Source organism: Dendronephthya gigantea, unplaced genomic scaffold, assembly GCF_004324835.1.
Source record: "Dendronephthya gigantea isolate DGI-Jeju-01 unplaced genomic scaffold, DenGig_1.0 000213F, whole genome shotgun sequence".
NCBI classification, from domain to species: Eukaryota; Metazoa; Cnidaria; class Anthozoa; order Malacalcyonacea; family Nephtheidae; genus Dendronephthya; species Dendronephthya gigantea.
Window position 1 is genome coordinate 157,997 of NW_021163223.1, and position 72,089 is coordinate 230,085.

At 36.3% G+C, this 72,089-nt stretch overlaps 4 protein-coding genes across 5 annotated transcripts; 2 read left to right on the forward strand and 2 right to left on the reverse strand.

Moving 5' to 3' along the window:
- Window positions 1-20,911: 20,911 nt before the first annotated feature.
- LOC114539699 lies at window positions 20,912-26,531 on the reverse strand. The gene is made up of 12 exons (XM_028560314.1): window positions 26,462-26,531; window positions 26,026-26,155; window positions 25,752-25,808; window positions 24,779-24,906; window positions 24,520-24,636; window positions 24,152-24,211; window positions 23,856-23,937; window positions 23,089-23,170; window positions 22,277-22,430; window positions 21,881-21,964; window positions 21,442-21,510; window positions 20,912-21,040 (listed from the first exon to the last, which is right to left on the reverse strand). Exons 1-12 carry the CDS (start codon window positions 26,480-26,482, stop codon window positions 20,912-20,914), a joined length of 1,113 nt encoding a protein of 370 aa, XP_028416115.1. The 5' UTR covers window positions 26,483-26,531.
- Window positions 26,532-27,132: 601 nt separating this feature from the next.
- LOC114539700 (HORMA domain-containing protein 1-like) lies at window positions 27,133-32,084 on the reverse strand. Its single transcript, XM_028560315.1, has 14 exons — window positions 32,031-32,084; window positions 31,428-31,464; window positions 31,286-31,329; window positions 30,741-30,763; window positions 30,312-30,355; window positions 30,056-30,119; window positions 29,871-29,907; window positions 29,130-29,228; window positions 28,440-28,466; window positions 28,291-28,325; window positions 28,067-28,144; window positions 27,821-27,861; window positions 27,348-27,389; window positions 27,133-27,212 (listed from the first exon to the last, which is right to left on the reverse strand). Exons 1-14 carry the CDS (start codon window positions 32,079-32,081, stop codon window positions 27,169-27,171), a joined length of 666 nt encoding a protein of 221 aa, XP_028416116.1. The 5' UTR covers window positions 32,082-32,084; the 3' UTR covers window positions 27,133-27,168.
- Window positions 32,085-35,163: 3,079 nt separating this feature from the next.
- LOC114539697 (CD151 antigen-like) lies at window positions 35,164-49,618 on the forward strand. 2 transcript variants are annotated; one of them, XM_028560311.1, is made up of 7 exons: window positions 35,164-35,293; window positions 42,252-42,443; window positions 42,824-42,898; window positions 43,688-43,783; window positions 46,752-46,940; window positions 48,240-48,323; window positions 49,299-49,618. In XM_028560311.1, exons 1-7 carry the CDS (start codon window positions 35,228-35,230, stop codon window positions 49,350-49,352), a joined length of 756 nt encoding a protein of 251 aa, XP_028416112.1. In that variant the 5' UTR covers window positions 35,164-35,227; the 3' UTR covers window positions 49,353-49,618. The 2 variants fall into 2 exon arrangements, with proteins under 2 accessions (XP_028416112.1, XP_028416111.1); XM_028560310.1 differs by lacking the exon at window positions 35,164-35,293 and adding an exon at window positions 40,295-40,480.
- Window positions 49,619-58,351: 8,733 nt separating this feature from the next.
- LOC114539701 (mediator of RNA polymerase II transcription subunit 25-like) lies at window positions 58,352-71,650 on the forward strand. The gene is given in 20 exon segments (XM_028560316.1): window positions 58,352-58,600; window positions 60,293-60,338; window positions 60,986-61,321; window positions 61,323-61,334; window positions 61,599-61,664; window positions 62,144-62,234; window positions 62,680-62,799; window positions 63,354-63,398; window positions 64,205-64,272; window positions 64,737-64,816; window positions 65,598-65,655; window positions 65,925-65,981; window positions 65,984-66,043; window positions 66,963-67,073; window positions 67,631-67,654; window positions 67,777-67,809; window positions 68,687-68,872; window positions 69,389-69,547; window positions 70,302-70,343; window positions 70,379-71,650. Coding segments are annotated over 20 exon segments (2,799 nt in total). The 5' UTR covers window positions 58,352-58,493; the 3' UTR covers window positions 71,477-71,650.
- Window positions 71,651-72,089: the final 439 nt, after the last annotated feature.

A 72,089-nucleotide genomic window follows, 5' to 3' on the forward strand; every position in this document is an offset into this window, starting at 1 on the left:
GGTGTTTTAATAATGACAATTTGAAAAGAAACGAATAATCATGCTGACTGGAAATTTCTATAGCGGTACTTAATTACCTTACGCAAGTCATATTATTTTATTAAATCGTCTAGCTTGTGTTAAAATTCCCAAGTTATCGGTTATATAAGGTTCAGACTGCGTACCTCTAAATTTGCTACCTATAAATTATGCATAATTAAGAGAGAGATTATGATATTATATTGCCTCACAGTGAAAATTTTTCTTTGCTTAAATCGAATATTTCACTCGGCACATGCATACACCCTTCTAAGTTAAGAAATATTAAGAATAGTTTCCATTTTGTAGGAAACTTTTGTAAACAAGTCATTTTCAGCGATGATAAATAGTTCGGATGTAAATTTGTCTTTATTTCTGTATTTAAATCGGCCATTGTCATCAGCAACCTTGACAAGTTTATGTCAATCACGATTAAATGGAAACCTGCAGGCTTTATACAGTGAGCTGTGACAAAAACTGGAACGGGAACTTCTATAGTTCAGTATGTTTAGCCTAACTTCATGGATGCCAAAACATCAAGCAAAAAACGTTTTTTAGCCTGTTCATTGTTTCTAAAGACTAGCAAATCAATTTATTTTACTAATTTCTAAACATTCCACGACATTTAGGTTTAAGCGCGAGTCTCAAGCATTCAGATGGCGTCGTAGTTATTGTTCCAGGTCTTATTACAATTCGATGGGTTTTATGCTAATTTTTGACAATTTCTCAAAGGCTTTCTGACTAGAGGTCTGGTACTACAGTTACAGTCAACACATTTCTTGCAGCTGCTGGTGCTAAACGTTAGTTTGCCCTCAAAGGTAAAAGACATTCAAATTGAGGTAAGATAACATTTATATTGTATGTTGCTTATTTTTACATAAGGAAAAGACTAGTCTTGTAGTAAAGTCACAAGCTTTTTTAATTTAATTTTTTTCTCGAAAAGAAAAAATATACTTTTTGATTTGAGCGACAGAAATGTAAACAAACCGAGCGAACAAAATTTTCAAAAACCTGTATGATGGTCGAGTGATAAAGTTGTGTTTATATCCAAGCGGCTCACATTTCTATATAGGTACATGCAATGTGATAACTCATTTTGGCATTTAAAAACCTTCCTTTTTGGCTCTGAGATCTCCGGAAAAGCTTCGCAGCTGTCGCTGGCCATGTTGGAAAGTTTATTCCACTGGCGTATAAAATTATGGAAAATTTTTCGATCGATCACCATGCAGCAATTAGCGTTCTGCATAAGCCATATTGCCTTTAATCATTGAAATTAGGATTATACTTTGTGGATGGCAAATAAATTATTACCTTAAAATTTATACAAATTCCGAACATGCACGAAATCCCGTTCGTTGCATTCCTTGTCCGCATAAATTTGTCCATGCAAGAAATGCGATAAACAAACGCGATTAAATCATGCAATTAAGAAATAATATATAAATGACATAGCGTAGCCAGCATCGAAAATTGTAGCGGCCCAAATTCATATATTCACGTTTTGCATGATCATTTCCTTTTGAAATCAACAGTCTGTCAACATGAATTTAAGAATATTTCCCCCACAATCATCAATGCTACATGGCTACGCCAATTGAAAAATGAATTAACTATACAAAGTTTAAAAAGACAACATGCATGCACGTGGAACAAAAGTGACAAATGATAATTTATCAAGACAAGCAATTTTTCCACTTTCTTTCTGCGCAAAGACTAATTTCAACCTTGTGAGAGAATATATAAGGAAATAATCTACGAATTTGTTTCCTTATTAATATGTTTATGAAAGTTAACATAAATATTTTGTATAAAATTATTAATATTTAGGCTGTTCCGATTTCTTAGAATATACGGTCAGGGAATATAGAAATATTTATTTTTATACTGAATATAGATTAAGTACTGCATGTACAAAAGACAAACATTTAATTGAACATTCATTTTTAAACTGCAAAGGTTTACAAAATAGTAGCTATATTAACAGATCAATCAGCAGTTCCTGCAATTAGTTGATTTTTCGCTGAATTATATTTAAATAAATAGTCTCGTTATATAATTATAGCACTAATTCATATACAACTTTTTATAATTATAACTTGTATAAAATCTCATTCACACAGATAAGGTTAATAATTAACGACATATTTTATACCTCAAAAGCCTGAACGATGAACATTTATATTAATAGGGCTTGAGCAGCAGCGCTGGCCTTTTGCTTTTAGCTGGATTGACATTATGCTGACAAGCCAAGGGATCTTGGCTGTTAGACACAGAGAACTCTAAATGCTGCAAAAATGTAAACAAAAATTGTGGCGTATAATATAATCTTGTCTCCTTTGTATACGTTCAAATGTTGAAATAATTATTATAGAACTACCTTTTTGCAAAAACAACTTTCGCGAACTGCTGGGGCATACTTACAAAGCTTCTTTTCATTGACCCCTGCACCTGCCGCGTTGAAACTTGGTGTGGCTGTCTGTATAGTTTTAAAAAAATTACGCCAAACGTGACTGTACAAGTGTATTTAACGCTTTGGAAAATATCTGTATATAAATAATATAGATATAACTGAGAAAGAAGTGAAACATGTGAAAGGTCAAGCTAGGCATGTTTGACAAAAGCATTCCAACCGTCGTCGTTATATTTCGTTGACAAAATAATGAACTCCCCATAGCTGCAAGTTTTTTATTGTTTACCCGCTTTTATGAATATAATTTATAATGACCGGTGAGGGCATTAACGTGACAATCTGCAGTTTATTTGTTTTTAGTAAGTCGACTTAGCTTCGGCTTTTAAAGTATGTAAACTTTGCTTGCGAGAAAATTTGCCTATACAAACGAGTGCAAGCAAATACTCGAAAATTCTTCTCCCAAGATGTCAAGCTTGGAAGGAAAAGCAATTAATGATGGTGTTTTAATAATGAAAATTAAAAAAAAAACAAATAATCATGCTGACTGGACATTTCTATAGCGCCGGGTACTAAATTATCCTACGCAATTCATATTATTTTATTAAATCGTCTAGCTTGTGTTAAAATTCCCAAGTTATCGGTTATATAAGGCTAAGACTGCATACCTCTAAATTTGCTACTTATAAATTATGCATATTTAAGAGATAGATTATGATATATTGCCTCACAGAGAAATTTGTTGATGTTTTAATCGAATATTTCACCCGGCACATGCAATGTTAAGAATGGTTTCCATTTTGTAGGAAATTTTTGTAAACAAGTCATTTTCAGCGATGACGATCAATAGTCCCGATTTATTATAATTTTTGTATTTTTCGAAGGCTTTCTGACTAGAGGTCTGGTACTACAGTTACAATCAACACATTTCTTGCAGCTGCTGTTGCTACACGTTAGTTTGCCCTCAAAGGTAAAAGGCATTCAAATTAAGGTAAGATAACATTTATATTCTACGTAGCTTAGAAAACTCACATGTTTTTTTAATTTAATGTGAGAAGAAAAGAAAAAATATACTTTTTGATTTTGGCGACAGAAATGTAAACAAACCGAGCGAACAATTTTCTAAACTTGTATGATGGTCAAATGATAAAGTCATGTTTATATCCAAGCGGCTTACATTTCGATATAGGTACATGCAATGTGATAACTCATTTTGCAATTTAAAAAACATTCCCTTTTGGCTTTGAGATCTCCGGAAAAACTTTACTGCTGTCGCTGACCATGCATGTTGGAAAGTTTATTCCATTGGCACATAAAATTATGTAAATTTTTTCGATCATCATGCAGCAATTAGCGTTCCGCATATGCCATATCGCCTTATTAATATGTTTATAAAAGTTAACATAAATATTTTGTATAAAATTATTAATGTTTAAAAGGCTGTTCTAATTTTTTTAAATTAAAAATAAATGTAGAATATTCCAAAGTTTGAATTTGTCGAGCAATTGGAATTGTTATAAACATCCTCTTGCATGTGCTTGCAACATAATGACCATAATTATATTTTAAACTTGCAAAAACGGCATTCAATGCCTAAAATGGGTTGAATTTAATAATTAAGCCTTTCGTAGAAGACATGCATGCGTGTCTAGCCAGCTGATCTGAGATCATGACGTCATAAAGCGTCTCATGCACCTGGTGTTATTCTTTTAACTAATAATATAAAGGATTAAAAATTTAAATTCTAATTTAAAGTTGAAAAAAAAATAAACGTGTTTTCACATAAATATTATAAAGTTACTTAATATTTTCGAGTGTCGAAGTCATATGCAATGAAGGAAGAGAACTACCGAATTTTCTATTGTGCATAGTACAAGTTGTTTCCAATATTAAAATAATGTACTGACCCAATCTAGTTCCCCGAGCCCACGATTCCTCTGGTGAGAATTAAAAGAAAGGCTCTGGGTTAATAATGGATTCAGAAATGATTCTGATTGGTCGATCATAAAAAACAGTCATTAGCTAACTTTTCTGAGAATTGTACGAGAAAAAGAGTCAAAAGCTCTGTTTTTCAAACAATTTTTGCTTTTAATTTTTGGCTTCAACCAAATATAGCGCTAGCAAACGTTCCAGGTTTTATTACAGTTCACTGGTTCTGTCACAATACACAGGTGTAATTTCCAAACTCTGGGTGAATTTAGGACCCTCGCTGAGCGCCGGCTCAGGGAATATAGAAACATTTATTTTTAACACTGAATATAGATTATGGAAAACACACAAATTCAATTGAACATTCATTTTTAAACTGTGCATCAAAGGGTTTACAAAAATAATGGTAGCTAAAATAACAGATCAATCAGCAGTTCCTGCAATTAATTGATTTTTCTCTAAATTAAATTTAAATAAATTGTCTCCTTAATTATTGCACTAATTCATACACAACAATTTTTAATTATAACTTGTATAACATCTCATTCACACAGATAAGGTTAGTAATTATTGAAATATTTTATAGCTCAAAAGCCTGAACGATGAACATTTATATTAATATAGCTTGAGCGGCAGCGCTGGCCTTTTGCTTTTTAGCTGGATTGACATTATGCTGACAATCCATGGGATCTTGGCTGTTAGACACAGAAAACTCTAAATCCTGCAAAAATATAAACAAAAATGGTGGCGTATAATATATTCTTGTATATATATATATATAAAAATTGCCCCAAAGGTGGCTGTATATTATTAAGTGATACTCAACGCTTTGGAAAACGTCTGTATATAAATAATATAGATGGAACTGAGAAAGAAGTGAAACATGCGAAACGTCAAGCTAGGCATGTTTGACAAAAGCATTCGAACCGTGGTCGTTATATTTCGTTGACAAAATAATGAACTCCCCTATAGCTGCAAATTTTTTATGTTTACCCGCTTTTATAAATATATATAATGACCGGTGAGGGCATTAACGTGACAATCTGCAGCTTATTTGTTTTTAGTAAGTCGACTTAGCTTCGGCTTTTAAAGTATGTAAACTTTGCTTGCGAGAAAATTTGCCTATACAAACGAGTGCAAGCAAATACTCGAAAATTCTTCTCCCAAGATGTCAAGCTTGGAAGGAAAAGCAATTAATGATGGTGTTTTAATAATGAAAATTAAAAAAAAACAAATAATCATGCTGACTGGACATTTCTATAGCGCCGGGTACTAAATTATCCTACGCAATTCATATTATTTTATTAAATCGTCTAGCTTGTGTTAAAATTCCCAAGTTATCGGTTATATAAGGCTAAGACTGCATACCTCTAAATTTGCTACTTATAAATTATGCATATTTAAGAGATAGATTATGATATATTGCCTCACAGAGAAATTTGTTGATGTTTTAATCGAATATTTCACCCGGCACATGCAATGTTAAGAATGGTTTCCATTTTGTAGGAAATTTTTGTAAACAAGTCATTTTCAGCGATGACGATCAATAGTCCCGATTTATTATAATTTTTGTATTTTTCGAAGGCTTTCTGACAAGAGGTCAGGTACTACAGTTACAGTCAAGGCATTTCTTGCAGCTGCTGTTGCTAAACGTTAGTTTGCCCTCAAAGGTAAAAGACATTCAAATTGAGGTAAGATATCATTTATATTCTATGTAGCTTGTTTTTATATAAGGAAAAGACTTGTAGTAAAGTCACATGTTTTTTTAATTTAATTTTTTTCTCGAAAAGAAAAAATATACTTTTTGGTTTTGGCGACAGAAATGTAAACAAACCGAGTGAACAATTTTCTAAACCTGTATGATGGTCAAGTAATAAGGTCGAGTTTATATCCAATAAGCTAATATTTCGATGATCATCATGCAGCAATTAGCGTTCTGCATATGCCATATCGCCTTCAATCATTGAAATTAGGATTATACTCTGTGGATGGCAAAAAAATTATTAATTCCAATTCCAATTATTAGAACCTTTCCCCCCCCCTTCAATCTGCATGCAACATAATCACTATAATTATATTGTAAACTTGCTACAAATAGTTTAAATTTAAAAATTACGCCTTTCGTAGAAGACATGCATGCATGTCTATAAGGGCCTTTTACTCCAGCTCCATTTACGCTACTCAATTTATCGGCATAGCACGGCCAAAATGTGTAACCTGTACCAAATTTTGTTAGCGTTCAGCGTACCAATACAAAGACTGGGCACGGATGAAATAGGTAGGGGTACGCTATTTTTGCATTCCCGTACAAATAAATCTAGTGTAGTTTAAACGTTCAGACTGTTCTAAGATATGAACACTGAGAAAATTGGGTATGGTAACGAATTTTAGCCACGCCGTGCCAAATTGTACGAGTGTAGTGTGAATGGGAAACTCCGTGGGAAATATAATACGTAAGAATATTGAATCATTGTAATAAATGAAAACTCTCTAGACTACGCTCAACAAGACTATATTCTTTACACTGAAATCTTTACACATGCTACAAATCCATCCCACCTATGTGTATACGTAAGGCACTCAGTAAGACGTGAAGTTGAATAAAAATGTACGTGTCTCTTATTTGGCTTAAATGTGTATTTAAGTCCATTGTAGATCTCTTTGTTTAAGTTAGGTTTTTCATGGTTGTTTAATCGTATTGTTCCTATCTGGAACTTTGTCTGTAGAACTGCTTAAATATCAGACTTACGTAGCCTGGCAATCTTCAGATCGATTCTATCAAGAACGTATTTACGTTCATTAGTCTCTTATTACAACGTCGACATGCCCTGTCGATGGTCGTTTCGAATAGAATTGACATATGCTATTGGCCGATTCGAATTGCTTTAGTTGTTTCTTTCATTTTCTCAGGCTACTATCACTTTCCAATAAAATAGATATTTTCCAATATAATAATAACCCCACCAAAAAAGACCCAAAACAATAATTTTAATTTTCGAGCTTGTCGCAATGCTTATTCTTCCACGCGTGTAGCTATTTATATGTTTCTTCTGGGCATGTGTTATTTGTTTTTGTATATGCAATCGGAGGAATGCCTCGCATGGGACCTCGTGTTCCGTTTGCATTTTCTCCGTTTGAACATTGTTCAAAATTTGATATAAATAAATCAATAAGTACATTAGAAAATTAACGAAAATTTTCCAAAATTAAAATAATGTACTGAACGATAATTTTTTTTCGGTGCAGGTGATGTATTTCCTTGTTCAAATGCAAATTACACGCTCGATGATCAGTCTCATCTTCTTGATGTATATTGGTGGAGTTCTTGTCAATTGTAATGATGATATTCTATTCTGCCGCAAACACTTGAAAAAACTAAAGGATGAGATAAGAGACTGGAGAGAAAGATGCTTGGACAAAAGTCGACATGAAATTATTTCACCAAGTTGTGGAGCAGGAAAGGAATATTATAAGGAAAGGATGCGCACGCACAGTAAAATGTGTTTCTATGCAGGTAAAGAATGCTTGACTTCGTTCCCGGAAACATTTAGACTTTTTGAAAAGAATTCCTTAATGTTTTGCACCTGTAGATCTTCCACCCTAGAGTCCTAACAATTCACAAAACTTTATACGCAAAGAATACTGTACAGTCCATCGAGCATCAGTTACCACTGTTGTAACGAAAGTTCTTGACAAACCCCCGGTTAATCTAGTTGTTGTGTTATTCATACAGTGGGCGTCAAAAGTCTGAGTCCTATCATTTTAATGTCGCATTAATATAACGACAGCATTGCATCCGCATACAATCACGATATACGTTTCAAAACATGCAACTTTGACTTTAACTCTGGCATTGAGTGAGCCGGTTTTGTTAGCACTCAAGCTCCTGCATGGTTCAATTCTATTCCAACTGTTGTGTTGTAGTCATATTTAAATCCTCACACTTAATAAAAGCTTTCCTTGATTGACATGTTTATGTTGTATTAATTAGTAACATGATTAATGTCATATCTATTATTAGTAATAGGTTACTACCCCAACATTGATTAAGGACACTCCACTTGTTTTCCTTACAGCTGTTTGAAAGCCACCGTTAACTGTGAGGTTTTTATCACGTTTGTTTACGTTTCAAACTTTTGGGTTTAACCGGAAACGTTGAATGGTAAACTCTAAACCAATCAGGTTACACTGTGATATTTCGACAGTTTTGGCAGGTCCCGCCCAAATGTTGAAATATCACAGTGTAACCTGATTGGTTTATAGTTTAACATTCGACGTTTCCGGTTAGGCCCAAAAGTTTGAAAGGTAAACAAACGTGATAAAAACTACACGGTTAACGGTGGCTTCCAAATGGCTGTATACTATCTTCCAATGATTCCATCCTCCTTTGCAGGAGTGTCTCTTGGTCTCCCAAATCTTCATTTGATTGAATACGAACCTGATTAACAAAACGTTTCCAGCTTTTCCTTCGACACATGCATATAACCTCACCCCGATTTTTCGCTGTCTCATCCCATCATTGTTGGCCTATCATAAAATACTATCATAAAATACGGAAGTTAAGATCAACATAATTTTTTTATTATCCAATATCCATCTCACGGTGCATTATTTTTTATTGATTTCAAAATAAGGAAAATTATCGACTTGACTATTGAGTTTTGCCCCCCTCTGTAATTTATGCTATATCAATTCTTGACGCGAAATTACGTCTTAACGGAGGGATACCACCTCTGTATGCCCAGCCGAAATAATCTAATCATGCCAAGATCTTGTCAGGCATTACATGGGACGTATTTTTAATGAGCAAAATCCAACTCTATATATAGTGTCCGAATTATTTTCGTCGAAATAGTGTTAAGATTATTTTTGTGATGAGCTTTCCTAGTTGACAGCTTAGGCGTACATTTAACCAAAGACGTACAAACCCAGCGATACGATAAGATAGCTTTTGTACAAAAATTTTATGACCTTTTCTATACCCATTTCATACCAAATTAATATATCCGCATAATATTATGTTGTTTTGCCAAGCTCTAACTTCCTACATTTGCATAACATTTTCCTGCATACTTATAAATAGATCATTTCTAGGACCCTACCCCGACCCTTACCTACTTGTTCGCCTCCCAACAGAAATCGCGGCGACTGATTTAGAATCTCTCGATACCACTGTGCTCATCCGTGGACTAAAACATAGCGCATTCAAATATGGGCTAGAATTTGACTATATGGAAAAGAAAATTTACTTCACAGAAGCAAGGCATATTTCTCGGATGAATTTCGACGGTGGAAACAAAGAAATCTTTGTGGAGAACACTGACCCCGTTGATATAGCAATTGATTGGAAAGGACGTCGTATATTTTGGATTACTGCAATGAACCAGCGCCGTCAGATGATGGTTATGAGTTTAGACGGACGGAATACGATTGCAAGAGTTTTTGTCGACAATGAATGGATGACATGCCTCGAAATTGACTCTGCCGCCGGGTAAGTAAAGTGAGAATTAAGTATAAATTGTACACATTTCATCTAATACGTGCATCTATTCAACAGTTGCAATGATCAACTGATTTACTCTTCTTTACATGTTTTTTAATATCGATATTTGTTAATTAATTATTTGGCTTCAAAATTTTCTACACTCCTATTTTTTTTGTGGTTAAAAATCTTAATTTGTCTACAGCTTGTGCCGGATCGATTTCCTACTGAGCCAATTAGAACGCGCAATTTTAAATTAGGACATTTTTATTCTTCGTAGATACATCTTTTGGGCTATGTCTTACATTTCCATTGATCTCCGACAAAGACATTTGGTTCGAGATAATAGAAATACGATATTTAAAGGTTTTAGATTCGAAGAAGTTGGAGATATGAGCTTAGACTACCAAAACAAGAGAGTTTACGTCACTACATGGGAAAACAGGCTGATTGCAATTAATTACGCTGAAAGTAATAAGAAAGAAGTGATTGGATCAGGTTATCGCCATCCAGTGGATATATATGGAACTTTGATCTACTTTCAGAAGAAAAAGTCAACGGCGAATAACATTATGGAAATGAATTTGGTCAACAGAAATATATCGCGCAATATTACTTTACCTAAAAACTCCGTTCCAAAACGTTTTATTGTCGTGCACAAATCTCGACAATTTGAAGGTAGGTTATAGTAATGCATCGTATAGGAAAAGAACATTAATAAAACTTAGCACGGTAGTTGCGATTGTTGTATTTGGACGACGGGACGGGGCATCGATGGAGGGAAGCTCATTCTGAAATTCAATGATGTAAGCGCGCGTAAAGACATTATTTTGGAATTTAAACGGGGTTACCACCCTATTATAATTAACGTTGGAAATACAAACAAAAACACTTAAAATACATATTTAGATAAGTAAAATTTATTGTACTTTAATATTTAGGCTATAATTAAAAAAATATTCGCTTTAATAGTGGTCTCTCGCGGCTTATATACTTGTCGTCTTTGTGTGTATTTTGTCACTCATAATTTAGTCCATATAATAAACAGATATGGATTTTATGTTCTCGTGACAAAAAAAATATCTCATTGTGTATTGTTTTCCACTCGAACACGAAGTCCATATCTACTCGCAACTGTGTTATAGATATCGTATATCTATACTGATCGATTTGTTGATGGTGACCGCTAAAAAAGGTTTATAGCATGTACGTAACTTTGAACTATGACTCTGCATGTGTTTCGCTGCGCTCATTCGTGAAAATTATTGTGATATTAATTGTCCCTCGGTCGATAAAACTGATATCACCCAGTGAACTCAAATAAGACTTGAACGCTAGCTGTCTGACTTTCCTTTATTAATGATTGAAGCCAAGATGGGGAACAATGAAGCCTCTCTTGGAGGTATAAAAAACGCGTGTTTTTTGCGTGGCCTAATCACAAAGGGTGCCGGAAGCCATGGAAGAAATTTTGTATTTTTTGTATAATTCATACCAGCTTTTTACGCTCCTTCAAACAATTTTCAAGGGAGAGGATATTTCATGAAAAGAATGCGCATTCGGCCGAATTTGCTTCGATTTTAAGCCGATATTTTTGAAAAAAATAATAAATGTGTTTTTGTTTTCGTCGGGCACGATGTTTGTTTACAAGGTTCTCTTGAACAATGTCGTACAGAAATGATTTGCTGTTCCGTTAAATGTATCCAATGGTTCCTCCCATGGAATACATGCCATATTCAGTTGGGTTGCTGTTATCAAAAAATGTCTGTAAATTGAATCTAAAGAGGAGCTTTAAATATTGATTAATAACTGCATGCTGCCATCTTCCCTGCGAAATTTCTGCGCCGGAGGATTGGGTCATATCTACAAGAAAGGCTTCATTTTCTGCCATCTTGACTTCAAACTTCCGGCGGAGCTAGCGCGTTCCAGGGATTATGTGTTGGTGGCTAACCAATTAAAACGGAGATTGTGTATACAGTGCTTAATAATGCAGTATTATTCACTGTTAGCCACCAACAAATAATTCCTGGTATTCTGTAATTGTGACGCCTAATTTATTAATTTACTAATTTATTCGACTGCTTTACTGCCATTTAATCAGGGGCCGGTTGTATCAAGCCCGTTTAGCTTAAACAGTGGATAAGTTAATTAAATAACAATCTTACATCTCTCTTGAATGAGTCAACTTGAATATTATGCACTGAATATGTAGTTGCAAACAGTAGCTTTGTTTTAAGGTCAAAAATAATTTGTTGCATTGTTGTATAAAACGGCAGACTTGCTTTCTATTTTGAACTTATCCACCGTTAAGCTAAACGGGCTTGATACAACTGGCCCCTGGTGAATAAAATAAAATAATTTCGGTCCTCGCGTGATATTATTTTTATTATGTAAAAATATAATGTAGCTATATTGATATGTTAATATATAGTTTAATAGTTACAGAAGAGCCTAATTTTTCCAATTTTTTATATAGAAGGTTGTCCTGTTAAAAGTTGCGGCCCCTTACGTTATTGTATAAAAAACGGCACGTTTTCGTGTTTATGTGAATGGGGATACACAGATATTGGACAGACATGCACAGGTATACATATTATACACTAGAAATACATGGATTGTATTTCTCGCTTGAAGCAATAAACATATGTTTCCATAGAAAAACAATCAATTTCCGTAAAAACAATCAATTTCAAAAGAAACTAATAATGCTGAACGTGAATATATATGCATGAATATTAGCACTTAACGTCTTAGCGATCTTAGTGTGTTATTAGGTGCAAACCATTTAAATTTTGAGAAAACTTGCTTTTTGAGAACGGTTTGAAAACTTGCTGTTTGTTTTTATTTTAGATATCGATGAATGTTCATCATCCCGGCCATGCAATTTAAATGTAAGTTCATGCGAAAACACAGTTGGCTCGTACAAATGTTCGTGTAAAAAAGGATACAGTTTGCGTTCGGATGGAAAGACGTGTGTGACAGCAGGTACACTATGTATAGTTCATGCCATTGGCTGCAGTGTGCTTTAAAATTTGTTTTAATTAATCCGGTTTAATTTCATGCAATTTTATCACAGTTCACAGTAATGAATAATGATAGTAATTCTCCTTATAAAGGAGAACTTATTAATATATAATATATAGACATACACAAGAAAGTTTCATATCAATGTGTAGCAAACGATAGTAATTTTTTCGCTTACATGCATGAAGACCAGAAGTATTCGATTCCAGAATTTGGGCGGTTAGGCCACGGTACAAACACACAGGGAAAAGTCGAAATTCATCCTTTCCCGCCTGCATGCATGTTACACGTCGTGCATAGGCGTACGGGCCAGGGGGGCAGGAGGGGAACGCCTCTCAGAAAAGAGAATCAAGAAACACGAGAATCAAGAAATTCGAGCGACGTTCAGCCGAAAAATTCGGGCAAACTAAAAAAAAGTTATATACCTAGAATTTGTACATCCGGTGTCAGTTTTCTTCCCAACGCTCACTAAATTATTTCTGGTAATCGCCGTTAAAACAAATAAAATGAAGTTTATTGTTACAAATCTGGTTAAGTTAATACTCGGAGACATTGTATAGTGACTCAAAAATTCGGGCGATTTTTTTTGCCGCCCCAATCGAACTTGGGGCCGTACGTACCTGTGTTCTCTGGTGAAAGGAAGACGGGAAAGAACGAATTTTAACGCCTGCTCCAAACTTGTCGGCTATCGCATAAAAGGTTTCCTAGGATGAGTTAAATTTTCATCTGTTTTCACCATCGCATCATCCTGCGAGAAAACGGACAAGGTTCAATGACTAGACTAGAAATACATGCATGCAGCAACCTCTCGCCTCGGTTAAACGAAATTAGTTAAGCGTAGGAATGGTAACATGATTGTTAGAAAATTTATGAGGGTTGGGGTTTTGAAGGGTACATGGTATGTGAGAAATAGAAATTGAGAAAAGTATGGAAATATTTTTCTGTACGTGGAAACACTGTAGTCATAGCAACTCGCGACGGCCGTATATTTTTAAAGAATCAAAGTTTACCCTCATATTTTTGTGAAAAAATGGCAAAAATACGACAAGATTCTTACCTTTTTCTGGAAGTTAAGTTACTCATCTTTCGTCAGTGTTATGGTAAATTATTTAAATTATTAAATACCATGAAATATAACATACATCAGACGTCTCATACAACTTCCGACGTTTTATGTTACGCTTCGACTGGTTTTTGCACGGGAATGTTTTGATTTTCTTTTCTTTTTGTCATTATGAGAACGGAGTTTATAAATGAAATTATAATTTACTTTACAAAGTTATCATGTGCTAAACCTATAAGTATTCTAAAGCGCAAGCTTTATGCCACTAATTGCGGCGAAGTTGTTAGACGAGGCAGCAAAGTTGCTCCTTGCTTATATTCTGATTACACCAGTTCCTATTTCCTTCTAATTGCATTTAGTATAAACTTACTAATAGGCTATCACTTTTCCTGCGTTCTGATTGGCTACGCTACTAGTAGGCTATTAGTGATAGCCTACTAGTAGCAAAATTCAAAACAATGGCGGAAAATTCGCGTTTCGCCGAAGTATCTGAAGATTTTTTGGACGACTTGTTGGACAATTCCGTACCAGAAAAAACAAAAAAAGCAACAAAATACGGAATTGCAATTTTTAAGGGTAAGAAAATACATAAAAATAACGTATACTCAATTGAATTTTTATATTTAAACTGAATTTTAAAACATTTTACGCGAACAACAATTAAAATATTTTCTTCCCTTTAATATACGAAATAAATTTCAGTTTCAATATTTTTGTATTGTGTTTCCTAGTTGTAAATTAATGTTATAGTTTATACTAAAACAATTAGACAACTCGGCCTCGTTGTCTATGAGCAAATAGTCAACTCGGCTTCGCCTCGTTGACTATTCGCTCATAGACAACTCCGCCTCGTTGTCTAATTGTTAAGTGTCCATAATTATTGTCAGTAGAGCATTACCATTGTAACTCGTAACCACTGAGCTATATAATAATTCCTGGAGGACCGGTTCGTCATTTTTCGGTAACTTCGCCGCCATCTTTTTGCACAAAAAAACATGGCGGATTTTGCCTTCTGCGCACTGCGCAGAAGTTTTGCTGACGCCATATGGTCCCCTTTGCCCAGGGTAATTACCACTGACCAGGCTCAAATCTGAGCCCGCTACGAGAGATGCTCCCCCCTGGTTTATCTAAACAACAGTATTTCCCCCCTGGTTTTTTATGAATATTTTTTTTGCCGTGAAACATGAATTGGAAACCTTGCTGTTTTGTATTTTTCGATTTATTTTTGTGCTACAAAGCGTTGCAATAAGGCGTTTATTTCAGTTCTATACAATCGTGGACGCTGTTTTGCGAATGCCAGAGAAAATATTAATATTAAAACGTAAAAAAAAATTGTGGACGAAGGATTTTTATATACGATTAGCTGACAGGTTATTTTATTTATTTATTTATTTTCATTATTCATACATTTCTGTATAAAATTTTTGAAAATACTTGAATATTTTTCGAGTCTTGTCAGAAATTTGGATTATCTTTCGGATATCAATCGCCGACTAAAGGTTACCGGCAGAAAATATGTTGTTATGTGATGTTTTCCTTAGAACATCATGCTTATGCATATCAGCCCATAACTCAAGGAAAAAAAGGCCAAACCTCATGCAAGATGCTGGGCAGCTGATTATATAGTAATAGTACTTCAAGTCATTTGCATAGGATATTTTCATTCAGGTCATTATAGCTAGCCTAAGTTACCCCTATCTTACTGTATCCCAAGTAATGCATTTTCCAATCATAATCATATTCCAGATAATGCAAGGAAAGGCTATGGTAAATAACAAAAATTTTATTATAGTACCAACTACCAAGAAGAATATGGTACTAGTTGTGCTATTAAACAAATGTCTCATGAATTCATGAAAATGCAACTGAGCCTATTCATTCCTCCATTAGTCTATAATCTATTAACCTTCAATTCCTGATTAGCCCCATGATAATATTCCTTTGAATGGTGGGGAGGGTAAAACTGTCCAGAAGTTGCTGCAAATTGAAAACAAACTGCTCAGTCAATGCATGTCTGTATAAATTTATTTTCCATTTAAATAACTATCTTAACTATGACTAACAAAGTCAACATGGTAAAATTAACAGTTTAATGTTCCAGTAATTTGCAAAAAAGCCATCCCCAAATTCAATAGCATCTTCATCCTAAAAAAGAGAGATCAGACCAAGTTTAACTGTACTCAATAAAGTACACCCAGAGGACAGAGCCAGAGGGGAATAAAAACCATTGCAAACTGATTAACAATCAAGCTTGTAGCTTGATCAACAAGGTGCAAGATGCCAAGAAGTCTATTAAGCCATGATTATTGACTTTGCATTTGACAAGGCAAACAAGATAACATACTAGACTTTTAACAACCACTGTTGAAATCTGACAGTAAAATATTTTGTATCAGCACTCACACAGTCATCATGTTTAATGTTTTAAATTCATCTAAAGGATCAATAGAGAGACTAATAGATTCACTGGGAGGATTGAATATTGATTCATCTTAATTGTTTGGCTGAAAATACTCATGAGTTGGCATTAAATATGAGTGAAAGCTCCAGTGCAAATGCCATAAGAGTTCTATTCAAAAGCCAAAACTGGCAAGACATAGCCAAAACTCAAAAGATCAGTTATTGATCCTTTTTCATAAAGTATAGTTTTTCATAGCGTAACTAAGTCATGTACCATTGATCAAAAAGGCTGCACTCTGCAGCATATTTGCCGTTTTTAACATTAATTTCAAAAGAAATAAACTGCAACAGACGCTTTGGTAGTTGTCTATACCAAAGGCGAAAAACGAAAATGTTGTGAAAACCGGCTTACCTGAGGTAAAAATTGATATCCCGATAGGTGAATTAGGCCATTCACAGCATCATATGTAGAGCGAAAAATCACTTCTCCATTTAACTTGTTGAACAGGGAAAAAGAGTCTTTTTAGATGAAACGCGGAGAAAATATATGCCGAAAACAATACCGAAAACCAAAAATATTTTCATAAAAATCGGGAGGGTGATGGACACGTTTTTGACTTTGTATCGCGGTATGTCAGTGGTAATTACCATGGGCAAAGGGGACCATGTGGCGTCAGCAAAGCTGAAAATCCGCCATCTTTTTCGTTACACTTTTTGGTGGCGAGCCGGTCCTCCAGGAATTATTATATAGCTCAGTGCTCGTAACCCTTAGACAGAGCCCCGAACATATGTATCAATTTAATATGTGCATCGTATTCTTTTAGTTCCTAATGAAAACAATACCTTCACAATACGCTCTAATTTTGGCTACGCCTACGTCCATCGTTATGGCGTCAATAACTCGGCTGAAGTGCTTGCTATATCTAAAATATCCCCTCCTGCTCAATTTCGTTTCATAAATCAGAACGTGATTCAGGAAATAAGCACCGGAAAATGTATTGTGAAAAAGACCGACGACTACATGGAACTTACCTTTATCTGCGATGGACCCTTTGCTCTCAGGTGGCGTTACGAATCCTCTACTACATCTTTAGTTGCTCAGAATTTCAATAGAAAGTTCTGCTACGCCGCATGGGGAACATCGATGCCTCCTACTGTCAGACCAGGTTTGGCTCTTTGCAGAGTTTATGGTAATGTCGTTTTGGAAGGCTATAAGGATTGACAAGGATTGAGTTTACGAGGTCATAACATTTAATAATTAATTTACACACTGTGTCCGGGTGTCCGACCACGTGTTTTTTATGTTACCATGTTTTCGAACGTAATGCGAATCTATTAACCATATTTTTAATTGGTTTGTAATTTTCTTATTGTATACGTATTTTGTACGGCTCGATTAAGGGTGTGCTTTCAGAACATGAAACCTTAGGCTTAGTTTAAACTTTATTATAGCCCAATGATTGATAACTTTATTAATTGGAGCTTGTGAGTATTGCAATTCACCGGCCCCTTGACCTTGTGAGAATACCTATAAAGAAATGTAGAACAATCACAAGATAAATCATACTTGTTTAAGTTGTTTTGATGGGAATTTTTTCACTTTGGGGCCGATTTAGCGACAAGTTATAGTTTTTATCCTTCCACTTTTCCGTCACAGCGTAGCCTAGCTCACCGCGAGTGTCATAAAACAGTTTTTAGAACAAAAATGAGTTAATATGAGAAACGAAGAGACATATATGTATGTCCTCATCACTGTCTTAGATTTTTGGTATGAATAACAAAATAGATTATTTCTCAAGACTTTAAAATATTGCTATATTTTATGTTGTTTAATAACTGCGAGGGGTTTAGGAACTGTGGGCCTTGTTGTTAAAATGCGCGCCTCGATATCTATTGTTGTTATCATTATCTATAGTTCGGCCGAGAGCAAGACGTTTGAAACAGGCGTTATTAAGATACAAAATGCCGTATAAAATTACTTGCAAAAAAGTCGTTGTAATTTTGTTGCCAATTGCTCTGGAGCAACAAAATTTGCACTAAAGTAGAGTAAGTAATAAGTATATGCAAGTTATATAGTGTTTGCAATTTTTAAATACACCCTGCATGTGTAGCATCAAACTTGCATAATATGACTATACATCACCGCTACGTCAATGACAGTCAGAGCACCAGCACGGACACGGTCCAGAAAATCTGAACTGAGGGGCTGTTCCCATGTATGAGCCCGGTTACCGAGATTTAACGAAGCGTAAAATGGACTTTGAAATATTGAGATGAGTAAATAACATTATCCTGGTAGTCGTGTGATCATCCTAACAATAGCAAGTCATTGTTCTGTTTCAAAGACTCATTTCAATACTTCAAAATCATTTTACGCTTCGTTAAAACTCGGTAACAAGGCTCATGTGAACGAACAACCCCTTGTTGGCATGAGCCTGGTTACCGAGATAAGTCTTTTTGAAACAGAACAATAACATGCTATTGTGAGTATGATTACACGACTACCAGAATCTTGTTTTACTCATTTTAATACCTTGATTCATTTCAAAGTCGTTACGTTTTAATTTACCCTTCATTAGATCTCGGTGCCCCGGCTCATGTGAACAACCCCGAAAGGCTATTCTCCATTACCGCCCACTTTACATGCGCGAGCCAAGCGGCCTTTGAAAATCTTCCAATGCGACCATGCACGGTGCAAAAACAAAACGCGCTTCGCCCGCGCGTGCGGATGGGACGTAAAGCCGGTTTTACACTAGCGATATTTTTCGCGCGAAGCGACTTTATTCCTTTGTATTTGAGCAATTTGTTCCAGATGGTTGCTGTTGAGAGCTCTGAAACAAAAGTAAAATGTCGCTTCGCACGAAAAATATCGCTAGTGGAAAACCGGCTTGATAGAGAATCGCCTTAAAACACTTAGACCGGCTAAAGACGGAGATTTTCGTTTTTTGATCGATTATGACTTATCGATCTGTCTAGACCACTGGCGGTGAAAGTGCTAAGGCTATAAGCCTTGTTGTTTAACACGGTTCACCGTTAACAAATATTCTTCAATTTTAATTATTTGTATATTTCATAGCACGGTTAAGTGATATAACCAGGCTAATTTCACTGGACACTTTGGACAGCCAGGTCTTATCTAAACTTTCTGGAAGATTTTTTGACTTGATTTTCGGAGTGAACATGTGTACACTTTGGCGTGGCCTTCCTGCATAATTATATAGCTATACATATATCGGAATAATACTGAAAAGTCTGTAGATTTCAATTACTAAACCCTGGCTGTTCAAGTCCATTTACACTGAATCAATTTCATCAAAGCTAGACGTGTATGTATATAAGTTAGTAAATAATATAGTAAGTTTGCACTAAGCCTAGAAGTTAGAAGTGGCATGACCTATGACTGTAAAATTATGTAAATGTGTGATGTTAATGTTTGATCAGGAAATAATAAAGTGCTAACTTGGTATTATGTTGACAAAAATTTGTGTTGATTTGTTGTCTGAAGTATCGTAACATTCGTATTTCGGAGACATATTATATCGGAGATTATTCACAACGCTGAATGATATCACTGATATGTAAAGTAGGATTTGGGAATAAGGTAAAAAAGGGCCATGAAATACAAATATGGGCATCACCATAGAGGCGTGGCATAATGAGCAGACTACGAACTTTATCATTGCTCAGTCGCAAAGTAGATGCTTGGGAACAGGGGCATAATAAGAATGATAGTTGGCGGAGGCATTAGGTGTTTGTTTATTCATATAATTTATTCAGTTCTGCCAAACGGATTCTTATGTAAGTGCATTAGCTTCGCCGCTATCTTCGAAGTCAAATTTGAAGATAGTTTTTCTTAGTTTTTGAACGTTTGAGACAGACGCAGAGAGTAAATATCTAGGAATGTCTAGAACTATGTAAAGTACACTAATTTATTAATAATTTGCTCTGTTTTTCAAAACGTTTTTGCTTTTAATTTTTGGCTTCAACCAAATATAGCGCTGGCGTTCTAGGTTTTATTACAGTTCACTGGTTCTGTCACAATACCCAGAAATATGCAAAATACAATGTCTAGAACTATGTAAAATACAGTCATTTGCTAATTTTCCTAAGAATTAAACAAGAATTAATTGAAAAGCAACGAAAATTCTTTTTCAAACAGTTTGCTTGTCATTTTTGGCTTCAACCAAATAATTTTATAGCGCTGGCGTTCCATACCCCGGTGTATACTCTCAAACTCCGGGGGTAAAATTAATTTTAAGTACCCTCGCTCAGCGCCGGCTCAGGGAATATAGAAATATTTATTTTTAATACTCAATAAATTATAGACTATGTACCAAGAGAAAACACAAGCATTCAATTGAACATTCATTTTTAAACTGTGCAGCAAAGAGTTTACAAAAATAATAGTAGTTATATTAACAGATCAATCAGAATGCAGTTCCTGCAATTAATTTCTTTTTCACTGAATTATATTTAAATAAATTGTTTCCTTAATTATCGCACTAATTCATATACAACAAAATTTAATTATAACTTGTATAAAATCTCATTCACACTGATAAGGTTAATAATTAATGACATATTTTATATCTCAAAAACCTGACATGAACATTTTATAAATAGCTTGAGCAGCAGCGCTGGCCTTTTGCTTTTTAGCTGGATTGACATTATGCTGACAATCCATGGGATCTTGACTGTTAGACACAGAAAACTCTAAATCCTGCAAAAATGTAAACAAAAATTGTCACAGTGGCGTAAGGGAGAGGATAACTGGAGGGGCACATATTCATATATTCATGTTAACAGACCTGTGAAGACAATGGATTTGAATACAAATTAATCTTGCACGACATGACTACATGAATACGTGCCTCCCAATTATCGTCTCCCGTACGCCACTAATTATTGTGCCGTGTAATAATTATAATCTTCTTTCCTAGGAACGTTCAAATGCCGAAATATAGAAATACATGTTCGCTAAAAACTACTTTCGCGAACTACTGGCGCACAACTACAAAGCTTCTTTTCATTAACCCATGCACCTGCCGCGTTGAAGCTTGATGTGGCTGTCTGTGTAGTTTTAAAAAAATTCTTGTAACGTGGAAAGTAAAAATAACTTACATTATCGATCGCAGACATTACTCTTTTACGGCTTCTCAATTTACTCTTTTGGTCAACGACTTCTGCTACCTGGAAAACAGTTGATAATTACAGTAAAACACGCAGTGCGATTGTTTAATAACCGTGCAGAATGTGAACATTCTGCAAGAGGAAACTAATTGCCTTCGTTCGAGGGATTTTAAAAATGTTTTAAAACGTTATTTTGATGTAGAAACTTAATGAGAGAATTAATTGCTGAATGGTTCTTTTTTGTGTGGTTGCACGAATTATGCATTAGGTGTTTTGGAAGTCGGTGTAGAGTTTTGGAAACCCTGAAATACACTCACATGCAATGAGTTTATAGCTCTTGTTTCCCGTGTGCATTCTCCACACGAAAAACTATTTGGTATACGCCTTTTTTAATTCTACTTCATAGAAATAATTTATAGTGAGTTGTTACCTTACTCGTCGCTTTTGCAGATTTTGCCCGATACTTGCCAGAAATATCGATTTCCGCTGCTTTATTAACCATCCTTTGCAATTCCTATCAATTAAGTCGATGCAAATGTTTGCAGTTCAATATCTGCCGTAAACATCAATAATCTTAACTGTGACGCTAGCAATTGGCTTATCAAAAAGAAAACATAGAATACCATGAAGCCGTTGTTTTTTACTTAATTTTTAGGTTTTATCTGCAGTTTTTCTAATTTTATTCCAAAATCATTTCGAAATTCCTGTGCATATATAGACGTCATTATGCATATATGCGGGGTAAAAAAAGAATTTCACGGACAATACTTAATACTTACTTAACCATTCAATTATCCACGAAAATTAATCTTTTATAAAAACGTACCTCTTCGTCCAAAGATTCTTTTTCTTTACTCTCCAGTTTCTCATTCTGCTGTGATGTTGATTCCGTATTCCGCTCAACCGCATCCTCAGATGGGTAGAAATATTTTTTTAAAGCTTCAGTAGTGACCTTCTCTTTCGTGATTAATTTTCCAAGCCTGAAAATTACAAATTTTACTGTTTAGACACTTCATAGAGAGCAAGTGTACAACCGAATTTTGGTATAGTAACGATGCATGATATGGGAAATAAGATTGCACTTCTCATGTCATGCAGCTACGATGACAGCCAGTATTAGGTTTCAAATATGAAACACTGTGACCACCTATATTAGTGTTGAAAATCCAGGGATTGGTAACAGGTTGTTCATTTTAAGGCCGATCTACACGATGCGATTAGTCGCATACGATTCGTATGCTGGCGTATGTATTCGAATAAATGCGTGTAAAGGTTTCCCATTTTAAGTTTCGTTATAAACTGATGAACAGACAGTTGCAGATGAGTGACGTTACTAATCTTTTTCATACGTCAGGATAAGAATCGTATACGACTAATCGCATCGTGTATATCGGCCTTTAGGTTGTTTGTTAATTCGCTCGATTGGTCTTTATATCCTAAAACCTGAACTCGTACATAACTGATGTCCCGAGCAGTCAACTTTTGAATGCATCGGTTAAGAGTCTTGATAATGAAGTTAGATGTTTCACCAGTAAAACGATAGAAAATAATGGATTGCCGCCATCCTGGCTGCTCCAATTGGAGGTTTATCCATCTTATTAATTGGTTTGTCCTCTATTATCAATAAGGTAAATGTACCGTTTTCCTTTGACTGCTTGCCGCAAAAATCCCTCATTTTGCATCCGCTTCATAAGACCATGAGCAACATTGTACTCGACACCTAAAGCGATTGATTTGACAATATTAGGTCATTCATTAACCAACATGCAGCAGGGTCTTGCTGTAAAAAGGGTGATTAAATTGGCCAATCTGAAATCTATTGTACCATGACGTGAACTACGACTAAACCACTTGTATATAAGTTATCCCCGGGCCTGACGTTGCCGTGTGAACTTGGAAGGCGCAGATTTTGGTTTTTCTACATACGTTCTAAGGACATTGTTTTAGGAATTTCTGGTTTACAAGATGTGGTTCTTCGGGGTCTTATATTTTCTTAAATTGACTGGCATGGTAATGCATTAAACGAATCTTTATGGCAGTACAGTATTGCTCTTCCTCTCTCATGGAAATTATTCCCACCCACTTTTCATGCAGAGTATGGGTAAACACTCTAAACATATACATCACTACGTCAAGCAATTGTGGAACAAGGTAAAGTCAGAGTAAATTGCACAGCTTGCTTTTAGATTCGAAATACCGAAATAAGTATGAATTTAACAATACGAATATATGATATTTCGTTGCAAAAAATGACTCGTAGTATTGTAATCGTCTAATTGTATCAAATTACTAATGGCAGCTGTTTGAATGTTTTCTTTGAAAAATTTTAATAATTACTATGGAAATTAATTTCCATGCATGTAAATTAATAACTGTATGGATTTTCTAATATTAATTGGACGTACCTAGTCTATCGGCAAATTTTGGAGCCGTAAGTCGAGTTGATCCACGACAGGCAACTAAAGCACGCCTCCACAAGCATGTTGTCTATAATCACACAACAAAGAATTCGTTGTCTGCCTGCTTTCATGCAGAATTAACGTGAGAAAAAGAAAGAAAAATTCGGCTCCGTACGTGGTATACGTACAAAAGAAATCTCGGGGGGAACGAATATATGAATATCCAGCCCCCCGGCAATTATCGTGTCTGGTTTCAACTTTGATTGCAAGTGAGTTTCGCACTAATTTGTCTCTATACAAACCTGCAACTTTACAGGGGTCAGTCCAACTAAAGTACCATCAGTACACTCTTTATTCTCACTCTGAAATAGAAATAGGTCAGCAAGACTAAGTGATGTCATTTCAGAGTTGATTTTGAACTTTTTTTAATAATAAGTTTCTGTTCGGCATATGAAAATAGAACCAGAAATGGCATATCCATTACGAGTTTTGCAGTCAAAAACGACGTTCAATTCTATGCGGATAACCCTGACGCTCTTTGCACTCAGGAAAGTCACATAATCAGATTAGATTAAACGAAAACTTCGAATTATATACAATTTCTCGGATTAAGTAATGAAAAACAACCTTACGAAAAACAAAGATGAATGAAAAATGATAAAAAAACAACCTTAGCACACTGAACACAAATATGCATTATCGGACAATCTTCTTCAGCAAAAAAGCGATAGCAGGAAGCATGTTGCCAGTTCTTGCAGACACTACACAAGATCATCATACCATCGTCCTAAAAGTGCATTCAATAACATACTGAAACCGTATCATTGTACTATGAAATGGCGCGGGAAGGGACTGGGACTAGTTGTCAACTCAAAATCTCATGAAATGCGGCTTTTTTCTAACTGAACATAATCATGAAAACCACAAACCCCGTTGTATGCACACGAGCATTGGACAATGACTTCCTTTGAAGTTGGTACCAATTGTTCATCAGCAGGCGTCAGCGTGATCGGTGTCGGTGCTTTTTCATTTGCTTCACTTGCAGCATTGTAGAGACCTGTGATGAGGCAAAATAAATCAATTCTGAGGTCTTAAGCTTCAGTTTTAAACGCTATGAACACTAGACCAGTCAGGATGTACTTACTATTTGTAAGTTATCGCAAGGCCGTCACTAGAAGCTTAATCTGGGGGGGTGTATATTCATATATCCATAAGATATAGATAAGAATATATCAATATTCACCCCCCCCCCTCAATTAGGCTTCTACCTATGGCCCTGAGCCTAGCCTAGCCTAGGCTAGCCTATATTGAAACTGAAAATCGTGTCAAGTACATATGTTTTTACGTAAGGTACCTGATATACCAGAAAGAATTGATTATCTGTTTAAGAATGCAAGTAACACAAAGCACCTTTTTCATAGGGCGGGTCGTGTGGTGCCATATTTTTTGTTCAGTTATTTTCTTCTTTTGATAGATGGGAACGAGTGAATTAATTACTGATGTTCAAATATAGGCTCTTATATTATACCTCATGGGTCGGTTGTATGAAAGCCTGATAGCGCTATCCAGCCGGATAGTGTTTTTTCAAGTCGCTTCGTTGTTGGGTATAACTTTGATTAAATCTTATTACCACCAAAGTGAGGGTCCTTTTTAATAATTTTTGGTTCCAAATTTGAAATTTTATTGCTTTTCAAGCATTTTTAGAACGGTTGAAAAACTCACTACCTGGTGGATCGCCCCATCCGGCTTTCATACAACCGGCCCCAAAGCATTCGTAACTTACTACTTATTCACATCTATCAAAAGATGAAAATCACACGTAAAATCGCAGCAAAAATTGCAAGTGTAAACGCGCCTTTAGCGCATATATCTATTGAACCTAATTAAGAGATTAATGGGTACCTGGAACATCTGGGGGATTCAGGGGTGCGGTAGAGCTGCATTCCATTGCTTCTTCCTCTAAAAACGTTCAATACAATTTAATTAAACGGTACAAGGCAAAGCAAAGCAAAGCAAAGCGAAGATTACAATTTTGAACCCAAAAGCAAAGGTTAAAGCCAGACAAAGTTGGTGATATTTCGATTTCATTACAAAATCATCATCAGACTAACGAAATTTACAATATATACATATTTGGATTCTGCTTTGCCTTGTATTTTTTGAAATTTTTGCAAACCTTTCATTGTTTCCTTTGCATCTGATCCATCTTTCTTGGGCGGCTGTAATTCTAATAAACTTACAGCTGATTTCTCTGGTTCGGCAATAAGATACGGTTCTTCGCTATCACCTGGTGCATTGTTTAACGCCTTATTGAAGAAACAAGTAGAATATTTCCATGAAAACTACGTAGGATATTTCCATGAAAACTACGCAGGATATTTCCATGAAAACTACGCAGGATATTTCCATAAAAACTACGATTATATTAGCGCTAACCCTTGGTTAAATTTTAATCCACTGTTTTGGTTTAAGTGTTTCTAAACCGCATTCTCGTACAAAACATGGCTTTCGTCGGTCCAAAGTAAATTTTAAAATGATTTAAATCAATTTGTAGGAACATAAATAACGATCATGTATAGTTAGCTACATTTCTGCAGTGAAACATAGCATACCTTCGGTTTGGCTTCTTCCATATTTACAGATCTTGCATCAACCTCGTGATCAAGATAAGATTCTTCCTCCTTTCTTTGCAGTTTTCATCATTTTCCACATCATCATGAGTTTCATTCGCATCTTGCCATTGTTGAAGCTCAGATCGAACACGGAGTCCAACCCTGCAGTTTCATGCATGATGATAATTTTTATTCCGGCAAAACTGAACCGCATATACAGCTGACCAAAGTGCGATTTAGAGACTATTGTATTGAGGCTACTATCAGCTTAGGACACATTCGTATGTATTAATTCAAATAATTAATTAATTTACAATTATTTAACTATTAGTTCATTGAAATTGATTATTCAAATCAATATTTACTTACATATGAAAAGGCTGCGTGGATTATCCAATACAAGTGGATGAAAAAAAATAATCCTGTTAAAATTGTACTTGGGGCAATACAAAATCAATAAAAAAATCAGATCATATAAGATAGTTCAAAAGAACCTCAAAGTATTTGAAAATTGGTTTTCATACCGTGTTAACATTACCAACAACAATTCTCTGAATATCGTCTTTAAATGAAGGCCCCAAATAATCAGTTGCCTATGGAACATATTTCAGCGGATATGGGTAGACATTTGTAGCTCAAATAATTTTAGTAAGCTTTGTTTGAAGATAGCACCCTAGCTTCAAGAATCCATGATTGCATGTAGTTGCTTAGCATACCTCAAATCCCGGTGGCTGATAGTCGGGTGGTGTGACTGAAAATAGTTCAAATAGTAAAGTGATTGTAAACGTGCTAGCGTGATTAATAATCTATGTAAGACTTATGTAAAAAATATGATGTATGCGAATCAAATCTCGATGCAGGTGAAAAATCAACACGAATAACATACCATCGTCGTAGTAGAGAATTTTCATTGTCATCATCACATCATCTGAAGTGTTTCAGGTATAAAATTTAATGACATAATAATCAGCTTAGAATTAGGATTTTTTTTGGCACGCAGAACAAAGTTCTAGGTGCTTAGCCCCCCTTGCTGACATGTTCACGGGTGTGGGCTAAATCCAGGATTGCTGATTTGAGTCATTATCCCATACATATTGTAAAAGCTGCATGTGTTCCTATTAGCTAAGAGCAGGGGCGTTCAAATTCGAACCCACGTGCCAAACCCTGTCCTAGTTAGATGTTATAACCGTTGCTGTAATTATGATATAAATTCACTGCAGGTTTTTGGGATCACTTTAAATAGCTCAATACAGGAAGTAAAACTTGCAATCCACTTTACTCAATGTAGTTATAACTTGAAAAAATCGAAGTTGTGATGCAATCTTTGAACGGGTCAGAAAATTGTTAATGCATACATACCAGGCAGAGATTTTAAAGTTTGAGTCAAAAGCACAAGAGTTCTAAACGATAACAGTAATAATGAAAATAATTTTGGCAGCTGTTACATAGAAACTATCCAGCTTATCTAAGTTTAGCGGCAAAGTAAGAATAGACGTGACTGTATAAAGCGTAACGAGATGCGATCGGACAGTCGTGAGTTCCTAACAACCTATTTCGACTAATGTCGGAAAAAATTGTCGTTTATTTTGTATAATGCAAATATACCTTAAGAGACGGATTGTGGCTCGTTTCGTCTCATCTGAAGTCTTTGCTTGTTTTTCTGATGCGATTTCTTCGCCATTACTAAAAAATGATATCTTAAAATGAGCAGGCAAATAATAAAAATGCTGCCATATTTGTTTGATTTTTACATTACATTTTCCAAATGAGGTACATAATAATAGGATTTATACATAGTTTTCTATATCATTTTGATTGAAATATCTTACCGGTATATGTTTATTCCATCACAGTAGTAATCAAACTATAAAAATATCATGATTTGTTTAATTAATGTGAAATGTAGTGAATTTAGGAAAAGTAGAACCACACAGCATCGACATCAATGAAAACTTCTCCACTCATTAAATGAACTTGCCTTGAAGGTATATGTTTCAATCACCGTCTACAATATGTATAAAACCCCAATAAATTTACTCTTATAGGAATAATTTGCGTAGGTGTGATGAGGTAAATGAGGTATTAATGTTTATAGACGTAATTTGGGGAAGAGTTCTTTTTATACATCGAAGTCCTTATAACTTTAAGATTTGTAAGCAGCGGTGCCTTGTACCGTGCATGTGTAAACTTGCATGATATTCCTACTAACTCCTTTTGCGCATGCATATCACTGAAAGAGAGACCGAGAAATATGACGAGGAGCAAATGAGTTCGAAATAAACCGCGAATCGTTTTGATAAAAAACATCAACCATGCATGCATAAACAGATTTCACGGTACCAACGTTGTACCCCTCCCAGAGTTTTTAAATGCTCATAGGGCTAACTTACTCTCATACTCCGGTGAAGCTTCAGTAAAATGAGGATTTGTGCAAAACGTATATCGAATTAAAACCTACAAAATTTTTAACATAATATACTTCCCAAATTCTTTGGGTGTTTGTATATACACCCTTTGCCAAACAAGTTCAGCCTAAAGCTACTTTTGTTTTAGCGCAGCTTGACGAAACAACACGTCAATTTTTGGCATCTTCCTCTTCCTAAACATTATTATTCTGCTTCTATTTCCCACTGCGGGCAAGAGTAAAAGAACACGCCTATGATATCACCTTAATACCAACTGAAATGTTAATACCAGTAGAACTGTAATTAATAATATTATCTGATTCTCTTTTACTTACATCAGGGTCACTTGCATTCAAATAGAACTATAAAAGGATTATAAATTTTTATAATGACGAGGTACTACGCCATAATAATGGAGTTGATATATGATCATTATAGTTGAGATAATGGAGTGGATATCAGTGAGCTATATGCCTATATTGAACAAAGATTTGTAGCACTTACTCCCAATATGATCTTCCTTAGCTATACAACGAAACAAAAAAATATATCATAAATTATACATATCATAGATTAACAAGTCAAGGATTAACAAGTCCTCCAAACCAACCATCCATCCTTCCCGCGCTGACAGTTCAAAGTGTAGTGTTGAATGAATATCTCTTGAATGAAAGCTAGGATTTTTCGGTAAAGATCATATAATTCATATACCGGTAGTGTCTAGCGCCTGTATTCAAACAGCTCACTCGCACTCATTGGAATGAGTGTGACACTGATTGACATTTTGTTATTACTGCATGATTAACGAGAAAGTTCTGTATTAATCAGTGGAAAGATCCAAGGTAAAACACTGGTAATCAAGTTCCTTTTTGAGTGGAAATGCCGCCATGAAAACTTTGTGAGAAGATTGAGATCACCCACTCAATGAGTTTGAGTGTGAGTGAGGTTTTAGAACACAGGCGTTAGATGAATTAAGTGTGAACGATATAATTGAGTAAACGTACATATTTTTTGTCGATTGCATTGAAACAGCCTTTGACCCTATAACAGAAGAAATTTTCAGAAATAAATTGTTTCTTCTAGGATATACCTCGAATACTGACCTGCTCGCTCCAACCGTTTTGCGCTTGCTTGAAATAATAAACGACATACTGTAAAAAAGACTAAAAAGTATAGTGTCTCTCCCTACCATTGAATAACTTGACTTGATCCAGGGAACGCATCTTCATCTCGCAAAATCTTCAAATTTAAATCTACAAAGTCAAAGTAAGTGCTTTAAACGTGTTAGAAGTGTGAAGATTTCAAACTTCCAAATGTTTCAACCTCTATTCATTCGCAATATGGCCCCGTTTACACTATACCGGCCGAATTCGCTTTTCATGATATCTTCTTTTGTCTTTAAAGAGCAATGGTTGATAGCTTATTTCATTATAAAAAACACACACCTTCCAAACACCGATCACCAAAGCATCTTTCTGGGAAGACCGCTCTGTATGCAATAAACAACTCTATATCATATTCTACTTCACGGCAAACAAATGATTAAAAGCCATTTCCTGTGGATCATAGTCAGTGGAGAAACAGTCTGAAGACTCGGCTAAAGTAGACATTAGCGTCAATCGAACGTTAAAAATCAGCCTGACATAACAGAATATACGAATATGGACTATATGGTCGCCTTCAATTAACGTTGGATTGACGCCCATGAAAGTATATCGTTCATACTGCTAAAAAAGCAGGAGTTTTGCACGTTGAAGCCTTTTTTAACATCGAATCTTAGCTCTTAGATTGGTTATATATTTGAATATTTTCTGATTTCCTGGCCGTAACTCTATCGCATGACTTTTAGAAAACATTTGGCACGAGGCTCTTACCGTAAATATGTCACGCTGGAAATCTGAACGATAAAGAGGAAAGAAGTGAGTGATTTTAACAAGCTCTTGTTGTGTGTATAATTATGCATTGATTAATTAATACATGCAGCTGACTGGCGATTTAATTAGTCCATTGGCATTGTGGAAGGCGAATACACGGTTCAAGACGACGGAATTAAAATATTTTTTCTTATGCATACACGAACGGTTCAATTTTCTTAAACTGCAATTTACAGGTTCAGCCATGAGCCATATAATAAACCGAACATTACACGGTTCGCTCGAAGATATGGATTTTATGTTCTCGTGTCAAAAACGATGCCAACGTGTAATATCCTATATTTATCATGCACGTTATCTCGTATAATAGCGTGCAAGAAAAATCTCGCATCACACGTTAATAACGTTATGACGTCACACGCTGGACATGACGATTAACACATGGCTATTAGCCTATCTTAGGTTTCGAATTCTTTTAAATAAATAATAAAGCTAATTATTGCATTCCAATAACGAATCAATGATGCATAATTGTAATTACTTACGGCAACTGCAAGCAACTTTTTCACGAAAAGAGCTGATTGGGTCTCTGTGAGAAAAGCACATGGGTAATGATTAACAGATTAAGAGTATTTATATGGATGATAAAGTACTCTAAAAGGAGGCTATATTACTATGAGAACTTACCATTCAGTTGCTCAGAGGAATTGAAGATACTTGACCACTGAAACACACAAATTAAAGTAGCTACGTCAGTATCGATTATCGTGAGATCATAATATTTGATCTTTACCATTGCGTCCCAATATAACCTGGGAGTAGCGTGGCCCTGAAGTGCCCCTGAAGTGCCCCTGAAGTGTGGTATAACTGCCTAAAATAGACAAAAAAAAATTCTCGACGCTTCAACCGTAGGGCCTTCGTCACGAGAGTTAATCAGTATGGATACTATTAAATCATACAAATCTCCTGACGAAGGTATTTCTCAAACGTTGAAAAGTCTTTTTCCGCCTATTTTAGGCAATGTTAGACCAGGTGTGTAACTATAAACCATGTAGACCTATCACTTTTTTGTCAGGGAGTCATTTTATAATTGTTTGTTTACATCGGAATAAAAGATCTCATACAAAGTTTTGGATCAAATTTCGACTTGATATCAACCCTAATGAAAATATTCATGTAAAGGAACTCGGGCCTATTTGCCACTAGACGAATTTGTTTGCACGAATTAGGCGAATGAACAATGCAATTTTCCTTCATTCTGAGGTCGATAACAATTTTTCTTTGGCTTACCGATCCAGTTTTGACTTCAGGTTTTTTCAATTGCGAAGTAGCCATCGGCATTGTGAAATTTTGATTTTCCAATAGACTATAAAATAGTATTTTGGTATAAAAAACACTGAATCGTGATGTTTTAACTCATAATATAAAGCATAAACTTCGTAGTCACGCCTTTCAATGGAGTTTTTTTCTTACGGTGGGAGGAATTATCTGAGGCAGAACATCGGTGGCGATACGAGAGAGCCTATATAATAGGGGTTTCCTTTCATTTTTGAAAAATTAATGCCAATATTAATGGCTTAAATCTAAAGACACCAAAGCCAGAATACATCAATACATATGAAGATAGCCCTCATCAATTCCACAGGCTGCCATAAACATGTTAGATGACGCATTTTTGTGAAAATATTTAGTATAAATTATATACGGCCAAGAGCAGAAAATGTGTGAGTGTGTGACTATAATTTATACTGCATGACAACACTACGTCTACAATATAAGTGTTGTTTATCTTGTCACACTTACTGTCAACTATAAGCCTTAGCAACAACTATCAACGACTCCACTTATCAAATATTTGCAGCGGTCTGCATTGTGGTTAAAATACGTGTAGTATTCCTGATATTTGTAGTGAAGTTTTGTGAAGGAGAGGCCGAAGCATGCGATGGCTACCAGGCGAATCTTTGATGTTTGCATTCCGAGTCAGATATTTGAATTGCTAGAGATAACAATACTACAGTAAAACCACAAAGCAAACCCTTACGAATATTTGCGGCAATTCTTTGACTATTTCTAAACAATTCAACCACGATTCTTTGCTCTTTCAAAGTACCATAAGTCAACACTCGATCAACAGCTCAGAAGCCTAATAACCGTATAATTTTACGCCTAAAAATATATGCCAGTAATAAAACCTTATTAACAAGCTTACTAGCGACAGAACGTCAGCCAAGAGGGTATATACCTTTATATTTTCAGATAATTTTAGATAAATCGGAATTTCGTTCTGTATTTTGTAGTTTCAGACTTTCAGTACAATCATACGGTTTTTACCTTTTATTACGACTTCACGATATTCTTTCCCGAAGGCGATACGAATTTAATTCGAGAAAAATAGAACAGTCTTCCTTCTTGCTCAGCTTTTAACAATAAAATTATATTATCCAAGAAATAATATGAAATATTTTCGTCTTTGAAGCAGATAACTGCTTTATAAATTATTGTTGTGAAGTAAAAATGGTTTTGGCGGGAAACAAAGAATGTCCCCATACATCCATCATATTACATTTATACCCCCCGGTAACAATCAACAATTATTGCTTTTCTTCTGTAAGTTTCCGTGTCGAATGGAAAAAAATGCCCCGCTAAACGCTAGTTCGGGAAAAACGGCGTAAATAAAACATCGAATATGCTGAATTATGAAATATTGTCGTAATTATAAGATTTAAGGTCGATTTAACGAATGATGCCGTACTTATTGAGTAAATTTTTAGCTTGTAGGTACACCACGTAAGTATTTAATACTGCAAAGCCACTGAGCTGTGCAAAGCCATTAACACGGGTCTTTGCAGTATTAAATACTCAGTATTAAAACACACACATACCACATGTGTACTTACAAGCTAATTTACTTATTGATTTCACCGTGAAAACAGGCAAGAATAGATGTATCTTTTAGTAATTTACTTGATCACAACTAATATATCGTTAAACTAAGATCGTTCGTAGGTGACGGGGGGGAGGAGGGGTGAATGGGTGAACGCGGAATGGACCTAATAGGAATGCTAGTGTTTGATGAGGTGGGAGGTTGTAGCCTTCTAGTGATCCTGAGATGACTTTTTATATATACCTTCTGGCAGGCTCAGTTGTATAAAAAACGACTTACTATCTTGTATGCATTGATAAGATTGCGATAATTCACGACTCGTTTCTCTCGGGAAAAGTAATTAAATTTTTTCGCGAAGGCTTATGGAGTTCAGTAAATTGCAGATTTGCCTATTAGTCTAGTAATCATTGACTTAGACAAGAAAAAACAAATAACGTAGGCGGTAACATTCCTGGTAAATGTTTGCACATTTGATGAAAAACTGTAAGAACATCTCTGAAGGAAGAATATTGAGGTAAGAGGGAGTGATTATAATGTAACCAGATTCCTGTAGACTTTCTAAAATCACCGCTAGGAATAAGTAGAAAGTTGTAGAAATTGTATATTACAAGAACATGAGTAAACTAAACACGTGGCGCACACCAGGCGGATGAAGCGCTACTCCCTCCGGAAGATTCTACAGGCCCACACAGACAGGACGGGAATTGGCAACGAGGCGCGAATTTTCAACGTTTTATATTCTTCAAAAGCAAATAAATTTTAACTTATCAAAATTTTCTTGTAGATTACATGAATAGATCCCAAATTTTGATCTCAGAATTTAATTTATATGCTTCTGAAAACTGAAAATTCGCGTCGCGTTGCCGCTTCGCGTCCAGTCTGTGTCGAGCTTAAGCATTTCGGCGCAAGCGCCTGTTTCCCGAACAATAGGCATTGACAGTGCCACCAGTTTTATTCTTTTTATGTGCGCGGTCATCTCAATACTGCGTGAATATCATACAAGCATATTATTTTAACAACAGGAGATTTTTAAATTTTAACGTTAGCGCTAAATTTGCTCAGACGCCGAAAATATCGAGCGGAAGATTTCGTCGTGCACGAAAATTAATTATATAGACATTGCCTTCAGGCGACTGTTCACATCTTCATTTATCAATAATGTCGCAAGGAACAGCTTCATTTTAGATACAATTCTTAACAAAAAAAGCTAGCCGCCAGATAAAAAAGTTGTCGCGTTCACAATATTTAATCTTTAGGAATTAATCAAACGCATCTGAGGTCAACAAAATAGCGGGGAAATTTTACGCCATGTAAAAGCCAATATTATAAAAGCTTTGAATTGTGGTAAAGATATATTCATATAAACCTTAACCCTGTGACAATCCAGTCATTGTCATAATATTTGTCATAATCAGTCAGAATCAATTTCAAAATCCATATTTACATTTTGATGGCCTACCGCTGACCCAAATTTCATTAACTGTCAATGGTGAGAAATTCCAAAATTATTACATAATGTATTAGCAGTAAGAAAGCTAGTATTGTTGCCTATTATGCAAATGGTGAACTGTATTTTCGTTTTTGTATATTCCCTACAACGGATATGTGCAACATCAAGTGTCTAAAATCATTGAAAGTTGTTTTCACTGTGTTTTTGATTCTGTTTTGGGTAAGTACACAATGTATGTCCAAATTATATTTGCTGAAAATGATAGGCGGAAAATTCGATTCTGCATGGAAGTGGCACAAGGCCAGTTGAGATAAAAAGTTATCTTTCGACGAGGACCTAAACGTAACAGGCCCTTTAGTGGTAAAATGTGTGAATCAGAATGTTTCCAAAACTTGGTATATTAAACGACGGATGATACGCTTTCGAGGCCTGTGCTGTTTTCTCCGTAAATATTTTGCTAAATGAGAAATGACATTTTGTACACACACATGTTCTCAGCTTGACATCCGTTCCGCTTTCAGCTGCTCGGTGTTTGCCTTTTATTGAATACCCTAACCACATTATATTAAATGAATATTTCACTATTTTTGCTGTGCTTTTATCTACAAAACTTAATGCTTACACAGACAGTTTTGACATTTAATTTGCATTTCGTATCAGATTTATAATATTACGCTGCTTCATCCGGAGATGTTATTAATCGCAATATCGTACATTGTGCATGCAATTGCAACTCAAAATACTATCGTGTAAAAGATATACATATAATCAAGATATTAGTTTCACGGTATATTTTAGAGTTGTTTAAGGCATTCACTCACTCACGCTTTAGCTTGCTAATATGAAAATAGTGTTAGAATGATATTGGCAAAAGCAATGAACTTTAATAAATCATGACCAAATAGAGTTAAGGGAATAACAAATTCAAGAGGAAAACGAGTGGATAGTCCTTGCGTTTTGCAACTAAAAATTTGGCGCCATCCTTCACTATGAGGATCTATTACATGAGAGTCTTGCAGAAAGGGAGGTTAACACAGTCAATAGTCCGATTCTTTATCCGAAATATGCTGCTGGCCTATGAAGTCGTACATTGAAGTTATTTGAAGTTTGCGTGACTGAACTCAACGTGACGACAATCGTGAACTAGTAATATTTGCTATTATTAACATCCACCAAAAGCCTTGAACCGGCCAACAAGTCAGATATTTATCTGTTTTATTACTTTACCTATGCACCATGATCTTAGAATGTGATAAGCCCCTCGTTTTTGGCGCGCTTTAAGCATAATCCACCGTAATACAAATAATCCGGCCCCTCCAGATTATATATCCATCTAAATATATCACTTATCCCATCCCAGTAATAGCGAGTTTCACACCTAAACTATCGCAAATTACGGTAATTAAACAGCGAAATTTGTAGCTGCATAACGCCCGAATAATTATTCTCATTGAACCTTGGACCTTCGTACTTTAAATGTGCAAGGATATATTTTCCTCTTTAATCCCCACGGAATTATCATACTGAAATAAACAACTGTCTACGTAAACCGCCCTCTGATATATCATTATGGCCACTCTAGTATAATAAATCCATCTTTAGAAAACATACGCTAGCTTTGTGTATAGGAGCATAGGGCTTATATTATTTCTTACTTCCTTTACCAGGATTTATGACAAAATGTAAAATCGTGACGCATAGTATGTCCAGAGTTTCAAACAACAAAATTTTAAATTTTGTACTCAAAAAATTATCGACATGCAGCACCTGCCTAGGCGTCCTGCTAACTTTATAAACAACTCGTTGAACGCGCTTTCTGATTTAAATAACTAGCTTAATTAAGGCAACGTTAATGGACGACAAGCCCTACTTGTTGCATTATGCAGAAAGCAAATATTGTAAATGTTAATTATTTATCAGGTCAGTTATTCTGTACTCGCCCAGCATTGTTCTTCACTTTCACAATGACATTCTGTCATATCTGCGACATTTGTCTGTACACCGACCTTTACCGTGAAATCAAGAAATACACCCCGTCCAGGTACTATGTAGTGATGGCTGTTCACATCAGTTATATACATCTCTAAAGCAAATGGTCCTACTACTCTGCATGTCGAGCAAAGTTGAAGGGACACCCGAAATCAGTGGTAGTAAAGGTTATGAAAACATTTTTGTGATATCAGTTCATCCACAACATGCAATATACTGACATGCAGCATGACAGCGAGACATGCATATATTTTCCCTAGACGTTTGCGATGCAATCAGAGAAAGTTATGAAGATATTGTTACCAGACAAAGCACATTTTCTATCTGATAATGAATCTTGTTTTCTTTAGCTAGTTTGGGCAGTTTTTCTAAGGTTAGGTCAACAGTATACACCACAGAACAACCAGAGGTGAAACGGATTAATCTTACCCCGAGAGAAGCACATGCTATATAGCGGAAAAATATTATCTTTGAGCATCTACGAACATTGAGATAATCGGCCACACTACAGTCCACTAACTAGAACCTTTTAAGTTAGTCTAACAGATATTAGCTGCGTGTAAAATTTTAAATAATTACAAAAATATCACCATAATCTATTGACGTTCGTCTACAGCGGGAACTATATATTATTTGCACTATTTTCCCTTTGCGCACAGGCTTAAATATATATATAGGCTCGTCTACACTTGCGATTTTTGCTGCGATTTAATGTGCGATTCTCTCCTTTCGATAGATGTGAACGAGTAATAAGTTACGAATGTTCTGAATATAAGAGCTCTTATTTGAACTTCAGTAACTAAATCACTCGTTCACATCTATCAAAAGAGGAAAATCGCAGACATGAAATTGCAGCAAAAATTGCAAGTGTGAACGGGCCTTATTACCTTATGATTTCAGTTAAGATTACCAGACCCAATTAAGAGTACAAATTCCCGACTTCATGATCAATAATGCTGGAATTCTGCAGCTAACCCCCCCCCCAACACCGCAGAATTTGGTGTTTATGAAGTTTCAACCCGAAAATCTGATCACTGGTTCACATTGTGCATTGCTGTATTGCCATCAAAGAGAAAACTATTGAATAACGTTAAAAAGTTCGGGTTTTTTCCGAATACGCATTATGCAATCTTTTGGCAGCTCATCATACACATCTGACCGCTGTGAAATGGCCATTTTGCGGCTTAAAGTGTACACAAGGTTATTAATTCAGACGATTCATTTTTGCCGTGTGCAAGCTTCAAATCTTTTGTGCAAGACATATTTTGTGTAGTATCTATAAATATTTTTTCTCATCAAGTTTGAAGTCTAAGTATTGAGAATTGCGGCTAAGTATTTTTCAATGTTACCAATTTCCGCGGTGTCCCCCCCCCTTCCCTCCTGAGAAGGAACCAATGGAAGTAAAGCAGAAATTGAATGTGCAATTACCTTGATCCTTGGTAGGTTCAATGCTAGGTTAGGCCCGACCAGAAAAGTCCAACAGGAAGCCGGACAAAAATGGTCGAACATGCAGTTTCGTTTTTTTTCAGCGCACTTCATTGTGGTTGCTACCAAGGCGCTTAAAACGTCAGAGTGCGCGCTTGAACTGGTTTGGGGCCAGTTGTATAAAACTAATAGACTAGTTAACTTTTAACTGTAGTTAGGGACAGAATTGGTCAATCAGAGTTGTGTATTTCTGAGATAACTCAGTAGGATTTAAGTATGTGTAGTTAAAGGGTTTTATACAACTGGCCCCTGGTCACGTTATTTCAGCTATATGTGCAATTATGAGGCAAACAAATACGTTTTGTTGTAACAAACCTTGCATACAGCGTGAAAAATTATTTTAAAGAATGCATGCCATTCTGTGTTTGGAGCATAAACATAGTACCTCCGGGGCGGGTTTTGCGTTAATAATTAATGGCGGATATAAAACAGCTGCGTGATTAACTAGCCGAATTCATATTAGAGACGGGAAACTCGTCTTAGAAGGGAAACTCGTCTAATGAGTAATGTGAATCCGGTCACAGACGGGTTTCTCGTCCGAATTTACCCGTCTAACTTTCACGTCTAAACAGACGGGTAAGGTGGACACTGGACGGGAATCCCGTCTGGACGAGAAACTCGTCTTAAATTTGCATTTAGATGGACCAATGAGACGAGTTTCTGCAATATCAGCACAGTCAAGGACGAAACAAGGCTAAGAGAAAACAAACAAAAATTTTAGCGTATAATAATTACGATACGCTTTTTAGCATTACCCGACCCATCACACGTATAAATTTATCCATTCCTATTCATATTTAGACGGGCTTTTACGATCAACTTTCCCGTCTAAGATGAGTTTCCCGTCTCTAATATGAATTCGGCTAGTGTGAGGACGGTTTTTGCACTTTTGTTAATGTAGCGCTTATCACACGGTTTATCCTTATACTTACGATCAGTTGTAAAAAGCGCATATCGCATTATGGCGATGTGGCTTTGTGGCGATGTTAAGATGCACCAAATCAGTTTTAATTTATACGGCCCTGACTTTGCTTACCGAAAGGAGTCAATAATTTTCATCCCTGTTGCGATACTGTAGAAATAATGGCAGTTTTACTTCACGTCCACATCGTAGATTTTTTGCATCTTACAATCACTCATGATACAATCTTGCTAGCATACAGGGAAAACCCCGCATGGCATAAATAGCATATCATTGTCGTATTAGCGATAAGTATATGAGCAGCAGATGAATTTGAAATCTTAGACGCTTTTCGAGTGATTGATGACCATTTTAATTATAAACATGCATTAGACCGTATCGTATTTCGGGTGAGGGCATTTTTAACATTTCTAGTAATTTTTTCCGCCTTGTCAGCGCATCAGCGTATGGCGAAAGTTTTCGCCAATGTCGCTTTTAATTTAAAAGTGCTGTATGTATCAGTGAAATTAAGCTCGCCGTAGTGGTAGAGCGCAACATATATGTGATCATGAGCTGAGATTCCCGTCATGACAATGGAAAATTTCTGCCGAAAAATTTTCCTTTTTAAGCGGGGGAGGAGATAGTGTTCTAATATTTTGTCAAACAGTGCATGTGAACTAAATTTTCTGCTATCAATCGACCATATTTCATAGTATCAATAGGCAATTGTACGTATCTTATTCAACGATAACTTCGAATTGTTGATTTAAAAATGCGGGAAAACTCGACCCTCGATATTCTACCCTCGACCCCCTGATCCTCGCAGTCTGTCCCTCGATCATTCCTAAACTCGATTAGGGTTGACCGGAATGAAAAGAACGCAACAGCCATAACTGGGAGTGTTTGTAGTCAGATTGTTATTTCTGTTATTTACTGTGGGTAAATATCGATAATTTACTATGAAGGAGAACGCTTGCTTCAACGTGAAATGTCTAAAGACTATTCTTTATGTTCTTATCTTTCTATTCTGGGTAAGTAAATGCAATTTTTATTTTAGACAACCTTAATCATAACACCGTTTCATAAATACCATCATTCGATTGAGCCTTGGTGAAAACGTTGCATATCTCAAAATTACTTCAATATTGAGACATATATTAGGCAAAATATAGGCAATTCTGTGTATAATATTTATATAGGAAAGGAAATATTGGGCGATTTTTTAACAGGTCCAATATATGTCTTTCAAAGCCGCTTCGTGTTTGCCAAGCCACACACAGATAGCGGTAACTCTATATATATTATTAACTGAAGGCCATGTCATAAACTGGTCGCAGCAATTTTGTTTAAAACCACATTTGAGATAGCCTGGTACAGGATTATAAGTCTAAAATTATCCTGAACTGTGTATGGATTTAACATATATCATTCGCAAAATTTGCATTCGCTGTTTGTCATCGGGTTTGTAATTGTATGTTTATAATTTTTTGACCGCGATAATGTGTTGATTATTCTGATTGTCGATTCTGGCTACACATTTCTTTGTTTCGCTTATATCATGTGCATTTATCATCCACTGTTCGGATTGTGTCTGTGATTTTTATAAACAGTATCGAGAGACAAGCAATAGAGCTATTCGGCATTAATAACCGTGAACTTTGAAGTATATAAACTTGTTTCAATACTGGCAGCCGATGTAATTAATGAACGATAAAAATAGCCAGTATTCAGTGACCTAAATTATGCTCTATAATCTGTCCTGAATTTTAACGCAGTGTAGTTCTTGTTTTTAAACTTTTTGTGCATGCCACATTTCCCGTAAATGCGTATGGGGATTCGGGCTTATGGGGATACTTGGTCGTTAATTCCATGTTTGGTTCACGTGTTAGTTATGATTTTGAGTTGTGAATATAACATAATATAATTTATATATAATTTAATATTTATATATAATTTTCTATTTATATACTGTGCAATAGAGATAAGACTATTATGATACGCATAATAAGAAAACTGCCATGAACAAATCGTTTAGTCAGCATTAGAAAGATTCAGCCATATAGTTATATTACTTATATATGACCCCCTTTTGCATGTAGAATTGAAAATTAAGTGATATTTTTCATATTTCTCCATTCACACTGACCTAACACATGATATTTTATACTAAGGAGAATTTTAAGAACCCATAACTGGCTCCTAGCTTAAATATTAGTAATGTCAATCTGTACTTTGTGGAGAAACTTGGAGTGTCAGAAATTAACTTCCTAATATTAAAATCCTTATAATATAAGTGCATTGCCAATAACTCCATTAGAATACAGATCTAAATGCAAATATTTCTTGATATGGATTAACTGGATTGACTAACAGGAGTTCAGCTACATACATTTGAAAAGATCTATCTATAATTTCACATGTAATTGCATCCTTTAATACAATCAACTTTCCTCTTTTAGATCTATATATATTATTTTGCATTGTTTAAAATACTTACTTGTGCATCTTTAATAATTTCACTTGCAACCCAATATAAGGCTTGCAATATGTTTGGATGCATCCTATATATGTATGGCCTGCCTTGATTCAGTTCCTGCCTTATGCGCTCATGTATATATCCAACAGTTCAATGTTTTTATCGAACCAAATATTGAACAATTATAGTGTTTTTTTTTCACTCTAAACATAATAGTTGTGAAAGTTGATATAAATGCACTTGTAGTCAGATTAGAGTAATACAAATTGTAAGCAGGATCAGACCACACATCTTTGATAATCAGACCACACATCTTTGTTTTTTAGTGTGCTGGGGTGACCTTAGTAGGCGTTGGAATATGGACATTGGTTGACAGATTTGAATATAGTAGTCTGTTAGGAAGTGATAATTACATCATAGTAGTTTCGTTAATGATCGTAGCTGGTATTGTGGTCATAATTGTTGGCTTCCTGGGATGCTGTGGTAGCATCAAAGATAACAGATTTATGCTTATTGCTGTGAGTATATATTTTTAATAATTATAGGGACATTGTGGGTAATGTTGATGGCACATTTTCAAATTGTGATACAAATATTGTCTCTTAAGCTTTCAATTTTCTTAAATGGTTTTTTTTTAAATTTCAGCAATATCAATTAGTAATTTGTGAAATATTAGTGAACAACATATGGTAGCTACTAGCGAAGTTTTTTTGTAATACTATTTTTGGCTTTTCAATTAGCACCACAACACAACCCTGTTGAACTTTGATATCAAAACTTCATCTTAATCACTATCTCTAAATAGAATTACTCAATTAGCAATTCTATAATTTTAATATTGATTGTAAAATTATACTATGAACAGTATAGACTAATCCCTATACTTTCAATATTTTAGTTCTTTGTTATGGTAGTTTGTGTGTTCTTGGTGGAATTATCGGCTGGTATTGTCGCTTTTGCTTATAGAGGCCAGGTTTGTATATGATTTTTTTAATATCATCAAAGTGCCCAATATGGCAGTAGATTCATGGACTATTCACCCCTGCCATCAAAAGAAAAATTCCTTGCAGTCTGATAATTCCTAGAAGCTGGAGGTAATTTGTTGAACAGTTTATCATTGGCCAAAACTATTCTTTCGCCACCGTCGTACTGGATGCCTCCAATAACCTCATCCTTGTGCAACAAACACCTTAGCCTATTGCTTGCTCGACATCAAAACTTCTTTTGTAACAGCTAAACGAACGCACGAAAATCGTGCGTTAATTCCTGCACGCGCCTTAAGTGGTCCTAAGCACTTTTAGTTTTACACTAGCCGGTCATACTGGAGCAACTATCATAATTATTTGAGGCCATACAGCTCAACGGTAACAAATATTTCTAGAAATTGCAACATCTGTCTCAATGCAGTCGATCAAATTACCCAGCGTGCGTTTGGTTAAAAATGCTTGACCTGCCTTGCCTGCCAACAATTTCAACAAGTAAAGCAACGAAGCAAATACCTGGTATATGACTTGTACAAGATGCCGTTTAAACTATAAATTTCTTTAGAACAAATCGACTTTGTTCTAAAAATATCTTCATTTTTCATTCTTTCTATACTTTGAGATACATGAAGTCAAATATTTTCAGTCAGTTTTAACGGTGTAGTGAGTGTACTCCAATTTAATAAACAACTTGGTCTTGGATGGACGTTGCGACTCATTTGTGTTCGTGCCTGTGACACAATCTTTTTCCTTTCATTCATTTCTCGTTGTTCTTATAGCTTGAAAATGAATTAGAAGACAGTTTCTTGAATGCAATGAATAAATATGCAATCGACGATAAGGAAACAAAAGCAATCGATAAAGCACAGGAAAAGGTAGGATTTATATTTTCTATATTACGGTAGTGTCCAGGCCCTGCTCACGTATAGTTCATAGTATAAACATGTATAAAGTAGTGAAATTAGTGATGGAAATATCAAGTCAGGCATTCTTGAAGAGCACTACGAATATAGATGCAGTGGAAATTCCTAATAGTGAGGTTCTTTGATTCTATTGCGGGTTTCTGTTGTCATTTTGTGGCTGGCTGCGCCCATATATGTCAGAACTGTAAGGTGTCTGTTTTATGTCCTCAGCCAGCGACACATATACTGTGTTGGCGTGAAAGCAAATGTAAAGTATCAAACTATTGAATAATATAAATATAGATGTAGGTTGAAACAACGGCTTCAAACAACTTCGCATTGCATGTAAATGAGAGGATGTGACAAAAACAGTTCTCGACGTTTCGCCTTGAGGGCCTTCGTCAGGAAAGTTCACTTCTATACTGATTAGTATGAGCTAACTCTCCAAACAAGACTTTTAGTGAAAACGTCGAGAAGTGTTTTTGTTGGCCTTTTTAGGCAGTTGTTATTCCACATTTGATGCAAGAATGGACTGGTGTATTTGCTAAATCACAATTTTTATTGTATATAGTGTTATGCAATTCTTGTGTTTAGTTATATATCATGATATAATTTTATAACTAAACACAAGAATTGCAAAACACTAGATTACCATTCTGCCATGCATGCATGATAGAATGGTAAAAATAGGAATGTCAAAATATAAGTGGATTTAGCATGGCAAGGGGTTGTCCTAAAAAGCATACAGTAGGTAAACCATAGATAAAAAAAGATTTATTAGCCATAAGTAAACTTATTTTCGCCGGTCATTCGCAAATATTAATTACAATTTTTCTGTCATGTATTAGGCTACGTTCACGCGGTACGTATGTAAGCTCGTAAAACCTCATGTCAGCACGTAAAACCTCATGTAAGCTCGTAAAACCTCATGTAAGCACGTAAAACTTCATGTAAGCACGTAAAACCTCGTGTAAGCACGTAAAACCTCATGTAAGCACGTAAAACCTCATGTAAACACGTAAAACCTCTCGTGTAAGCACGTAAAACCTCATGTAAGTACGTAAAACCTCGTGTAAGCACGTAAAACCTCGTATAAACGTTCATCCATTTTTACCGTATGAAAACCTGATTTCGAGCAAGCCAAATAGCTTACATACGTGAAGAATTAGAGTAGTACTGATTTTATTGTCAATCGTTTTGTCCAAATAGTCGAAGGTGTTGTTAAACATTGTCGCGTCGAGTTCTGTAACGTTTACATAATTTGGAATCCCAAGCCAAGCTAAATCTAATCTTAATGTACAATAAGCTGGCTGCAGGTTGTCGTGTCAATCCACTCAACCGTCGTATAAACACGTCATTCCAACCCAAACTCATGCAGCTGTTCACTATAGTTAAACTATGAGACTCATAGTAAGCTTAAGAAAACGTGGAATGCGACGCAAAAGATCGAACACAAAACAACATAGGAATTTCGAAGAAAAGGCAGGAACAATTTAGTATTTTGTTTAGAGTATTCATGCATACACACTGACATTATAACCTTATACCACAGAATACCTAACAGAAGTAGAACTCTATACTATTTTTTCGTAAGTGTGATTCGTCATGATTCGTCAATTAGCAAGTGCATTTTTTTGAGGCAGTCACCCCCCTGCCAATGTCTAAAATAAGGGCATTTTAATATTGGCAGGGGGGTGACTGCCTCAAAAAAATGCACTTGCTAAATGACGAATCATGACGAATCAGAACTTACGAAAAAAGTACAGGAGTTCTACTTCTGTTAGGTATTCTGTGCTTATACAGATACGGAAGGCACTAGATTCACTAGATTGAGTTCCGCAATAGCAGCTTATCTTTTGCTTGAGCTGGTGGCTAGTCTTGAATAAGAGCATGTATCGTAATCAAACTAATTTTTCAGCTTGTCCGGTTGGTAACTCAGAGTAACACCGCCACAAAATTAATAAACCGAGTTTCAGACCTCGGACTTTTCATTAGGTTTGGCGCATAATAAAAATGTTTGACCTCTGAAACGGGCTTCACATGCACACGCAGTAACTTTAAGACACATGGGACTAGATTGGGTTCCATGCAAATTTATCACCAATATAAAATTATATGTTCGAAAACCGTCTTTATCCAGCATGGCAGTGGCTCTGTTAAAAGAGTATTCGATTAATAAACCAAAGGTCACAGGTTAGTGTTCCACTGTGGCCAAGCTAATTTTTTAACTTAGTTCTCCCGTTGGTAACTCAGACTGTGTAAACTGTCGAAACTAATGGTGTCATATAAACTTTATTTGAATTATATACTAATATATTACTAATGCGACCAGCGACTAACCTTTGATCTTGATGTAGTTACGTAATTACTGATTAAATTAATTTCAACCAATCGTAGAACGTTATTTACAATAGTGATTTGAGAGATGGGTTTTTGGAATGAATGAGATGTGACTTGCGAAGGCGACTTCTACTTTTATTGATATTAAATATTAAGATTTAAACTGTAGCTTGTTGTTAGTATTTTATATCTGGGCGACGGATATTTCTCAACAAGACCATTACAATGTTAATTCACACACGTGATACACATAATCATTATTTTTGTTACAAATCCGTCGTTTATGCAGTTTAGGAAAGATTGAGGCAGTTTTAAGGCCCTGTTACACGGTGCAATTTTTCCTGCAACTTCCTGCAATGCAATTCTTCTTTTGAGAGATGTAAATTTGGCAATTACAAAAACTTTTGTCTGTATTACACTCCAAGGCGTATCTTACACTTACATTTTGAAGACTCTTCACAAATGTACATCTCTTTAAAGTAGAATTGCATTGCAAGTTGCAAGTAAAATTGCACCGTGTATAACATGGCCTTTAGTAGCCGTATATTTAACGACTTTACGAACCGGTGATACTGACCAGTGTGCTGTATATCTGTTTCAGTACTGGTGTTGTGGAGCCACGAGATACTATCAGTGGAATGAGACTGTTTGGTTTAATCTTGGTAGTGGAAATGGAAATAAAACGTTAGCTGGTAGCAGTGATAAGTTAAAAGTTCCTGACAGCTGTTGTAAACCACCAATAGTGGAAGGCTGTGGTGAAGTGACTCATCCCTCTAATATCAACTACAAGGTAACGCTTGTAAAAATAATCATTACCCTCTTCAACACATGCATGGCAAATAAGAATGCAAATAAGCTATAACGCAAGAACGATCGCTCGCAGTCTTAGCCCCTAAGCCTCGTTCTCATGTTATGGTTTATTTCCACATTTATTGGTCAAAATGCATGTGTTGAAGAAGGCATGTGTGTCTTATGCATGTGTTGAAGAAGGTGTTTTGCATCTTTGCACGTGGCTCGTAAGATTAAAACTCTAAATCCGTTTCATTTAAGGTGGTTCTAAATTTAAAATGTTGTGCGTAATTAGCGAAAAGGTACATTCGTCCTAGGCTAGTTTGAAAGTGGGTTCGTGGGCTAGAACTAAGGGTTCTTCTCGTTTTTTACTTAGGCCCGTTTCAAAGTTCAAACGTCGTTCTTCCCATGTGCCAAACGCACTAAAAACAGTAGAAAAGTAGTTGAGATGCCTCGTTATCTAAAGTTGGTAATGCCTTCGGCACATGAGAAACATGACGTTTGACACATTCCTTAAGGAATGTTTCCACTGTTGCGTTTTTTGTACGTAGCTACATAAAAATTTAATTAAAATCATTTAAATGACACTTGAATAGATGCATGGGGTTGGATTCTGTTGATGACTTGTTGTGGTTTTTTTCTGGCATGAAATTAATCATACAACAACTTAGAAAGTATTAGCTTTCACGTGCGTGTACGTACGTGCAAAAAACGCGACAGTTGAAGCCAGCCCTTAGTAATTAGAAAAGTAAATGTCATTGAATTGACTCGAGTTCAACCCGTGACCCGTGTCTGTTTGCGTCGGGTAAACGTGCATGGATTCCCTCTTGCAGAGAGGTGGTTTTTTCCATGTCAGAGTTTCAATGTTTTCTCTTGCTGATAAAACAGCATAAATAATCCAGTAATTCTAATTAGTATGCATGACTGGAACCTAGTCTCACGAGAAGTGCACGCCACCATTGAGACATGACTGTGTTTATGTGACAAAAAAAACACAACATCACAACCATGATAAAATATTTATTTGTGGATTCTTGACATATGGAATGATCACCAACGCATGGGTTGAAATGTAATTCGCTTGAGTATTTTTACCAGTTTCGTGAATATTCTGCCGATCCCTGAAATGGCAATGAAAAATGCGAGAAAGGTGGAATAAATACCGTGCGGGCATATTTGCCTGCAACTATTTCATAAGTTAAGAAGATAATACAATATGAAGATAATACAATAAACCTTGCAGGCTTTGTACGTGCTTAAAACGTGCTAAACAGTCCCTAAAATATTTTTTCCTTTGAAGGGTTGCATTCAGAAGTTATCAGAATATATCGAGGACCATCTACTTATACTGGGCGCTGTTGGACTTGGAGTTTCAATACTACAAGTACGGCTTGTTCCAATCTTTATACTTTTTATGTGCTGCATGATTACGTTAAAAACAATAGCTTCATTATCAACTGCATGTCTTTGATGTATGTATTTGGCGTATAAGCTCGTCACAGAACTTAGTTCATTAGTGGTGTCATTACCGATACAATATTCTGTTGAATCAATTTATGAAATATTCTGCTCTTGTTTAAAGATGATGTCTAGTGATGTAAGCAAGCACTTTGTTTGCATTTTAAACTGTTAAATTTTTTGAAATGCGACGAACTGTCTTGACACATTATTGGTTGCTTATCTCACACAATATAAGCTGGAGCCAAAAAAAATTTTAAAAAATCCGAAACATACGGGTAGTGTCGCAGCTCCTCGCAAGAATGATTTTCATTGGCTGAACTTTACAATACATTTCTGTTTCAACCAATAACATAGCTTCGTTCTTTAGAAAGCATAGAAAAGCATTATCCAATTGGACGAAAGCTTCCGAGAGCTGCGACATGTCCCAAACATACGATATTTAGACAATTTGCGGCCCCTCATTGTTATGAGCAGTACCGATGCGCAAACCTAACTGGACAATGGACATTACCTCAAGATTAATCCTTAACTAGAATTATATTCGTAGTGTCTGGACATGGAACTACTTTACAAAATAAAACAGATTCTGAAGATAGTCATCTCATGTTCTTGATATTCAAGATACAACAAGAGTGTAAATGCAAAAGAAGTGATATTTCGCTTTTATCTCAAAGAGATCGTCAATAGTCTGGGAAAAAAGACGAAATATCACTTCCTCTGCATTTACACTCTTGTTTTATCTTGTTTTATCAGTTTTATTTTGTATTTTCTGAAATTGTCTGCTTGCCGTGGTTACTGGCATTACTTTAGGTTACAAATTTCTCTCCGAATCCCTCAATCACCTCAGGTGCCTTCAAGTTTATTTTCTCTCCTCTTAACTGTGCAATTTCCTTTATAGCTTCTTGGATTAATAGTCACAGCGTTGCTTATCCATCTCGTGGAAGAATACTAAAGTCGTCCAAGAATTACAGAAATGAACAGTTTTAAATAAGAAGTGTTTGTATATTTTTCTTAGTTATAAATAGGATTAACTTTTTAAAAATGGAAATGTTATTTTAAAGACTCTTGTAGATCTAGGTTAATAAGGTACTGACTATCTAAGAACATTTGTACATTACCTGGAAATACTTTAACCGTTTTTAAAAGGCCCTGTTACACGGTGCAACTTTTCTTGCAACTTGCAATGCAATTCTACTTTTGAGAGATGTATATTTGGGATACACACAAGTGTATTACACTTCATGCACTTTTCTTCTGCAAGACTCTTCACTAATTTACATCTCTTAAAAATAAATTGCATTGCAAGTTGCAAGAAAAATTGTACCGTGTAGCATGGCCTTTAGTAAAAACCGACAAATGGACTGATTGTTGGCGGGAATAATACTACCGATATTTCATGACAGAAAATTGGACGAACTCATAATTTTTTGTGCTAATAAATTTCTTCATCCATAAGTTGGTTTATGCTATAACAATTAGACAAGTCGGAATCGATGTGTAATTTCTAATTATACAATAAAATAAAAATATTGCGTTAAAGATTTCAAAGGTGGATATTATTGGGAGACGGGGTCTAGAAACGTGAATCAAAGAGCATGCATGGCTTTGTGTCGGAAAAGAGAAATACAGATAAATGGTTGTCTAAAATTACATAGAACCATACACAAAAATATGATTATCAACAGTTAAGGCTAACGCCTGTATTCAAAAAGCTCGTGTGGCTCCCCATTTCCCTGACGAATAGGAATTGTTTAGTGTGGAAATTGTCTAAAGAGCTGCTATGGTGGCTGATGACAATGTAATGGCTGATAAAAAAAGCTTCCTCCTTGTACTAGTATAATGACTGACAAGCGCATGGAATGCACTGGCGTAGGTTTTTAAAATATCCAAGCTTGCGATATTAGTTTTACGAAAAAATGGAAGCGAATATTTCACATGTTATATTTTTAATGCGCCGTGTAGTGACTTCGTCCGACTCGACACAAAACAGGCTTTCTCGCTCTTTTTGACATATGTGAAATAACAGCTTCATATGCATAATCTTGTTTACTTCTTCACAGGATTGAGCCCCGAATTCTTTCTTTTGAAAGTTTAGTAAAGCATGCAAATTACTTGTGCTCTCGTTCAGTTAAAAACAATAGCATGCATTCCTTGTTCTTGCTGACCAATCAGAGCCAAATAATTTGATGACGTAAGGAGGGAAATTTGGAGAGGAGTTGGGCGTGCTTTGATACAGAAAGTCATTATTGAACATTTCCTTGTTGGGGCTAGACGTTTTGGACATAGAATTGTGAAAAATCTTCAAGTCCACGAGAAGCGAACCTTTCATGATCAACTAACAAGGCGTCTATCTTGTTAGCGCTGTTGATGACTACGTCTGTACAGGTATTTATACTTAAAGATAACCTATTTCTAAATGTTCTCCGTAATGGATCAACGCGTTTTGTTGAGTCTGAATGCATGCAAACATTTTTAATGCCGGCTGCCACCATATATACAGACCGATTTTTTCTAAATATTAAACTAGTTCAACCATCATACGTTTTCAAACACTTACACTGCCATTTCTTGTCACTTTAGAGCAAAAACGGGAGAAAAAGCGCAAGATTTGAAGGGAAATGACCAGTTCATGCGGTTAGTTCATGGTTAGTTCATGCGACACCAGATTTTACATTATAATTCTCTATGGGCCATGGGCATGCATGTAATGGGTTTTCGATTTGTTTTCTTTGTATAAATCGATCATTTATGCAGGTGATGAGAACTTATAAATTGGTTTCGTTTAAATTTCAAACTCTTTAATAAGTTTGTCGATTTGTTTTATGAATCAATGGGACTCTGCTTTTAATGAGTGTACTTTTAAATTGGCTCCGTTTGAATTTCAGCGAAGTTAACTCTTTGTATTCTTATTTGTGATATGATCGTCCTTATTAACTTAATTTGAACCTTATACTTCTTCCAACTCGTTTTATAAGGCCAGACTGTCTATAATTCTATCTATAGAGTCGTTTCACAAAATCTAGACCCCGTTAAAACACAATACACAAACGTTATCGGAGCAAGATTAAAGGTTTTCTACAAATCCAATGTAAAACGTCCCACAGATCTTTGCATGGACTGTTTTTCGTCTGTGCCTTCGTGTACCACCCCGCATAGATATCGGCGTCACCGACAAATTAACAGCGTTGATGACACTAATCTCAAAAAAACTATTTTCACTGAATTTGTCAATGAAGTGTTAAAACATCAAAATGTTCCTTACGATTAATTTGTAGAAACTGAACAAATATCTATAAATATACTGGCTTTACATGTTGGTACATAGTTTCAAGCTTTTCCCTGTCAATTTTTGTTCATCAATTCTCTTTTTCCAATTTTTAGAAAGAATCGTTCGCTATCTTCGAAGGAAACGCCCCAAGAAAGGTGACTGAAGGCAATCCTTAAGCGCTCGCAAATGCGTCCGACGTTTTCTAATAAAAATTGCAGGTGCCACTTTCAAGGGCAAGGAAATTGATGATAACAAGTTGGACTTCAATGGGGTGAGGGCATGGGGATTATTTCATTTTTGTCCATTGTTGTCCTTTTGTGCAATTTCTGAATGCTTTCGAGGTTTCAGTTGTGCTCTTGAAGTAGGAATCTTTGTGAATGCTCCAGTGACTTCGTAGTTCAGTCGCCTGTACCGGAGCATGCTTTGAATGATCGACTGTGATGTTGATTTTCCCCGGGTGTCAGTTGTGTGCATGTGGGGGGAGGCGCCGCCCTTCGTGTGTTCATCTTTCGGGAGGCCTGCGGGCCCGATTGGCATTCGGGGAGAGTCGACTTCGCAGCCGAGCGTCCGGAGCTTGTTTTGGTCCAAGCAACTGAACTGCGAAGTTCCTGGAGTGTTCACGAAGGCTTGTACTTCAAGAGCACATCTGGAACCTCAAAGGTATTCGGAAATTGAGCAGAAGGTCTACAGTGTACACGGATGGAATGATTTTCAGAAACTCGCCTAATTGAAGTCTCACATGTTTGAATTTTTGGAGATGTCCTTTTGACTGGCATTTGTACTCGTTCCCAGACCTTTGCTATATGCGTACGGGTCATGTTTGCTAAGACTCGCTGTAAAGCTGTATGTTCACAGTCAGGTTCTAAACGTACTTCTAGGTATCGCTGCTATACGCTTATGATCGTATTTTGTACTTCCTGACTTTGCTATATGCTTACAGTCATGTTATGTCCTTATTTATTGACCTTGCTATATGCAGAGGGTCGGAATTTAACAACGCGAGTCATTTCTGACGGGAACATTTTCTTTAGTTGTTTGGCATTTGACTATCAAAATCATTCTTGAAGCGTGCATGTGATGCTTAGACTATTGCATAATATTCAGTTTACCTTTCTTGAGTTTCAATTTTCGAACTCGCAGTTTAGGCTATCCAACCAGTTGGATTTAACTGGCCGCTTCTAACAATGAGGAAATACGGGTGAAAGGGGCCCCTCATTTGTATTTCTGTGTTGAAGCATCAGCTATAGGCAAAATAATCCGCTCCCGTGAGCGCCTAAACCTACGAGCATGATAAACGATTTTAGCAAGGGGTTTATAGTATATAATGCTCTAGTCTGCATCGGTTTAAAGTGAAAAAACACGCAAGCATTCATGATTTCGCTTGCACCAAAAACAAACATTTGAGCTAATAATTTTTAGGATTAATTTGTTTCCTGACTATATGCAGGAATAGGTTCTTTAGGGAATTGAAAATACTTTTCAATACGATATTTTAATTAGTTTTTTGGATAAAATTATATTCAGGCTAAATTATGCTTTTGCGTGCAAATTGTTATTGCCTTTATGATCCAATCTTAACATGAAGTATAAGCCATGACGGAGGTCAAAAGCAAATGATCCATTAAACAACATGTGATCATGAACAATCAGATCAAGACACTGGACGAAATGAAACCATCTTTGTCCTGATTAGAAGTTTCCAATCGCTTAAACTGAACATCCTAATTGACCCAACCACATGCATTGATCTTCCTACGCCAGAGTGACCGTTGGTGTTGATTTGAATCGAAGGCTGTAAGCTGTTCTAAAAACTTGAAGTTCCGAAGTGAAAATCGAATTAAGGTTCTGAGAACCAACTGAAGCCTGAAAACGAATACGAACTGAAACTGAGGTTCTTAAAACGACTGAACGGAAGTTCAGAAGGACGAACTGTGCAAGGTTTAGATAATCCTTAATTGACTTCGAATGTTCATCGGATTGTATAAAGATGACGAAGACGTATACGTCGAAGACGACCGACGATGATTCAAGGGACGACGCGACGACGACGACCGAAGACAAATGCGATGACAGATCGACGACCACTGATATGTACAACGACCGCTAATTCAGCTGCTGCATTGGATTAAAGATGAAGAGGATGACTAAAAACTTTCAGGTTCATACTATAGGTACTATAGGTATACTGTAGTTCAATCTCGAATCCAGAACTTCCAGATAAGCTTTGCATGAAATAACAAATAGGTTATTGTTAAGTCTGGGTTTGAGATCTCCTGGTGGTGTTCATGAAATTTCAAAATTTGGCGCATGATTTTTCACGTTAAAATCTGAGATGAAATAATGAAGTGAATGAACAATATTCACACTGAAAGTTGAGGTGTAATTTTGCTAGTTGCATGGTTCCTCGGTCGCATGTGCGAGGTTTGAATTAGATACATGATACCTCAACTAAGTTTGGCATCATACATTTTCATCAAAGAAAATTAGCTTCATGCATGTCATAGGACCATCAATAATGATGGCTGTTTTCACAACAAAAACGTGACAGAACTTAAAATTATAAATGCAGGCTTTCAATTTCGATCGCGCAATAAGAGTTGGCGGATTTTGATTCCAACTTGGTAATCGACGACGACTCTTCAAAATGAAAGCAGCGCGCGCAGTCTTTCAAACCACCAGGAGCGTCTGATGAAGACTAAGAACACATGCAGCTGCCAATGTTCATCGATTTTTTCCCGAAAACTGGTTTTTAATATCCAGTTTGCATGGCTGTTCTTGATCTTCAGTCAGACGAGCGTTATCGTAGTGCGCGCGTTCGGTTAACGTTGTGCTCCAAGATATTTTTCACTTAGAATTCAGATCTAAACTGAAAGCTGTCTTATGGGGTCCACGTTATAAGCGCCGATTGACAGCGTTTTTCTATTTGAAAAATTGTTGTGGCGCTAAGTACCATGTTGTAATGATTTTTCGCGCTGAGGCACCTGTTCTGTATTGTTTTATACGGAACGGAGTGTCTTCAGCTGCACGCTGCGCACTTTCGGACGAATATTTTTGCTTTGAAATCTTCGCCGGAGTAAGTGGAGTTCGCACGGTCTGAATTAGGAACAACTGACGGACGATTAAAACACAGCCTTAAGTTCTGTTTCGGCCGACAACGACATTAATGCATGATCCGGGTTCATTCAGACCGTTAAAGCGTCGTCGACAAACCAGCTTTAAAACGCAGCGCTCGCAATCGCGGCGAAAAATGCAATGAAATTGAAAGCGATGTTGAAATACGTGATGTCAATACATGGTACTTAAATACTTCAACAAATCGTAATTCTGCGGGAACATAAGATTGTGTTAACGTTGGAATGAAAATTCGTTAAAGTATGCGACGCACTATCATGCAAAAAGAGCGACATTTTTAGGCTTAAAATGTTGTCTCTGGGAAGGTTGGATGGGAGTTTGACTAACGGACAATCATATAGGGGCATGCAACCCAGTTTGTGGAGGATCACCAGGGTGCGATATAGGATGCACCATAGGTTAAGTTAGGTTTAGGGACATGATTGAGAATCCACATCTGGGTTTATCTGACACGACATTGCGCGCGCTAATTCCCATTTCAACCTTCAAATATGGCGTTTCAAACATGGCGTTTCAAATATGGCGTTTCAAATATGGCGTTTCAAATATTCAATGCTGCAGCGGCGACATTTTTAATGATCATGCATATTGTTCTTTTTTTTAGGTTATAAGTTGTAAATAAATGTATTTTGTAATAGTAAATAGTTAGGTTTGGGGGGCCCCATTAGGTTCCGGAACTTCGGCTATTTCGGAAATAGGTTTCGGAACTTCGGCTTTTTCGGAAATAGGTTTCGGAACTTCGGCATTTCGATTTCGGTGGAGGGTTTTTCTCCGGGTACTCCGGTTTCCCTCCTTAAAAAAACAGTGTCCATGTTTGGGGCCAAAGTGACTGGATTTTTTATTATGAAACGAGTCAGACAATTCTGATATTCGGAAAGAAAAGTAGCTTTCTATGCACTAAATTCTTAATAGTTTCATGAATTACTCGACTTAAGAGGCGCCGGTACCCAGCCTCGATGCATTTTCGTTAATAACAATACTTATTAAATAGATGAAATGGGCAAAAATAGTACCAATTGAAAGCAAAGATTGACGTCTCTCAAGAGATATTTGATAATCAGTGGTTAATCAGTGACAAACAGAAATTTCGTTCGTAGAAATAGATGGGCATGCATGTTCCTATGTAATTTATGTTAATATTAAACTTTGATAGTGAAATTCCCTGGCCTCTGGGTTCAATTCCCAGAACACTGAGTAAAAATCGCGGCAAAAAGACGAATGATAGAAAATCGAATGAGTTAATGCAGGAACTAAAAAGCATAGAAATGTGTCTGAAAAAACGAGTCCGACGATCGTCAGCTTGGACCCCTTTTGAAAAATTAAAGATCAGTATGAGATTTGAAGAATGAAGAGAGCCGAAAATCATGTGAATTTGATCATACGCCTAGCTGGTACGCAGGGGCGTAGGAAGCATATTTAAGTTGGGGGGGCATTAACGTCTAGAGCACTTGCCTGATGAAAAGGGCATTTAACATTGGTACGTATTATTGTTGAAAAAAGTTGACTTTATATCATTATATTGTTGCGTTGGCATAGACGTTTCCACAAAGAAAAAGGGCACTTTACCTCAGCAAAAGGGCACTTTTCCCGTTATTTTTGAAAGGGGGGGGGGCCTTGGCAGCTTGTACTTGTACACTACAAACATATTGCCAATTTTCAAAAATTTTTGATTGAGTTTCATTTAACCTTAAATTTCGATGATCGTAATTCTACAACCCAAACCGGCCAGATATTATGCCTGGAAATATTCCAAGCTCATATTTGTATCATAATCTCATCCCTGCTGTTCTAGTGTAAAGTTTGAATTTGATTATTTTGAGACCATGCATGGGTAAGAAATGGTACGACGGGGTATCCATTTTTAGCCGTTAAAATTCAATTTAAGTGGCCTAAAACTAAAAGATTACGAATGTTTATAAAGGTTCTTACGAGTTCAATGAAACGATTACGCATATATCATATAGCGTGTCAATGTAATATATCACGTCTGATTTAAAAAATTCATGTCAGTTACATGAAATATTTCTGCAGCTCTGCAGTGGAAGCGTGTGACCGTGACCACCCAAGATCGTTTAGCCATTATTTCTAGGCCGATCAGGCCGTGATAACGTGATCGTGATAACGTGAACGAAATAGGAATGTGAATTTGCGTATAATAATGTTTATTGCTGAAGCATTGAAAATGCTATTGAAATACCAAGTCCCAACTGAAATAGCTGCTTTGTTGATACAATATATTAATTAAATCTTCGCAAATCCCAATATAAACGATAGACTCCCGGTTACAGTCAGGGTTATCGCACTTTGCGTGGCGCCACCAGGATTTTTTTTGAGTAGGCGGATTCGGCTAGCATTTTTACTTCCTAAACAAGCCCCTCCTTCCTTCTCAACCTTGCCCCCGCCCTCTTACCCGCCCCTCTCGTATATGTCACTAAACTAAACTCATAGAGCAAAATTGAAACAGTCCGTATGCGTAGTCGTATGGATGTCTGTTCTATAGTATTTTATACAAATATTTATTACTCACACTCTGTATAAGACATAAAGACTATATATTGTTCATTGTCATAACACAATGTACCATAGTACATTTATGTTGAAAGTGGCTTCAATTTTAAACATCTGTAAGTGGTTTCTTTCACGTATGAATTGTGAATGGTCATTCCTGCCATAGGAAAATCTAGTATAGGCTCGTTTACACTTTTGCTGCGATTTTCTTCTTTTGATAGATGTGAACGAGTATACGTAATTAGTTACGAATGTATGAAAGCTTTTATTTGAACATCAGTAACTAAATCACTCGTTCACATCTATCAAAAGAAGAAAATCCGGCAGGAAAAATTGCAAGTGTGAAATGAATGGGCGTTAGCTTCATCGCTGCTTGGCTCCCCAGCTGGAAAGAGCTGCCCAAAATTACAAAGGTTTGGTGGTATAATGTTGAAAAATGTTATAAAAAGTGCTTGAAAAGTTGCCTTAACACTTTTCTCAAAGAGCCTGGCTTGCGAGGTTGCACTTTTCTGTGCAAAGTTGATTTCAACAAAAATGCCCAAATGTCGACTACAAGTAGCCGAACTTATTAAGAATACTACATACTTGCGGGGGAGCTGCAGTTCCTCACGGCCCACTCCATTCCACCGCTACGTACGCCTACGAATAAACAGTTGATGAGATATAGGAACTTTTTGGGATAAATTTCGACTTGTTAGAGAATAACATAGATAATGATCACGGACAGACATTTATGTTTTATTGACTAAACTATACGAACAGCTGGTGTTCTGGGCCAGTTGCATAAAAGGCTAGTTAGTTAGTGACAGAATTGGCCAATCAGAGTCGTATATTTCCGAGTTAACTAGGATTTAACTATTAAAAAAGTAGTTAAAAATTTTATACAACCGGCCCTAATTGCGCTGAACAAATGGTTTCAATTTGAAAAGCCTTATATTTAAAACGGAAGCACGGGAAAAAGAACAAGTATTTGTTTATCTTTTTCTGATTGGATGAAATGGCGCACGTGGTTAGGAACAGACGTAGTTTTAAAAGTATACGATATAAACACGGAAGAATCGACTCAGTCAAGACTTAAGAGAGGGGAATAAAGCTTTCGGTTTGTCTATGAAGCGGAATAGAAAAAATTGACCGTTTTACGGCACGGATCTACGATAACTGAGTGAAATTCCGACACACATTTCTATGATGCTTTATGAAACAGAGAAGGATGTAATTTTTTTGATCGAAGGAACAGCGAGTCTTGGGCTACATTATGGAAAATTCAAATCGTATCTTGAGAAATTTATAGAGTAAGTGATAATTGTTCCTTGATTTATATTCTGTGGGAAGTTGAATGATAGATTTACTTGTATGGCTACTTTTATTGCAAAGAGTAACGTGAACACGTGAACTTATAATCACATTTTACATTAAATAATACAACACTCAGAGGCTGTTTATTAATAAGTAAATGTGATTGACAATATCAAAATGGACTCATCATTCTTAACATGGGCATTTTAACTTCTCTTTAATGGTTCCCACATGTATTTGATTATAGATTTTAATGTAGCCTTTTATTAAATCAACATTCATAATTGCAAGTATAAGAATGTAACAATCTAATCTCTACTATTTGTTTGTGAGAATTAACTGTTATTGGTCACCATGGTTCAAGCTCCAATGGTAAAAGGTTTTGTCATGCAACTTCAAACATTTGTTATTCAGTGTGGAGCTACTGTGCACTTCTAGCTGTCATATCAGTGTTTTATTATTGGTCATTTATGGATTACAACTACATAGTTTAGTGATTCCTGTTAATATATCATTGAATTTGGCAGTGGGACTCTAGTTTCAGCTAGCTTGAAGCAAGCAGGAAGTCTAAAAATGGTTATGTGGGAGAGATCATGATTCGCATTTTATTACATCCCACGTTAATACTAATGGCCATGTTATTGCTCTGGGAATTCTATAAGGAAGTAAATTTGGCTGATGTCATTATATGGCATATCTCTCGGTCTTTCAATTATTTAATGTAAAATTATAATATAAAGCAAATAGCTCACATGAAAGTCAGACATGGGGTCCTCTTTGAAAAAACAAGTCAGCTTTAATGCTCTCAGTCACATGCTGGGGGACTTTATCTAAAAAAAGAAGTGGGATAAGTGTCAGAAACTGAAAAAGAAAAAGCATGTGTCCCACAATCACAAGTATTCATTTGTCATAACATTAAGCCAGCTTTGTATGTTCAGGATTGTATTCATTACCTAAAGTGAAACTAAAACAAATATTAAACATTTTAACAAGGAAACCACTTTTATGCATTCACATAATGAATTAGTTGCTGAAAAGAATTATTGTAGTGAGATATTCTATTAAAAATTACATATGTTTGCTACTGCAAGAAAATAGCGATAAATATTTTCTTGATTTCACAACCCAAGTAGACCTAGCAATATTTGATCGGACCCCAAAAAGTCAGGTTCCCAATGTTGAAATACCACAAAGAGAAATATCTTGTATCCACTTGTCGCAGTGATTATAGCACTGTAGTGAATGAAATTATTAGATAGTTTAAACTTATAATTAACCAGTCTCAGTTGGAAAGTGCCTACAGACCTGACTATGGCAGGATTGAATGATTTATTTTCGAGGGAAGCACACCCATTGGCCCACTGTCCCAGAGAGTCAGTGCCGAATTTGAGTTTTAACTTAAATTTAGGGACAATATGTAGTGGAAATATGTACACAATTATATATGAATACATATTTAAATTTTTTCGTGCGCGTTCAGAGTGTCATAGGAAGCTCTGATAATTTTTGAACAAAAAGCTGGTGCTCTACTCCACCCTATGCCTGGCAACAGGCCTGCCTCCTTAAAACTACATACAATATGATTACCAAATACATAAATTTACCCATATATGTCATATAATTATGTCAATAATTTATGTTCTCAATTGATTTTTTAAAATTCAATAACGTTAGTTCCTTTCTTACAGATACTTCAATGAAGGACCAGTTCCAGTGGAAGAAATAGCTGCTAATGTAAGTATTGCTATGAAAATTATAAAATTACATTAACAAAGATAGCACAGCACATAATACATGCAGTACGTACAGTTCATATATTTATGGCCATCTACAAAATGTAACAGAATTTGTCAATTGTCATCTTAAGCAAAGGTATAACTTTGTATTCCTTGGACATCATTATACAATACAAAGCTCAAACATGTGATTGTATATTTTGACAAACTAATCATGTAAAAATAGAACTTATAACAGCAATTTAGCAACTATATCAGCCCTAGCAAAGGCAGCAATCAAATATATGTCCCATATTGTTATACCAAGGTTAATATTAAGAAGCACTACCTCCCTTCCAAAGTTCTTTTGTAAAAATTGACCTTATTTAGATAAAATCCCCTTTGATAAACATGCAATTTTGTTTTCATTTGTGAATCTGGATTCTTCTCTGGAAACTGGTTAGGTACATGCAATAACAAAATGTGTGATTTTCTGCATTTGCTCACTCTCGGTATATTGCAGATATTTCAGGCCAATAAAACTGATATTTTACCATGCAGTCATTGGCTGGTCAGTGCTCACTGATTTTATAAACTTTTAAGGCCTAGCTGTCCGAAATAATTTTGAATCAGCCAATTAAGTGCCAAAATTTCTTCATTTTTCAGTATGGAAACACCAACTATATTTTGGTGACGTATGGTACGCGGGAAGCTCTTCCCGGTTCAGCGGTTAAAATAGTCTGTCGAACGAGGAACAGTCGAAAATTCCTGAGGGAAATCACAGAATTCAAGTGTCATGGCGGGGGCGGAGAATGGCACACTTTGCTTGCAGATGGTATGAGTGTTGCTCTGGAGATATTTGATCCTTTACACGAGGGTGGAGTGAGAGAGTGCAATGTGAAGAGATATTGTGTTATTGTGGGTATGTCGCCACCCAGTCCTAATGCAAAGAGCTTGGAAAGCAATCTGTTTTCTGATATGACCATCGATGACCTTGCTCTTTCAAATGGGAAAGGTTTGTTGTATTTTTAAGGGCAATCTTTGGGGATGTTTCGGAGATGTGGATGGAGGAATTGAGAGGAGGGGGAAAGTAGTTTTTAAAAGGGATATATCCATTTTTGTTATTACCCCCTATGCCCTAATAATTCAAACCCTCTTGCATGTCTTAAATTTCTCAGATGGAATTGCAGTGTAGAATTGAAGTGTTTGTTTTTTAAGCTAAATACATTAAATTATTATTAAATTACATAGGTACTAAATGGTAATTTTTTTTATTTAGCATGGAGTAAACCTCTCTGTCATTGCACCTCATAAAACGTCTGTATTTCAAAGCATATTTGACCAGGTAACATACGTTATTTAAAATACTTTACTAATCAATGCAATCATGAATTCAAAGAACCTGATTATATTGGTACCGAAATGGTAGTAACAACACAATAAAATTTTATGGTACCGAAATGGTAGTAACAACACAATAAAATTTTATGGTACCGAAATTCATGATGAACCAAATCTTCTTGAGTAAAATCTACTGTCAGATTTTGGGTAAAAATTTCCACAGTTGAAAATATAGAGTCGCCTGGAAAACATATTTGAACTGCACAGTTCTTATCACTAGTGGTTGTTTTCATGTCACGTCCGCGTCGTATATTAAAGACTCGCCAATTATACTGTAATAGAAGGATAGTTTTATGCACCTTCTACATGCATGTAATTACTTAATTGTGCTATCATACAATCATAATTTCGTACAATGAATACGTATAGCTATGTACTATATACAGTACACGTGGTCCCTAATATTCTAAATGCCGTTTATAGGCTAATCTTGATAAGAGAAAATCATTCGTTCCAAAGGAGTTCATAAAAGAAAAGAATCACATGGTGTGTCTTAAAGGAATTGATTTTCATGGTAAGGACATTCGATTTTTCACTTCACCACGCAACAGTATCGCTTCGATTCTACGTTTTAGAACAGGAAGGAATATCGTTTTAGACCAAACATTAAGTTTGTTCACATTTTCAGTAACCCAATCAGACTGCGTAAATATTCACTGCTTGCGGTATGGAATTTAGTTTGGCAAATTCTGAAGAGACGAAAAAACATCACAACACAGATTTTAAGCAAATGCTTATTGTGTAATCATAATCAAGGCCTAGGTTAAACGTCGAATTTGGTCTCGTCGAATGCAATTGAAACAGTACATAATGAGATGATAATGAAGCTTAATGAGGTTTATCATCTCATGATCTATTGTTTGAATTGTATTCGACGCGACCAAATGCGACGTATAACTAAGACCTGATGTACCCTTATCAACTCACGGACGTTACCATGTTAATGATTCCTTTTCTAGTTTCAGAAGACCAAGCTGTTTATCCTACAACCATTCAGCCGCAGATTCCACCTCCTGTCATCCCTAAAAAGGAGTTACCACCGGTACAAAACAAGATTATTTCAAGTACAGAAATTGAAGGTAAGGACCTTATATTAATTGATCTTCTCATATAGTGGATTAAAGTTTTGTTCGAAAACAGCAATAATAACTTTAATTGGCAAGTCTTTTAATTTGAAAGGCAAATATGCCATGTAGCTTTTCGAAGGCGGTTTTATACGGGGGGGGTGATGTAGGGGGGTGATGTAGGGAGGGCGGTGATGTAGAGGGGGGGGTGATGTAGGGGGAGCGGTGATATAGGGGGTGATGAGCAGTCTCTGACGTCGGGTGTGACACAAGCAGCAGCTGAAACATCAATGTAGGTTTGTTCAAAAAAAGTATAGAAATGAGACAATGTTATAGTAGATTGCCAGAGCCTCGGAAATGACCCTAATACTTATAATTGGATACGGATTTTTGAACATAGATAATCCTCCGAAATTCAAATTGATACCCAAATTACACGCCTGCATCCCCTCTGCATCTCGGCTTGGGGATGCGCACCCTCACTACACTTGACTGAGGGTGCGCCCCCTACCATCCACATCTCCAGTAAATATATCGCTAATCTATCCTACACACGACTAAATTTGTAGTTCCCGATCCTGTTCAAACAGTGGTTGATCCAGGAAACACTGGAGGTAAACAATCGTAGTCATTTATTTCAGGCACCCTTCAGCAACACAATGTGCTGATTATGCTGTAGTATTAGGGCACTTACACGCACGTAAAAGTATAAAATCGTTTAAGTGATACGTAGGGTCCCTGGGTACGAGGTTGACGTAGGGTTGGATTCTGTTGATGATTTTCTATGTTTTTTTCTGGGGTAAAATAAATTATACAACAACTTAGAAGATTTTAAGTTTTTACGTGTGTGTACGTACGTGCCAAAAAGCGCGACAGTGGAATGAAGCCCTAAGAAACAGGGTTTTCATAATTTATCTGCACATACTTGTCCAAATATATGAGGGTGAAATGGAAAAAAAACGACAAAAAAAACGTTTGAGGAATAATGTGTTATAATGACATTTATATTAACCCTCGTTCTATTGTGGTGAAATTTTTCAAGGAAATTTCCTCAGATTTTGAAACCCTGCAATATATATTCTCTAAGATTTCAAATATTTTCTGGGTGTGTAAAAAGTTTTACCTGTCACCCATGGCCCGATTATTTTGATTTAGGGACAATACTCGACTGTGGCCGGTTGTATGAAAGCCGGATAGCGCTATCCACTGGGTAGTCGTTTTTTCCTCTGTAAAAGAGGACACTAGGAATACTAAGACTTAATCAAAATGAAACCAAACAGCGGGATTTAAAGCGATTGAAACACTATCCGGCTTTCATACAACCGGCCCCTGGAAAACTGTATGTCTGACAAAATAATTGAATATATCCAGGGATATATGGGTGGGTTACCACTTGAAGTAAAGGAATTTTTTTTTAAAGGGGCTGCAGCCACCGGTGCGCCAACACAAGCCTTAGCTTGGACAGGTTTTTTGAAATGGCAAGAAACGGTAATTATTGCACATGTTTTACCACCATTGCATTGCATGAAATATTCCGGGGGGAGGAGAGCGGACAGGGGGGGAGGAGAGCGGACAGGGGGGAGAAGAGCGGAGGGAGGGGACAGGGGGGAGGAGAGCGGAGGGAGGAGAGAGGACAGGGGGGAGGAGAGCGGAGGGAGGGGAGAGGGAGTAGAAGCGAAGCTGACAAGTATCAAACTCCACTAAAAATAGATCCATTGTTTCAATGATGTTAAATCAGTCTTTAAATACTTGTTTCCCTGTTCAGTCGTTCCTGTCCTTCCCCTCTAAAGCGAAGCCACCTTCCAAAACTCGTGAAACATCAACATTGCTGTAGAGGATAAATTTAGGTTTTTTTTCAACGTAGTCGTTTTGAAATACCGAAACTGGAAGGCGGGCTTTTTTGGATTAGACATTCGCAATGAAATCTACCCTATTTTTTTTCTAATCATCAGATCCGCACCGAAGCTGGTACTGCGAGCAAAGTCACGAGAGTCTTATCTTGCCATGTTTCAACACCACCTACCGATAATTTGTAAGTAATCCTTCCTTGTAAGTAAAAGATGCTGGAGCAGTGTAGGAGTGCATGTAGAAGGGATCAGGACATGATCAAGACCTTACACAAAATATATCAAAGCTATAATTTTACGTTGTTCACAAATAAACCCTACAATATTCACATTTCGAGTTCATTATATGGTCAGCAAGTGCGTTTATTTGTAAACAAAACACGAACATAAAGTCTCTAACACTTTTAATATACAATCTGAGTTCATTGATTGCTGCATTGAAGACCCAAGCTTCGCTGCAGGCTGTCATTTTTGAATAAACCATGATTCTCATGAGTTATTGCGAATAAATTATGATTCTCATGAGTTATTGCGAATAAATTATGATTCTCATGAGTTATTGCGAATAAATTATGATTCTCATGAGTTATTGCGAATAAATTATGATTTTCATGAGTTATTGCGAATAAATTATGATTTTCATGAGTTATTGCGAATAAATTATGATTTTCATGAGTTATTGCGAATAAATTATGATTTTCATGAGTTCAGGCAACAAGAAACCACGTGATTGATTTTGACCAATCCCGTGAGTAGATTGAGGCTAATGCACGAAGATTGTATATTAAACTGCAATAAACAGTGCTAACCAAGGCTACCTACGCTAACCAAGGCTACGTTTACATAGGACTCAGTGGACACCACTGCATGGTTTGCTTGTGCGAACCGAATTTGTTTATATTTTTCTGATCACCTTACATGTTGATATAGCCTTGACTTTCCTTTTTTTTTGTAATTTATTTCAAGACAAACCGAAAAGTGGCCAAAGGAACTGGTAATGCAACTGATACCTCAGTCATTGCTGGTAGGTACTCTATTGTAAGAAACAATAAAAAATCTTCAACCTCTGCTTGGGTCATGACTAGTCTGCAGTACTGTAAACTTCCCCTGAATAAATCCCCGTGCTGTGTTAAAACATGACGTACGTGTGATCACGTGAAGTCTATAGTTGAAGTTAAACTCGCTGATGGTTGGTTTCCTCGCTCCTCTTAACGATAACAATCGCCCTCCCCCCCTGTTAAGTTTTTAACCTTAGTAAATCATTTCTTAAGCCAAATATTTTGCCTTTTTTAGACAAATTTAGGATCATTGCTCCACAATTCAAAAACGGTCAGTTTCCACTTTGCTGCAAATCGAATCTCGAATCTCTAAGAGCCTTGTATCGAGTAATGGCGACCAGTCGTGTTCGATTTGTAAGTGATTATTACAGTAATGAGTGAATATGTAATATTGGATCCCAGTTCATAATATACCCAAGTCAGACACCGCGGAAATTGGTAAAATTAAAAGATATACTTAGCCGCAGTCTCAATACTTACGCTTCAAACTTGGTGAGAAAAAAATTTATAAATACAAAAAAAATATGTCTGGTACAAAAGATTTGAAAAACGAATCGTCTGAATTAATAACCTTCATGTGTATACTTAAAGCCTCAAAATGGCCATTTCACAGCTGTCAGATGTGTATGATGAGCTGTCAAAAGCTAATCAGAATGCAGAATGCGTATTCAGAAGAAAAATTAAACTTTTTAAAGTTATTCAATAGTTTTCTCCTTGAAAGCGATACAGAAATGCACAATTGTGAACCAGTGATTAGATTTCCGGGTTGAAACCTCATAAAAACCAATTTCTGCGGTGTTCCCAAGACGTTTTCTGATGTCAACGAGTATTTTTAATTAAATATCAGATGTCTATCTTCCACGAACCCCGAATTTTTCTGCATGACATAGTTACTAGCCCCACTGACTTAGTAGTGGACGAACAGGTCAGTGGACGAACAGGTCAGTACTAATCAGATAAGTCTAGAGTATATACCGTGGATTCAGGTAGACCATTAAATGCATATAGTTGTCGCGTTAGTTTTCACAGTTGTTCGATTTGACGTTTCTGCGCAGATATTTAGAGATTGGTTTCAACGTTCATCTAGAAGTAGGCAACGTCATTTAATTTTGATTTGAACAAAAGGCATGTTTTAGCACTAAAAATGGAACAAAACGTTGAAGCGACGCTCAAGAAATGTGTGAAAATCTGTCTGGAGCCGAACGAACCTAACCACTATACGGTATCCTCGGTAATCATCCAATAATATGTATCGCTTTCTGTACCGTTTCAGGCTGGATGCGTTCATTTTGTAAATGGGAATAACCAATGTGATGTCAAAATATTGTTGCTAATATTCAGTCCACGAAAACGGGCCTTTGTTGGATTAATACCAATTGATCAGGTAAAGTTTGATATTAAAGAAATTTCGGTGGCAAGAGCATTGCACCTGCATCGCAATTGCGTAGGTTCGATTCCCGCCGAAGGACCGATAGTTGACTCATTTTTCCATCAACTGTTCCTGGCTTAAATTTGAAGTGTGTATATCTTAATTCCGATCGAAATTAATACCCTTTAAACCTCTAGAATTTAACTCCTACATATAAATGTCTTGTATAAAGAATTACGTCCTCTTGCTAATAGTTACCAATTATTATGAGGCCGAACATATGAGAAATTATAGTTTATTAAAAAGAATGGACTTTATATTTATAACTTTGTTTGCCAGCATTCGTGTTTGATATTTCCGCTCATTGGAAAGTTAAATATCATCGTCACTGGTATGGCGTAATAACTTGGATACGACATTTTCGTCGCCATTATGACGCGTGTGTGTTAAATTATCCTATTCCGGGTTATGACGTCACTTATGACGTGCTATTGCCGAACACAGACTGTAAATTCTTTTAAATAATTGATAAGTTGTATTATTAATATTTTTTTTATTTCTTTTGATTTCAGAAAAAATTCATGGGTGCAATAAAAGTAAGTCAGTGTTATTAAAAGATCCCGAGTACAGTAGTTTGAAGAAACCTATAAAATAGACGTTTTAGTTGTTTTACCGTTAACGAAGCGATTCAATGGCAATGCTCTCTTGTCTTTTGTAGAAAGTGATCGAGGAACATAAGAAGCAACAAGTGGTATGTAAAATATCGAGCATTACAAAGCTTATTTAGCTTTCCTGTTAATTGCGAATATTGTCGATCAGCTATAAGTGTGTATTTAAAGGTTAGAGACTGTTGTGAGTGTTCATTGTATGGTGAGTTCATTGTATGGTCAGAAAGTGCGTTTATTTGTAAACAAAACACGAACATAAAGTCTCTAACACTTTTAATATACAATCTGAGTTCATTGATTGCTGCATTGAAGATCTAAGCTTCGTTGCAGGCTGTCATTTTTGAATAAACCATGATTTTCATGGGTTATAATATTGCGAATAAATTATGATTGCCATGATCTGTCGCCAGGCAACAAGAAACCACGTTATTGATTTTGACCAATCGCGTGAGTAGATTTAGGCCAACGAACGAAGATTGTATATTATGGTGCGATATATCAATAAATAAGTACGAGCATAAAATGTGCTTACAGTAGCACTAGCTCTTTCCCGCGCACCAGGGTTTACTGAGGAGTCTGAAACCACTGAAACAGAATTATTACGAGGTGATCTGAAATGATCGGTGTCCAATTTATATCGGAGGCCGGTTGTATCAAACCCGTTTAGCTTAAACGGTGGATAAATTCAAAATAGAAAGCGAGTCTATCGTTTTATTCAACAAGCGAACTAAATGTTTTTAACCTTAAAGCAAATATACTGTTTACAACTACATATTCAGTGCATAATATTCAAGTTGACCCATTCAAGAGAGATGTAAGAGTGTTATTTAATTTTGACTTATCCACCGTTTAAGCTAAACGGGCTTGATACATCCGGCCCCGAAACTATAGTTAGGCCACGCATGATCGACTGAGTATTGCAGAATTGATATTTCTTTCGTCAACCGTTATTGTCTGTAGTTGCAGGCAATGAAAATCCAGCACGACAAGATGCAGCAATTACAACTGCAACAGCAACAACAACAGTTACACCAGCAGCAACATCAAGTACAACAACAGGTGCAACAACGAGGACAATTACCGCTTGTACTTCCCAATAATCAATCTCCACAAAAAATCATCCCTGACATGCAAGCGCCCTTGCAGGTAAATAATAAACGTTTGTGGTGGTAATTCATGTGCATGGCAATTCATTGTCATGGTGCTACCCTGAGTTAGCAAACCAAAGGTCGCAGATTCAATATACCTTTGTGATTTCGAGTGGTAGCCACGATAAAAATAATAGACGTTTGTATTTCTCTATCTTTCTCCGTGGCGCGAAAACCTTCCCATACTTCACATGCGCTGATTACGCAAAAGACCGCTGATGAAGAACTGAAACATGTTATTATTGCACTGATAAAAACGCTCAATTTAGTTGTTCCCGGCCTCAAGTTGTACGTCCCACCGTGCAAACGATAGGAGAGGTGAAAATTTAGGCTGAAAGGCAATAAAGTAAAGAGCAAATAGACTCGATTTTTCAAAACTCCAGGAACAATCGATGTTTTTGCATTGGAAAGACATCATGAAGCGACAAATCTGAGCAAAAATCACATCGCGCTAGCATCTGTCTCTTCTGGTAATAGGAGGAGAGGTCTGTATTAATTGATATAATATTTTTAGATTAACAAACCTAACCTCAGCGCTGGAGGGAACATCTCACAACAACAACAACAACAGCAACAACAACAACAACCACAGAAAATGAATACTCTTCTTGCGCAGCAGCAACCTCGTCCCCAGGGTTTGCCAAATAATGAACTGATGCAAATGATAAAACAGGTAATAAAATTTCGTCCCATGACTCTTCTTTTTTAAAAACAGTATCTCCAGTAATGAGCTTAAGATTAAGACGGCAATACGAGATCGACGACTGAGAGAAACTACAAGAAAAGAAAGAAAAGAAAACTCCTCGTACTTTATCAATCGCGTAAACTTAGTACTGTAGTAAAACTTGAAGACATTATTGTGTGAGGGTCATGTCGCAGTGCTCGGAAGCTTTCGTCCAATTGGATAATGCTTTTCGATGCTTTGTAAAGAACGTAGCTATGCTATTGGTTGAAACAGAAATGTATTGTAAAGTTCAGCCAGTCAAAATCATTCTTGCGAGGAGCTGCGACCCTACTCTTGTGTGAGGGGAGTTCTGAACCGAACTTGAAATTTTAGTCAGATTCTGAAATCTGTTTCTACTGCAATTTTCCTTTAATCTATGGGCGCTTTCCTTTTTACGGTAAAAACGGCCAGACCGGTCCTGTTGTGTCTCGCTACAGACAGATTACTGCATGGTATTTTAGAGTGTTCAAGAACGCTGCATTCAAGTTTATCGTTATTTACATCTGCCTAGCACAGGAAATATAGTTTTATCGCTATATTCTTAACGAAATACCCAATATTTCAATTTAAAATATGACCGGTCTGACCATTTTGGCCGCTTAATGGAAAGCGCACTATGTATCCTCATAAAAATTATCAGTCAGTAAAAAATAACTTGACTCTGTATCAATCAATTTTAATACCTCATTCTTTCATTTTATAGCAACAACATTTTAGGTCTTTACAACAACAGCAGCAGCAACAACAACAACAACAACAAACAACAAACACAAACAACAACAACAACAACAACAACAACAACAACAGCAGCAGCAGCAACAGCAACAACCACAAGTGCTTAGTCAAGGAGCCACCACTGCTGGAGCTGGTAATTCTTCAATCAGTAATCAAGCACAACTGATGATGGCAATTCAGCAGTTACAAAAGAACAAACAACTGCCACAACAGCAGCTGCAAAAACGTCAATCTCACTTACAACAAATGCAACAGCAACAACAACAACAACAACAACAACAAGTCTTGCAATCGCAGGGTCAACAACAGTTACCACAAGCAACATTAAACCAACAGCAACAACAACTTCAGCAATTGCAGCAAAAATTACAACAACAGAAGCAACAGATTGTGCTGAAACAGCAACTGCAACAATTAAAACAACAACAACAATTGCAACAGCAACAAAATCAACAATTACTACAACAACATAACCAACCACGTAACCAACAACCATCACCACTACAACAGCAGCAGCAAAAACTAGTTCAGCAACTGCAACTTAAAAAATTAGTTCAGCAACAACAGTTACATCAGCAACAGATCCAACAAAACCAACAACAGCAAATTCAGCAGAATAAACAGCAGCAGCAGCAGTCCCAACAACAACAACAACAACAACAACAGACGAACCAGCAGCAACAACTGCAACAATTGCAACAGAAGCAACAGTCATCACAGCAACCTGTGCAACAAGACATGCAAGAACAGCCATCATTACAACAACGACAATCAGATCAGAATGAAGACGCAGAACGACAACGCAATTCGAAGTTGCAGCAGCAAGATACTAATCAACAACAGCAGCAAATGCAATTGCAGCAAGCACAACAAACTCTTACACAACAACAGCAGCAGCAACTGCAACAAAAATCATCACTTGTAAAGCAGCAACCTTTATCAGCATCGCAGGTTATGCTTGCCCAACTTGTTCAGCGCTCACAAAGCCAAGGACAACTGAATACACAACCATTATCTACCGTACCACGTCCACAGCAGCTGCCTCAGGTCACCCTAGCCCAGGAAACTATGATTCAAAGCAAGGCCACACCAAATGTGCTCACTTCTGATGACAGTAATCTTTACGATCTGCTAAACAGTTGAGTGACGGTATGAAACAAAAAATACTGGAGCGTCCTTGACTACTACAGCCCGGGGATCATTTCTACAGATAAAATTATGCGTAATTATTTGAAAATTAATTAAATAAGGTTTTAGAATTCAATGTAATCAATGTCAATGAAGTAATAGCGATTTTAATAAAGATATTTATTGAAGTGGACCAAGCAATTAATTCGAATATATATGCGAATTATTAGCTATTGAAATACTATCAATAATGGCCCAAATATCCTTAAAATTCACGCTCGATGTCGACCCTGCATGTTTCCCGCGTCATCTCCTCTCATTCTGCGATATTGAAAGTTAGAATCTCTATCCCCAACGATCCCTTCACGTCTTGCTGCTTTGTTAGCCTTCATTTTGTCTGCTTGAGAGCGGCACCAAATTCCCGGGCGGCACCGTTTACCATTGACAGCACAAAAAGCACCCAGACAGACAATCATTAACACGATAATTTCAGTTGATTTCATGATTCTAAAATCGCAAGAAACTGTGACTTAAAACGATGTCAAAAATGGCTCGAACGTAGAGATAAGAGATTAGACGATTTCACTGGTTTAACACTTCAGGATGAATACGTTAAGTTGAAGTTTAA

Bases quoted from the DNA above. Each gene is read 5' to 3' on its own strand.
- LOC114539697 (XM_028560310.1), top strand. From the start codon at position 40,409: ATGAAGGAGAACGCTTGCTTCAACGTGAAATGTCTAAAGACTATTCTT. The intron at 43,784-46,751 runs GTAGGATTTATA...TATCTGTTTCAG, and splicing joins TCGATAAAGCACAGGAAAAG to TACTGGTGTTGTGGAGCCAC. The intron at 48,324-49,298 runs GTACGGCTTGTT...TTTCCTTTATAG, and splicing joins TTGGAGTTTCAATACTACAA to CTTCTTGGATTAATAGTCAC.
- LOC114539699 (XM_028560314.1), bottom strand. From the start codon at position 26,482: ATGGAAGAAGCCAAACCGAAG. The intron at 24,637-24,778 runs GTTTGTGGTTTT...ATGCACTTTTAG, and splicing joins GCTCGTGTGCATACAACGGG to GACGATGGTATGATGATCTT. The intron at 21,041-21,441 runs GTAAGTTATTTT...ACATTTTTGCAG, and splicing joins TAATGTCTGCGATCGATAAT to GATTTAGAGTTTTCTGTGTC.
- LOC114539700 (XM_028560315.1), bottom strand. From the start codon at position 32,081: ATGCCGATGGCTACTTCGCAATTGAAAAAACCTGAAGTCAAAACTGGA. The intron at 31,330-31,427 runs GTAAGTTCTCAT...CTTTTCTCACAG, and splicing joins TTCCTCTGAGCAACTGAATG to AGACCCAATCAGCTCTTTTC. The intron at 29,908-30,055 runs GTAGGGAGAGAC...CTTCTGTTATAG, and splicing joins TCAAGTCAAGTTATTCAATG to GGTCAAAGGCTGTTTCAATG.